At 43.5% G+C, this 72,089-nt stretch overlaps 2 protein-coding genes across 4 annotated transcripts; one reads left to right on the top strand and one right to left on the bottom strand.

The window, feature by feature from the left end:
* The first annotated feature begins 2,612 nt into the window (after positions 1 to 2,612).
* On the top strand, positions 2,613 to 13,297 carry F3 (coagulation factor III, tissue factor). 2 transcript variants are annotated; one of them, XM_075286583.1, is made up of 7 exons: positions 2,613 to 2,802; positions 6,692 to 6,803; positions 8,027 to 8,211; positions 8,602 to 8,783; positions 9,132 to 9,282; positions 10,296 to 10,339; positions 11,404 to 13,297. In XM_075286583.1, exons 1-7 carry the CDS (start codon positions 2,739 to 2,741, stop codon positions 11,431 to 11,433), a joined length of 768 nt encoding a protein of 255 aa, XP_075142684.1. In that variant the 5' UTR covers positions 2,613 to 2,738; the 3' UTR covers positions 11,434 to 13,297. The 2 variants fall into 2 exon arrangements, with proteins under 2 accessions (XP_075142684.1, XP_075142683.1); XM_075286582.1 differs by lacking the exon at positions 10,296 to 10,339 and having other exon boundaries at positions 2,616 to 2,802.
* A 19,522-nt stretch (positions 13,298 to 32,819) lies between these two features.
* ABCD3 (ATP binding cassette subfamily D member 3) lies at positions 32,820 to 71,051 on the bottom strand. 2 transcript variants are annotated; one of them, XM_075286562.1, is made up of 23 exons: positions 70,930 to 71,051; positions 63,504 to 63,540; positions 61,942 to 62,040; positions 61,749 to 61,837; positions 60,955 to 61,024; positions 55,911 to 56,008; positions 54,972 to 55,095; positions 43,559 to 43,615; positions 43,332 to 43,474; positions 42,569 to 42,638; positions 41,861 to 41,930; positions 41,569 to 41,666; positions 41,394 to 41,485; positions 40,114 to 40,205; positions 39,954 to 40,026; positions 39,248 to 39,311; positions 38,596 to 38,673; positions 38,245 to 38,310; positions 38,061 to 38,150; positions 37,817 to 37,936; positions 37,080 to 37,184; positions 35,407 to 35,463; positions 32,820 to 33,852 (listed from the first exon to the last, which is right to left on the bottom strand). In XM_075286562.1, the coding sequence occupies exons 1-23, from the start codon at positions 71,031 to 71,033 to the stop codon at positions 33,775 to 33,777; spliced, it is 1,974 nt and encodes a 657-aa protein (XP_075142663.1). In that variant the 5' UTR covers positions 71,034 to 71,051; the 3' UTR covers positions 32,820 to 33,774. The 2 variants fall into 2 exon arrangements, with proteins under 2 accessions (XP_075142663.1, XP_075142662.1); XM_075286561.1 differs by lacking the exon at positions 60,955 to 61,024 and adding an exon at positions 58,187 to 58,256.
* Positions 71,052 to 72,089: the final 1,038 nt, after the last annotated feature.

The following is a 72,089-nucleotide window of genomic DNA, read 5'->3' as shown; positions in this document are numbered from 1 at the left end:
CCCTTCGGTCACATTACCCTTCTGGAAAGAAGCCTAGACCATAAAAGAGGAAGCGCAGCCCATCACCGAAACTGGAACTGGACACATGACTGCTGTGCGGTGACGGAAAAAGTCAAATTTTGTAATTTTTCTGTTTTGTTTTAGTAAAATGCGAGTCAGGGAGTAATAGTTATGGAACTAATAAACTGAGGTCCTGGAAAACCCCTATAACTTTAATATCCTGCTTTATGGTCTTTGCAAAGAAGGCATCAAGTCATCTGTCGCCATATGACATCATCAAAGTGCTCACGTCGGCTCAAAGAATTTTTGGGGATGACTGTTCTGGTCTTGTGGGGGGTAATGACCAGTCACCCAGGGCTCATGGAAGAGATGAACTGGAAACCAGCAAACCTCTGGCAGGAACAAGGTTCCTCTGAAAGCGCAATGTGAATGTGAATAGAGCCTTTTACATGGATGAATCACAAGCTACAATGTATATTACTGTAAGAACTGTATCCATGGAGATGGTTTATTAGAAATGGGAACGAGACATTTCATTGAATTTCTATAATTCTGTGTTATAGTTATTTTTTAAACCCGGAAATGAAATATAAAACGCAAAATACATTGTATCAGTAGTAATGTAAGAGCATGTCTATACTGGCAAGCACATTCCATAGGGTCATGTCTCCTTATCATACCTAGGCACAAGAATAAGGAATGTGTATGGGAAGGTTCCTGCTTAATCTCATGCAAACCATTAATTCCTTCATGGTATAATTGGCACGTAATTCAGCACAAGGCGGCACTGGGGTCCTGGAGTCAATTCCAGCCCAGGTCAACAGCTGTATGAACTTCTATCTTCTTCATGTGTCCATGTTGGTTCTCTAGGTAATTTGGTTTCTTTTACATGCCAAAAACGTAGGAGATTTTTACAGCACAGTGGCTCAGTGGTTAGTACTGCAGCCTTGAAGCGCTGGAGTCCTGGGTTCGAATCCCCCTAAGGAGAACATCTGCTAGGAGTTTGTATGTTGTGTTTGTGTGGGTTTCCTCCCATATTCCAAAGACATACTGATAGGGAATGTATAATGTGAACCCTATACAATGTCTGTAAAGCGCTGCAGAATATGATGGTGCTGTTCAAGTAAGCATGAAAAAAAAATGAGGGGGGGTTTTTTTATGTAGATTGTGAGCCCCATATAGGGTTCACAATGTACAGTTTTCCCTATCAGTATGGGATGGAAACCCATGCAAACCCGGGGAGAACATACAAACTCCTTGCAGATGTTTTTTTGCCCTTGGCAGGATTCAAACCAAGGATTCCAGCGCTGCAAGACTGCAGTGCTAACCACTGAGCCACCATGTGGCCTCCTTGCAACGAACTTGGTTTTGATGGGAAGGGGAAAAGGTTCAAATGCGGTAAAATTTGTGAAGCAAAGGTCTAAGCTTAGACTAGGCAGTGTAAGGATACATCAGATTTATAACCCAGCATCAATCACTGTGATAAATCTGGGACTTCCAAGAGTGATGACAACCTTTGTACAACACTACAGAATATGTAGCCACTATGTAGGAAAGATGAACATATAATCACCAACTCCAACATCCCATTACTGTGTATCACATTGGATAGATAGAATAGGCATACCAGGCTAAGTGGCAAAACAGTCAGATAACCTGCCATTAATATACAGAGAAAAAATATCACAAAGTCAAATTTTTCCAAAATTCGATGTCCTAAGGTGACAAAATAGCAACTACAATGGTGCACTCTGTCATCAACAATACCATATGTAGATAGATAGATAGATAGATAGATAGATAGATAGATAGATAGATAGGAGATAGATAGATAGATAGATAGATAGGAGATAGATAGATAGATAGATAGATAGATAGATAGATAGATAGGAGATAGATAGATAGATAGATAGATAGATAGATAGATAGATAGATAGGAGATAGATAGATAGATAGATAGATAGATAGATAGGAGATAGATAGATAGATAGATAGATAGATAGACAGATAGATAGGAGATAGATAGATAGAAGGATAGATAGATAGATAGATAGATAGATAGATAATGGATTGATAGGGAGATAGATAGATAGATAGATAGATAGATAGATGATAGATAGATAATGAATTGATAGGGAGATAGATATATGATATATTTAACAATAGAAGAATAGATGAAAATTTATTGATAGAAGTATAAATAGCTAGATATTTAAATAATAGGAAAGTAGATAGATAATGACTAGACTAGATAATAGATGGATCAATAGATTAATATATAGATACTATGTAGGAAGATAGATAGATAGATAGATAGATAGATAGATAGATAGATAGATAGATAGTGAGTGTAGTTCAGACATATGACTTACTCCTCACTGTCTGCCTCCAGTATAGTCAGTGACATTATTACATATATACATGGCAGGGCTTAGGTTTTGGCTTTGTGTCGGTCAGTAGAGCAGAGGGCGGCCTCTAGCGGCACAGCGCGGTACTGACAGGAAGAGCCGGCAGTGAGTCAGGCTCAGTCCTCTCCTCTCCTCCTCCCACTCACCTATAGAGCCGGCACTCACGAGAGGTGACTATAAAGGCAGCACAGCAGTCACTCCTAGACAGACTACAGCCTGACTGCTGCACCGACACCGGGCCCGACACTCACCTGCCTCTGATCCCGGGATTACCGCACACTATTACCGGAATACAGCTCTAATCACATTACCTGCGGATTATATCTCGCCATGCTGAGTTTACACATTGTGCTGCTTGTTACCGTCTTCTGCTGGCAGGGGACCTCTGCACAAGGTAAGGCAGCCCACTCCTGAAATGCAGAATCTATAACTTCTATCAATCATCTTAGAACATTGAAACATTGTATCCAGAATATAAAAATTCTATCAACAATCTCAGAATATCAAAATGTTTATGATCAATTGCTTGTTCATTTAACATAATCTGAGATGATATTGAGAGCGGTCAGATTAATGCCCTTATATATCCAGAATAAGTTCCATAGCAGATGTAGTCTCATAATTTGCTGGTATTCACACATGGCAGAAGTTTGGGGACGTTTTAGCAGTAACTGCACAGATTTCCGTAAACCTCATTCACATAAATGTAACCCTTGCAGAACTTTCTGCAGCAAATATGTTGTGTGTCAACAGACTCCTATGTTACCGTAATCGGAAAATATCCGTGTAACAATTGTGGGGGAAAAAATCACAATTGCATGTGGATGGTTTCCGTTGTGCGATTGTCGAATTCTATAAATTGTTTATCAAGGCAAAGGATCCAAGATGACTATGGCCGAAGGTCGCATCACAGTAAATGCAGTCACGTTGCGACTCGAAAGATACCACGACACAATGGTCGCAAGATGGCAATTTCTGAGTCACAATGCGACTACACTGCAATCGTTTGCTGTGCGACTATCACGGACCAAGTCTCCATGTTGCCCAAGTCTTAACTTCAAGCCCCTATAATACATTCTTGCAAATAGTTTGACAGATTTTGATTGAGTATGGCACCAAGGACACAGATGATCAATTCTATTGGGCATAGATAATCCGTGTCAGTTTATTGCTGCGGATTATTGTATTTGTGTTGTGTAGAATGTCAGCTTTAGGGATAGTTACATTGTTGCAGATAGTACAATACAGTCTAGTATTATGTTTAGAGTATTTTATTGTGGATTCTAAGAATGTTACAAGTTCTTTCACCATATAAGGACCTGTGACCGGAGACCCCATGCATCTATACAGGACATATATCTCATAGGTGTATAAAGATATCACATAGAACTTGTGTAATATCAATAGAATCACCTAAATAATATAGTATCTGTATCTTTATTACAAGGTGTTTCATCTATAGTATCCAGCAGATATTACAGAAACTAAAATAACACCTTGTATTAGAGGTGTTCCTTGGAGCTCCTGACCCCCAAACATTAAATATGTAGCAGCCCCCCCTTTAAATTTCACCTGTAATATATATTACTGCCCCCCTATGGAGTTGCTGGGACTTTTGCACCTCCATGGCACATCTGCCTGACCGACACTCCATTCACCATCTCCTAGCAATGGACTTTTGACTTGAGAGAGCTGAACCTCCATTCTGGTGGTTAATGGAGGGCAATTTGGCTAAGTGATAACTTATTACCTTTCAAGGGAAAAGAAGGACAAAAGTTCTCCCCACAGCATCCTACATCCATGTCCTGTCAAGGTGGATTCCATACATAGATGTCAACCTACAGAATTCCATCCTTGAGCATGGACATGACTGCAGCTTCACCTCCCTCCCCTCCCCATTACTGTGTTTTATGTTCTCACATTCTATATCCCTATGTATTAGGTATACAGGAAGAACATAGGGGCACCTCATATATAACCGGAGGTCACATAACTTATTGATTTGGTGAGATTTCTACAATGTTAAACGCATGCATATGGGCTAAAATCCTATAACAAGATCTTTGAAGTCCAAGTCCCCATTCTCAGGATGGTTTGACTTAGTTTTACTATGATCTGTAATTGGCTCAGTATGTTTTACATTTACAAGCGGAAGAGAATTCCGTAGAAAGAACTATGACACAAAACATGTTGTAAGGATCAGCTGCGCCTTGCACAATGGATCTGCTCACAATGTCTACAGATGTCCACTCCTATGAGAGATTTCACATTACACTTCCACATGTGCTGTATAGCTATGAGCATGCTATTGCTCTGTGTTATCAGCCATGTAAGGATGGCTGAGGTTACTTCCAGTATGAGCATGCTATTGCTCTGTGTTATCAGCCATGTAAGGCTGGCCGAGGTTACTTCCAGGTAGGAATATATCTTGTAACTTTTGTATCATGCATTCATTTTCTAATAATGGTCATTCCCCTTTAAAAGCACTTGCTGGGATGGGATCTTCTTCCCTCCTGTGCTTCGCTCTAGTAGTTTATTGCTGCTTCTGGCTTTCAGGAATGTTGGCAGGAAAAATCCCGACTTATCAGATTTAAAGGGATTTACTGGCTTCTAGAACTTTGGTTACATTAGTCAGCATCAAATATGATTTATTGTCATATTCTTGTGCTAGAAACACAAACTGCTGACTATAGACCAGTCGGGAATTGGTCAGATTATATCTTTGTATTGCTCTAAATTTACTGTATATTGTGACACTTATTATAATAAGGTCTGGATCACATCTGCGTTCGGTATTCCTTTTGGGGACCCCCACCCCCCGAACGGAATACCGAACGCAGATGTGAACCAGACCTTAGACCATATAAAGTAACAACATCTAGAAGCTAAGTATCATTCTGAATCCGTTTTGTTACAATCTTTCCCTATAATGCATTGCTCATATTTTCATCGTGTCTGTGGTCTCCTTATCTCGATGACTGCGCCATTTAACACTTGGGAAACGGGAAAGCATATTATTTGTTGCTTGAACTAATTCCAGTGGTTATCTTGTGGCCACTCTCCTCATGGCTCAGCAGTATCCGTATATAACTGGCTAATTATTCATTCAGATTAACCTTTGTATTTATTCAATGTAGTGAGGTTCGGTGTCGAGAACAAAAATATTCTTAGTATTTGATCTTTGTGCATTGTTCATCTCTGTGGAACTCCAGAAGGTAGCCAAGGGTTGTACTCTGTAATCCCATAGAGATGGCCAAGGGTTGTACTCTATAGTCCAATAGAGATGGCCAAGGGTTGTACTATATAGTCCAATAGAGTTGGCCAAGGGTTGTACTCTATAGTCCCATAGAAATGGCCAAGGGTTGTACTCTATAGTCCAATAGAAATGGCCAAGGGTTGTACTCTATAGTCCAATAGAGTTGGCCAAGGGTTGTACTCTATAATCCAATAGAGATGGCCAAGGGTTGTACTCTGCAATCCCATAGAGATGAATGGAGTGGTAGAATACATGTTTGACCACAGCTCCATTAATCCAGGACTCAGGAACTCATGTGATGGGTTGGGGACACTGGTCAGGTACTTATGACTTATCCTGGTGATAGGCAATAAGTTGTCATTCCGGGAATACCCTCTATGGCTACAAGCATATGGGTGTGCACATGTACAGGTCTGTAAGAACCAGCAAATGGTATCTGTGTGCTGTCCGATTCCTCCACATACCCATAAACTTCAATAAATGAGCCCTGACTGCAAAATGGACAAGAATAGGACGTGTCCTGAGTTTTGCATTTGCAACATAAAGCATGAGGAAGAAACAGAGCTGTACTAGTAACTTCTTATGGGACTGAAGGTGTATTTCTGACTACCTCGGACTGCTAAACTGTACTATTTATTTATTATGCTTACTTATATAGCGCCATCATATTCCACGCTTTACAGACATTGTCCGTCACTGTTCCATATCGGGCTCACAATCTACATTCCCATCTTTGAAGTGTGGGAGCTAACCCACGCAAACATAAGGAGAACATACAAACTCTTTGCAGCTGTTGTCCTTGGCAGGATTTGAACCCAGGACTCGAGTGCTGCAAGGCTGCAGTCAATGATCATGGAAATGTTTGAAGCCATTGTGATAATAAGGGTGGTCTGTCCCCGTCATAGTCTTGTAAATCTCCCACTTAGTAACGTAGATCTTTGTTTTCTTTGAGGTTTATAATTATAAATGTAATATCCTTAAAGGAATATGTAGCGTTAACCTCTAAAATGCCATTTGTATTTTGTAGGTGCGAACTTTCCTACGGCAACTAAGATAATGTGGTCATCGATCAACCTTAAAAACATCATAGACTGGGAGCCTAAACCTACAAACTATACGTACACGGTCATGATAAGAAAGTGAGTGTCCTCTATTGTCACGTCTATAGATGATAAAGCTTCACTGTTGTTAAATGTACATCCATTTCTTACTTCTATGGATTTCTGCTGGTTGTCAGATACAAAAAAAAGTTGTCAGTCGGTTTCCCAGTTTCCTGCCTGGACTATACCCCCATGTCAGTATATAACCTGCAGCATTGAGCTGGGTGGTAACTCCTGGGAGCTGCACTGGTTTCAGCATTGGGCAATGTACCTTGTCATCCTGCACACATGGCCCCCGGGGCACACAATAACCTATACATTAATCATAGCCATAGCTGACAACACTTCTGCTGGATGAAATATTCTGCATCTCATTTGCTGGCAATGTTGGACTTTTGTTCCTTTGTCGGGTTCTTTTTGCCTCCTTGAGGTGTGGAGCATTTTTTCTTCATTACTCCGTGTACAGACAGATTTTCTGATAGTGAAGGTATTGACATAGGGGCTTGGCTGTGCTTGTTCTTGCATGTACTAAGTGATCTCTGTCGCATGCACTCGTGAAGTTTTACATGGCAAGGAATGAGGAGAACGTCAAGGAATGGTTACTGCATTCCACATTTATGGCAGATTTATGGTTTAGGGGGTCAATAACTTGATAGAAAGCTGGATTATATAGTGCGGATTAGATACAGTGATGCAAATTTAAAGATTATTAATAAATCTGGATTATGGGTTGGTTATAGAACAATATACTTGGGGTGGTAGAAGACTTCCAGTGATCAAATCTAATGTTAAATATCAACTACGTGTTACATCTGAGTAGTCACCATATTGCCTTAGTCCTGTACATCTGGGATTATAACATTCAGGATTACGTTGCAGTTTGGTGTCAGAGTTATAATCCCAGGATACAGAGATCTACCATATATATTCTCTTCACTGCTATTAGAGCAACCGTGTACATGGCCTCACACCTATTCCCCAATAGGGGGCACCATTAAATGGGTGTAATAATACTAGAGATAAGAAAACTGTTTTGGAATTAACCAAATTCTTCATAAATTTTCCAAAAGTTTCAGGTTTGGCCCACCCATGCATCACTATTATACTATATACGCTATTATAGCGTATCTGTGGTTTATAGGAGGTCTTAACTATATTTTTGCCCATGCCCAGGGCCATCTCCTTATACCCAAAGGCCATCGAGCTTCAACCAACAAGGAAATGAATTCTTAAATCCAAATCTGTTTTTTTTGTCTTTTTAGCCAATATTTTCAAGACTGGAAGAAGAAGTGTATCTACACCAAAGAGACCACCTGCGAAGTCACCGACCTTATGAAAGACGTCAACGCCACCTACGAAATTCGAATTGTATCAGAAGATAAGAATTTAGACACTGTAGAGGAACCTCCTTACGCCGAGGGTCCTTCATTTACACCTTCCGACCAAAGTATGTATCAATCTTTATATTCTCCATCATGGGGGAGGGTGGCAAAGAAATGTATAGTATATAAGAATGAAATCTCATTACTGGGATATCTTCTAAGGATCTTGTTATTCCCTTTAGATGTTCAACTGGTGTTTTGGGGTTTTTTTGCAACTAATCCACCCCAGTTCTGAATGGGGATCCTAACCATGTCCTAAAAACTAGGCAACCCCTTAGATTGTCTCCTCCATTTGTACCAGTAGATCGATATCCATAGCAGTTGGCTTGGTGGTGCATCGGAATTGTCTTTATTTTCTATAATCCTTTATAAGTAGAATTTATTCTGTGATCTTGTGTAATATTTTACTTGCTTCACATTGCTTACAAGCCCCTATTTCTTTTTTTTATTTGTAGCAATTATCGGAAAGCCGGTGATCCATAATTTCACGTTGAACAGAGACACTCTGACCGTGTTAGTCAAAGATACCCTGTCGCCCTACAGATATCCCAATAACACCCTGATACCTTTGCGGGATTTTTTTCCGAATAACTTTGAGTACACACTATTCTACAGGAAGGCTTCTAGCACTGGAAAGGTAAGCACAAGCCATCTTAAAATCAGCTGCCTTGGACGGGTTGGGTACTATTAAATTAAGGTGTTTTTAACTCTAAAAACTTCCAAAATGTTTGACCGAATTGACCAATATTACGTCTCTCTATATAGTTTAAGGTTTCATGCATTTATTAATGTAGAAACTTACAATGATCCAAAATTACAGAATGTATCATAGTTCAGTGCTTCATTGACAATACCGATGGCTTCAGAGCTGAAATCTTCAAGCGTTCTTTGTTTTTACTGGCTCTGGGGTTTGCGTTCTGAGGTTACAGCATCTGATCTGTATTTGCTGACTGTTTCATTCTCATAATTTATTGTTTTTTTGCAGAAACAACAATCCTCTTCCACCAATGAAATAGTTGTCAAGGTAGACAAAGGAGAAAGTTACTGCTTCTTCGTCCAGGCATTAGTTCCAAGCCGCAAACAGAACCGCGTGAGCGAGAACTCTCTTGAAATGTGCACCTCATCCGATGGTGGAGGTACGTGCCTAAAGAAAAGACTGCTTGCTATCAATTCTGCTGCTCAAAAATGTTAAGGAAGAATGTGCCTTGTAAGAATCTGGCTGTACAAGAAAGGGGAGATTTGATGCTGCACTGACAGGCGTTGCCTATGGCTAGGTTATACATTTCAGGACTTTCCATTTATCCAAATGAAGAACCTTCCATCGACGTAGGTCACATAACTGATAATACCATAGAAGTGATCCACAATGGAATATGTCACGGGAAACAAGGCACCTGTGCCTGGCGTGAGGATCATGTTAGGAACTTTAAGGCTAACTGGTGGAGCAGCATTTATTGCATTTTTCCGTTCCGCCTTATTAATGGATAGGTTGGGCTCACCCAAACCAAACAGTGTTTTCCCCTTGTGAATCGCTGCCTCCATTGCCAAAATAGTGTTCTTTGTGTGACTGTGCAAGTTAGCTCTTTGGAGCAATGTCAACTCCCTAGATTTGATTTGCAAATTGACAAAACTATTGACTAACTATTTGATTCGGATGACCCTAAGCTATCTATCTGCAGGGATGGGTTGATAGGTTACGGTCACCAGAACCCAACATATCAACCCAGCCCTGCAGATAGATAGGTTAGGGTCAGCAGAACCCAGCAAATCAATCCAGCCCTGCAGATAGATAGGATAGGGTCAGCAGAACCCAATATATCACTGTTCTCACTGTTCCCTGCAGATAGATAGGTTAGGGTCAGCAGAACCCAATATATCAACCCAGCCCTGCAGATAGATAGGTTAGAGTCAGCAGAACCCAGTATATCAACCCAGCCCTGCAGATAGATAGGTTGGGTTCTGGTGCCCCTAACCTATCTATGTGCAGGGCTAGATTGATATGCTGAGTTCTGGTGACAGACTCCCTATATATGATCTTTACCTATAGCTTCTGAAATTTCCATTGTTACTAGTTCTGGAGTAACCTATATACCTGTATTTTATAAACCCTCTAAATGTCATAGATTCTAAACTTGCCTTTGCCTTCCAGCTGCCAGTGGGTTTTTACCCTCCACTGGATTTTTGTGCCTCAGTGTAAGTTGACTCCTCTTGTATGATGACTTCAGTAGACTTGTGGGAGTCGGGTCTTGCATTGCATAACACTCCTATTAATTCTTTGCAGTCCGTTCCCACGCAATTAGGTCAATAAGTCAAATGCCCTTCCATATGGATTCCTCTCTGTTCTCACAAGTCCCGCTACTTTACTGTCTCTTATTTTACCAACACATTGCTTGTAATGTGTTGTGGCTTTTTATCACTGTTTAATGGTGTTGTACAAGGTGGTAGCACTTACTAAGCAGGAGCAATGTCCTTAAAGTGGTTTTGTCATCTCAGACATTTACAGATGTAACAAGCGCTATGTGTACAAGATGTCGTGCTACTCCCGGTATCACACTATTGGGTGTTGTGTTGTTTGTGTAGTGCACTGTTCTCATACTAATTCAGTTACAATGGTGCACTACAGGTATAGCGCAACACGCCATTGTGCGGTACTCAAATACAATAGTATAGATGGTGCCTGAGACATCTTTATGACATTCAGAGACTGGGATCTCACCTCTGGGAGCAAGTGAACCCATCAGGAAAATGTAGTCACCCCATTCTACCAAGCTAGGCACCCACATCTATGCAGAGAGCAAATGGAGACCTGTGCTGAGTCTGTGACTCCTCTATGGAAATTGCTCTAAACCTGCATGCAACATCTCCATTCAGCCAACTCTTGGATTCCGTTGCGGTAACCTGCAGAGACCCCCTTTCTCTTGATAAGTTGGCACCCCCTCCTAATATATATGTATAGTATAGGCAAAGGATGTCTGAGATGGGAACTCCTACTTCATTCAAGTCGTAAAATGTGGTGGTTACACGTTGCGTTGAGGTATAGCTTTTTGTACTAAGAGCTCGTGACCCTTTAGAATACTATATAGAGTATATAATACTAATAGGATGTGGAGCTTTGGGAAATAACCCCCATATGTATCTTGATTTTACATTAGATACATATATTTACTTGCTATAGTTAGTGCATGCCTATATAAAGTGACGTATTTTACGATTCATGGCCTCTAACCCTTGTCTTTATCTTGTTCTTCTCTTTCCAGAATTTGATATTACTATATTGGTTGCTGTAGGAATAGCAGTGGCTCTTATCATATTAATAATCGTGCTCTCGGTGATCCTCTGCAAATGCAGAAAAGGGAAGAACGAAAACACAAAGGAGACAATGCCGCTGAACGGCGTATAGAGGAAGGCTCCCGCGAGGCCATTATACTTGCGCATTGACTACTGCAATCTCTGACTCCAAAGTGCACACTACCTGCTGCTCGTCCGAGCAGCATAGGACAATCCTGGTTTCTGTGAAACGTATAAATCTAATATTATTTCTTGATCGTGTCAACATTTGACTGGGTACAAGTGAATTTTCTGATTTTATATTGCATTCCTATTGCTTGTAACACTATAAGATGATGGATGTTTTGTTTGTAACTGCTTGGGTCTGTCGGGTATTGGCCGGGCTACTGGACTTAGCACCGGACAAGGAATGAATAATAATAGCAATACAAATAATATCTTATTCTCAAAGCACTACCAGCAAATACTAAGAAGGGTACAAGAAACGTTACTATATTATTTATGATATTCCATTATACTGTATGTCTCATAAACATTCCCAAATTTCCTAATATAAGAAGTACAACGCTATGCTGACCCTAGATGTTAAAGTAAAGGGTTTTAAGAGACTGGATCGAGTCTTGGCACTCCCAAGGATCAGCTGTTTGAGAGGGTTGCAGTGTTCCAGTGAGCACTGCGGCATCCTAAGTGTTTACATTGCTCCATACACCCCACCATGTTGGTTGGGTATTGCAGCTTTGTCCCATACACGTGCATAGCTGGCCATAAAACTGTTTCCGCCTTGTATTCCTTCATCAGTGCAGATATGGAAATCCTGGCTCTATGGAGACCTAAGCTGACCATACACATTTAGGTAAATGTTGTTCAAAATGGCATTTCACCTTGTTCAGCCAATTATCTAATATGTATGTGGACCTCTTCCCCCGACAGCAGATGTTAGGGGTGGATAGGCATGGTAGGTACTGATAGTTGTATATTAACTGCCCAATCCTTTTGTTCTTGAGATGATAAACTGCTCAAAGAGGGGACTAGCAGGTATGAAGGAAAGCGAAAACCAGGTGAAATTCCGTTTTGGACAACAGTCACCTATATGTATATGGTCAGCTTAAGTTTCCATATCTGCACTGATGAAGGAATCGCCCCTATTTTCAATGGAAGAAGATCGAAACAGGACGCTGAAAAATAAACTTAATCTTACTGCGGAATTTATGGCTGATTCAGCCAGAAAACCCAAAGCACAAATCACTCCGTTCACTAGACAGAGGCTAACTAGCAAGTGGAAGCTGCGACAGAAACAGAAGAGGAATTTGAGGCCTAAATCCACTTCAAATTCCTCTTCCATTTCCGCCATGTGAACTTACCCATAGCTTATCGGCCTACAGCTAGCTACGGTGTATGACCAGCCCCAATGTTACGGATTACTTTGGTACTAATACTGAAACCTACTCATATGAATTATATTACAAAGCTGCTTCTAGAAGATTCTTCTGAAATATTATAGATATCCTGTAGGAAACGCACTACTGTACACAATACACCGCTCTGGTCATGTAGATGTAAGATACACTAACTGAATATCACTGCCTTGGGATAAACATGCTTGGGAGAAGTATGTACATATCTATGCTAGAGACAAAGCACTTACCAGAAGAATATTGTATTTTTATAAAGGGACCTAGATAGAGATGTGGGTTTTTGGATATTGTTGTGTCTGGTGATTACTTTTATATGTCGACAATCAAGGGTACTATTTATATAATATATGATTTTTTTTATGACTATGGTTATTATTAGATAATAAATTTATTGTGTTTGTAAAAGGAGTAACTTATTTTTATAGGATTTATTTTCAAAATAAAGGTGAATGGGTAATAAAACTGAGTCTTGCCATGGTTTGTTGAGTAGTCTCCCCCCCCCCCCCTTTCCATACATTATTGATACTGTTCTGCCACTGTGCCAGTAGTGACTGTACAATAGCAAACTAATAGCTAAGCAAAGCCCAAGTGACCATAATATAGGAGATACAGGATAGAGAGCAAATACATTCAGCCAAGCAGCGAAAACAAGGGGAAAAAACGATCTATGAGCACAGTCTGCAAAGCTGTCTGTGAATAATATCTAATTTGTAATCAAACACGCAACAAGAAGTAGATACAAGAACATTAAAGAGGTTCATTACATTGTAAGAAGTGAGATTTGCAGAATGTTCAGTCCTTTGCACAGAGCAGTTTCCAGACATGTGAGGAGAATCAGCCCCTCCACTGTGTGAATAGACAAAAGAGCTGCCACCTGTATTTACTGTGATTCTGTCTTATCCGATGTATCTATGGACATACTTTCCTAGCAAGAATGGAATGAATTGCAAATTAGCTAGAAAAGAGACTCCTAGCGGCATGAACTTTAGAGAGCTTTCTCAGGCAGAAAGCAGCCACATTTTTAAATAAAGTTCATTATATTTTGATCCAGAATCACATGCTCTATGAAATGAGACTGAGTGGTCTGAAAAGTTAGTGACTATTTACAAAACTTTGAAACATAAAAAAGAAAAATGCTTTTATCTCCATTTATCAGGCTGTTTTTGAACCCTCTCCCTTCACTCTGATCCCTGTGTCACTCTGCCTTCAGCAGCTCCATAGACTTCTGTGATGTATCTTATCTGTATCTATGCTATGGATACTGATTGTATTACTGAAAGGGGAGGGAGGAAAGTAGTTGGAAAAATGGAGAAAAGCATTTTTCTTTAATAAGATTTAGGTATCTTAAGTTCATTAATACTATTAATTTGATGAAAGGTTTGAGAATCTAATATGTATGGGAGGCAGTTCTGTAGCTTCACCTTTGAACACCATTTGGCTGCTTACATATTGATATCAATTACTCAAGCAAATACTTTACTTATCTTATCAGTGTGTGTTGAAAAGACTTCTCCCAGAATCAAAATCAATACACGGCAAAAAGAAGCCTTTATGCGAGAATATACATAAGGCTGCTCACATAGCATTCCCATAAAAAATCCCCATTTCATATTTATATAGGCCCCCATTCCCCAAAGCAAAGGTCATAGGTTGCTGTGTATAGCTTTTTCAACCATGGTGAACCTTGCGCTTTTCTATCCAGTGGGTCAGATCAAAAACAATCTGTACCATGCTGTATAGTCTTGTATTGGTGCCTATGAGCAACAAACTCCATAGTATGGTAGAACCCCTTACCTCTACGTAGACCCCTGCCAGACCAATACCATATAGTGGTGAGAGACAATCCACAAAGCCACCATGACTAGTGCAAGTATCTGATATATCCTCATGTTGACTGTCAAAAAACAAAGATTTTTTAACTTGTTGGCTTAAGTTCATTTATCTGTATTAGGCCTTGCTTTCTTTTTTTGGTGGACTAAGGGGAAAAAGTATTTTATGAATTGGTATAGTTTTCAGACCCCCGAGTATAATGATCAGAGACCCAAGAGAGGCGAGAGAACATTAAAAAAAACACTGTTACTTACCTCTCCTGGCACAAGGCAGGCTTCAGGCCTACTTGTGTGATGTCCGTGACGTCACATGGCCGGAGCCTGCGTCCTTATGCGTCGCGACAAAGGCCCAAGTCAAGTAACGTCCTGTACATTATTGAAGATGGCTGACATCAGCAGGGACCACACCAGAGCCAGGGAATGGTAAGTAACAGTGTTTTTTTATGTTTGTATCCTCCCCTGGGTCTCCAATTATTATACTCTGGGGTCTGAAAAGAGCCCAGAGTATAATAATTGTTCATGGGTGTCCACAATGGGGCATAGTACTGTGTACAGGGGCCACTATGGGGATAATACTGTGTGCAGGGGCCACTATGGGACATAATACTGTGTGCAGGGACCACTATGGGGGATAATACTGTGTACAGGGGCCACTATGGGGCATAATACTGTGTGCAGGGGCCACTATGCGGTATAATACTGTGTGCAGGGGCCACTATGGGCCATAATACTGTGCGCAGGGGCCACTATGGGGCATAATACTGTGTGCAGGGGCCACTATGGGGGATAATACTGTGTGCAGGGGCCACTATGGGGCATAATACTGTGTGCAGGGGCCACTATGGGGCATAATGCTGTGTGCAGGGGCCACTATGGGGCATAATAGTGCGTGCAGGAATGGGGGGGTAGATCGGTCAGGGTCTTCGGGGTCAGTTCCTATGACACACCATTGCCTATAACTGGGGCACAGATATAGCGGCATATGCCACAACGACAGGTAAAGCGAGGTTAGTAAGGAAGCAGATTCTGTGTCAGCCTTCCAGCAAGGAGCAGGTTAGCAATGAGAAGTGACATGACTACAAGCCCATTGGAATCTCTGCATTCCCTACAGTCCCCCTATCTTCCTATTTATACACGTTAAGGAGCTGTTCACCTGCCATACAGCCTTTTAATGGATATCTCCAGTCAACCATTCTCCTTGCTTACAGCCACAGTCCACTGCTCCTCGCTGAAATCTTTCAGACACGGGCCATTGAACCCATCCGAGCAATTTCACAAGGACAGGTTTGTGCAGTTTGTGCTTTTCCAGCTTGTCCTGTCATGTACCTTATATACTGGAAAACGACAATGCGGACTCATGGCGTATACTACCGGGCGCAGAGGCAGTATAAGAAAACTAATCCGAATTCGGGGGTCGGAGCATTGATAAGAAAACATTCATGTATCAGCCGAGGTTTGTGTTCACTAGGATATACATGTATCTACATAAGATGACATCCTCTGCATTCCTATCATTTCTACAACCCACTGGATTGCATTTAAGTATTTTCTCATGACTTGTACAATGGTTAACCCCATACTGCCTGGTTAATATGGCCGACACGTAGACAGCTCACTAATCAATTCAATCATCCTGTGGACATGGATTTTCAGAAACCATATGCACCATTAACTTGAGCTGTGCCGCAGTACCAGACACAGCCTACGGACAAGAGTGGTGCTATTTCTACTCTTAAATGGAGTCTGTCAGCAGAAGACAGTATATTTACCCAGCCTCATAGATAGATAGGTTAGGGTCACCTGAATTACCCAAGATTTTCCCCAGGTAAATTGGCATCTCCATTGGAACATCAGTCTTATACAACTGCTTTATGGCCCCCATACATTAATCCCTGTATCTTCCCTTAAAAGCTAGTTGAAGACTTCAAAAAACACTACAAAAATGCAAATTTGTATATAAGGCATTATATCCCATGGCCCCTTTATTCAGCTGACTGGTGGGGTTGTCAGGAGTCGGTCCCCATCGATCAAATATGGATGCCCTAAGGAAAAGCTATCAATATTGTATCAGAAAAAAAAAACCATTCTGCATCTCGGCATTCTAGAGTAATACTATGAAAGGCTATGTTCATAGTTAGGGTTGAGTGATCGGGATCGGGAAAGATCGGATCCCAATCGGCGATCGAGAAAATTTCACAATCACGATCGGGATCGGCTGCAAAATAATCGGAGATCGGATTTTAAAATCGAACTCTCAAGATTGGCTCAACCCTATCCATAGTCCATCAGTGCAGAGTCCACCTGAAACAACAGCCAAAAAAGTTCTGCAAATGTGGCTTTTTTAGGGTCCAACAATGTCAGGTAGAAAACAACAGATACCTGATAGACTCTACTATAGTCAATGGGGTCCCTTGAGATCCATCGTCGTCTGCCGCTAGACAGATCCATCCTTATTGTTTAATCCTTTCTTCCTTTCCTACAATGAACCAAAAGAAAGCGTTAAACAAAGCAAATGTGAACATACCCTAATAATGCCACATCCTAGAAACAAGACCTACCTGATGGACATCATTTCATCATTCCATAGAGTGTCACACAATAACTACAGTATATCAGCATAAGGACAGACCTTTTTTTGTTTCTTGCTTATCAGTATGTCTTTGGAGTGCGGGAGGAAAATTACACAAACAAAGGGAGAACATACAGTCCTATGAAAAAGTTTGGGCACCCCTATTAATCTTAATTATTTTTAGTTCTAAATATTTTGGTATTTGCAGCAGCCATTTCAGTTTGATATATCTAATAACTGATGGACACAGTAATATTTCAGGATTGAAATGAGGTTTATTGTACTAACAGAAAATGTGCAATATGCATTAAACCAAAATTTGACCGGTGCAAAAGTATGGGCACCTCAACAGAAAAGTGACATTAATATTTAGTAGATCCTCCTTTTGCAAAGATAACAGCCTCTAGTCGCTTCCTGTAGCTTTTAATCAGTTCCTGGATCCTGGATAAAGGTATTTTGGACAAACAATTCAAGTTCAGTTAAGTTAGATGGTCGCCGAGCATGGACAGCCCGCTTCAAATCATCCCACAGATGTTCAATGATATTCAGGTCTGGGGACTGGGATGGCCATTCCAGAACATTGTAATTGTTCCTCTGCATGAATGCCTGAGTTGATTTGGAGCAGTGTTTTGGATCATTGTCTTGCTGAAATATCCATCCCCGGCGTAACTTCAACTTCGTCACTGATTCTTGAACATTATTCTCAAGAATCTGCTGATACTGAGTGGAATCCATGCGACCCTCAACTTTAACAAGATTCCCGATGCCGGCATTGGCCACACAGCCCCAAAGCATGATGGAACCTCCACCAAATTTTACAGTGGGTAGCATGTGTTTTTCTTGGAATGCTGTTTCTTTTTGGACGCCATGCATAACGCCTTTTTTTTATAACCAAACAACTCAATTTTTGTTTCCAAAATGAAGCTGCCTTGTCCAAATGTGCTTTTTCATACCTCAGACAACTCTATTTGTGGCGTACGTGCAGAAACGGCTTCTTTCTCATCACTCTCCCATACAGCTTCTCCTTGTGCAAAGTGCGCTGTATAGTTGACCGATGCACAGTGACACCATCTGCAGCAAGATGATGCTGCAGCTCTTTGGAGGTGGTCTGTGGATTGTCCTTGACTGTTCTCACCATTCTTCTTCTCTGCCTTTCTGATATTTTTCTTGGCCTGCCACTTCTGGGCTTAACAAGAACTGTCCCTGTGGTCTTCCATTTCCTTACTATGTTCCTCACAGTGGAAACTGACAGGTTAAATCTCTGAGACAACGTTTTGTATCCTTCCCCTGAACAACTATGTTGAACAATCTTTGTTTTCAGATCATTTGAGAGCGGGCTGTCCATGTTCAGCGACCATCAAACTTAACTGAACTTGAATTGTTTTGTAGAAAGAAATGGTCCAAAATACCTTCATCCAGGATCCAGGAACTGATTAAAAGCTACAGGAAGCGACTAGAGGCTGTTATCTTTGCAAAAGGAGGATGTACTAAATTTTAATGTCACTTTTCTGTTGAGGTGCCCATACTTTTGCACCGGTCAAATTTTGGTTTAATGCATATTGCGCATTTTCTGTTAGTACAATAAACCTCATTTCAATCCTGAAATATTACTGTGTCCATCAGTTATTAGATATATCAAACTGAAATGGTTGTTATAAACACCAAAATATTTAGAACTAAAAATGATTAAGATTAATAGGGGTGCCCAAACTTTTTCATAGGACTGTACAAACTCCTTGCAGATGTCCTTGGCAGGATTTGAACCCAAGATTGCAGTGAGCCACTTATTGCAGAAAATCAGCTGAAAATCAGTTACATTCATGGCAGTGAAGCTGTTTTGGCAGCAAGCACATGGATTTCCGCAAGCCTCATTCAGTAGAAATCTACTGGAAGTGGATCCGCCCTCACCGGGGTTATTGCCACATATGGCTGGTATTCTAGGCCAGGTGCATCTTATCTCTGCAGAAGAGCCAAGTGTTTGCTTTTCTTTCAGTTCCAAAATGCAAAGATTAATATTCATATCATGGCGAGCCGGACCCCCCCCCTCCCCCCTCCTCATTCTGTATCTGCCCTTAGTCAGATACTAGTAGTGTTGCACAGCATTACACTGCTGAAAGACATATAACACGTGTGTGATCTCAGTAGACCAGCCAAGTGTAAGAAATAGTGAAAATGATATTTTTCTCATTAAGTGCAACTCTCATTTCAGGAAATGTTATGTGCATACATGACAAGTAACACTATGTCTGGTCATTATATTGCTTATATCAGTTTCCATTCAGTTTGATATACCTGTATTTTATATTTCTCTCTGAACTGGTGGCTGGAGACTAGTTACCATATAATGCACACAGTGAGCAGAGGAGAATCTGCTCTATAACTGTGTTTTTCAATCTCAGGATCATGCAGGACATATAAAGAGATGTACTGACATGTGCCGAGGTGAATAAAGTGCTTTGGTTGTAATACATTTCCATCTTCAACATCAGATGAAATCCATCTTTCTTAAGTCTCCGCACCTGCACCCCTCTCCATAGACTTTTATAGAGTCATGTGATCCACAATCTATCTCAAGACACTCAGAGCTGTCATTTGTCCAAGGACATTTTATCAGAATGAGGGGGGAAGGGAACAGATAGGATCAGATCCATGATAAGATATATAACAAAGTTTCCTGCAATTCAACATGCGATTGATTTATGTCCAATTTGTTGACACAACAGGGTCTTTTGAAGGCTGGAAATCCAGGGAGAAATCACCACTGATAGCCTCCAGTTTTGGTTTCCCCCCCAGACTGAGCCCCCCTTAGCGGCAATCACATTAGACTATGATGGTTTATGTTAGTGATATTCCACCAACAATCGTATTCTACGGTAATAAAATCTTTTTGGCCAATATCTTATAAAATTTCATTGTAAACTATTATCAAAATCGTTCCCTTAAAGGGGTTATCCAGAGTGTGTTTAAATAGTTCCTCCCCCTATTTGGACAGTACCTTGGGTTCCCGTCAGATTCCGACCCTGGGTTACAGGATCACAACTAGCGGCCTAAGTCGATATCTGTATTACGGAGGGCAAAGGGATTTAGTTTTCTCTTTGGGTCATTCCCTTCATTTTTAGTCATTGGCAAAAATAAACTATTAGGGCTAGTTCACATGGGGGCAAGGAGGTGGATTTTGGCAGTGGATTTCGCCTCAAAATCCGCCTCCATACAATGGTGGTTTATGGAGACCACTAGCGTTCTTTTTTCCGCTATCGGCAACAGGCAAAAAAAAAGAAGCGAGCTGCCTTTTCTTCTGGTGGCAGTAACCTCCGGCATCGGCCCATTCATTTGAGCCGACTCCGGAGGGGGAAGCGACGGTCGTGGCAGGCGGGTTTTGACCCGAGAATGGCGCGGCTCCCCGCGTCACTCCCGGTGCCAAAATCCGCCCCAGCGATCCCCGTGTTAACACTTCTATTTTTTAAAGCATTCTTACTAGAGATCAGCGAGTAGTATTCGATTGAGTAGGTATTCGAAATACTCGTACTTGATCAAGTACCACTCGCTGATCGAATGGAAAAATTCGATGCAGAACCAGTGTTGATTGGCCGAATGCTATACAGTCGGCCAATCAACGCTGGTTCTTCTCCTACCTTTAGAAGTCTTTTCCTGCGGCGTTTTCCGGCTCTGAATTCAATCTGCTATGCATTGGGCCTGGGCACAGCTGACTGCGCATGCCCGCGCTACAAGAAAATGGCCGCTTTGACTGTAAGCGGCCATTTTCTTGTAGTGCGAGCATGCGCCGTCTCTGCCCAGGCCCGATGCCTAGCAGAGTGAATTCATTGCCGGATGACAACGCGGGGACACTGCACGGAGAAGACATCTCAGAGAATCCAGCCCGACCCTCACTCGTGGACTTGGTAAGTTCAGTTTGATCGAATGTTGCCTACCCCTGAAACGAGCATGTTTCCCCCATAGAGTATAATAGGGTTCGATATTCAATTTGAGTAGTCGAATATTGAGGGGCTACTCGAAACGAATATCAAATATCGAGTATTTAACTACTCGCTCATCTCTAATTCTTACCATGTAGCCTAAATCTTTTGCACAGTACTGTATATAAAGTAGATGTAATTGTGTAATGTATATTGTGCAGAGTATTATAAGCTCCAGAGCAGATCTTCACGTCTGTAGTACATTTCCTTCCCTGTCTTTAATCCTCTAAACAGATTCCGTGAATACAAAGGCTCTTGTCTTGGGCGAAACTTAGAAACAAAGTCTAGAAACCAGCCGGGTCATAAAGTGAGCTTTGGTGTTAGAGATTAGAGCTCATACGTATGTTAATGTTTGCATTGTTTAGAGTTAAAAGCTCTCTCGACAAGTCACCCGCCCCGTCCTCTAATCACATCCAATGTAACTTCTGTAGGGTCGGAATTTCAAGAATCCCAAACTAGCAGAACTGTCATCGACTGTTGTTATCAAACAGATTAGAGGTGAATGTTCTGCCCACCTCGCCACAACACGTTTCCCTCAGCCGGGCTCATGAATGTTCTGTTTGGGAGAAGGAATGACTAAAAGCTGCGATAACGTTAAAAAAACGGTACTATATATAGATCAATGAGAAAGTGGAGCCATAACTAGTGCAGAGCTGTAACTGGGCAATCCTTCACCCAGGGCGAAGGGTCAGTTCAGTGGCCAACTCTGTATCTACATACCTTGGCATTTTAGTATAGGTATAATTGAAGCAGTGAAAGCTCCGGAATACGTGAAAAACCGTGACGCGGAATTTCCTACAACGCTTTTTCGCTGCTACTTTCATAGGAAATGTGAAAATAAAGCCAAGATAGTGAAGTTGGCCACAAAAAAAAAAAAAAAAAATCACATTAAAATTAGCCCAAAAATATTTCTACATATATAAATACAAAGGGGGGGGGGGGAATCGAATTATATTGGGAATATAAAGATGATCGTGGGAATATAATTGAAGGCTGAGATCTTAACCACGTACGTCTCCGAAGCAATAACTTGGCAGAGGATATGTGATGTCGGTAAGTTTATAGTAATGTTCTTACTCAAGAGAAAACCAGGGATGTGATTGGTCTCCAACAAACTAAAATGGCCACCGTGACATGCCTTGTGGTAAATTATTGTTTACAAGCAAACAAGCGGCAACACATGTGATAAGTGGCTCCAGATTCCGCTAATCCCGTCTTTATCCATCACATCTTTGCTTATGCTTAAGGAAATCTATTTTTGGATTAAATTGTTCTCATGTTCTCTCCAAATGGATAACTGGATGTCCTTTGCCAGGGCTGAGTCACGAGGTTGTGTACGTGATCTGGGGTCGCTTTAAGGGAAAGACAAGTGACCCAGCAGGCAGCGGTACTAAACAACGAAGCACCGCTGTCTGGACTGTGGTTAGGAAAATATCCGTAATCTGACGACCGCCATCCTTCAGATTTTTCTTGTTTTATGGTTCATTTACAAATTCCACTCAAGGACTGATGGTAATATTTAATTTATGGTCACAAAGACAACAAGCAGGGCTGAGTCACCATTTTATACCTCAACAGCTAGTTTGAGGATGAATGTATCCATATGTCCATGCAGTGGTGTAGCTAGGAATGGTGGGGCCCCATGACGAACTTTTGACATGAGCCATCTTCAATGATGGAAGAGACGTCACTTGAGCCGGGGCTCACATAAAGACGCAAGCTCCGTGCAACATCACACAAGTAGGCCAGAAGCCTTCTGGAGCCAGGAGAGGTAAGTAACAGTGTTTTTTATGTTCCTTCAACTCCCCTAGTCCTCCGATCATTATACTCAGGGGTTTGAAAAGACCCCTGAGTATAATGATAGTGGTGTTTGTGGGGTTTGGGGGCCCACGACCACATTTACCGATCCCGATTTCTTTCCCTCCGCAGAAGGGGAAGCACCGGTGTCTGTGAGCAGCAGCCAGGATCCGTAAGTAAATAGGGCCTGTTATCTGCTGGAGTTACTCCAGTAGGTAATGGTATATCAAAAAAAAAAATTTAAAAATCCACAGCGGTAGCGGCTGCCACCAGGCCCCCTTGATGTCCCGGGCCTTGTTGCAACCACTAATACTTACCACGGTAGTTACACCCCTGTGTCCATGTCCAATAGACACAATATCCATTTGCAAGGTAGAGTTTTCTATGCATGTTCTGTGACATGTGCAGAGGTCATTTCACAAAGGGGTGAGTATCAATTATCACGGAGGTTTCCTACCTTTACTACTACCAAGGTCAAGGTAACTGGCTCGTAGTTTCCAGCTTCTTCTCTGCTACCCTTCTGATGCATGGGTACAACATTGACTATTCTCTGGTTTTTGGGAACTCACTTGTTAGGAGGGACTGGTTACCCAAGATAGTTAGAGGAGCAGCAAGCACAGATGAGAGTTCTTGAAGGACTTTGGGGTGGACGCCATCTGGACCCATTGCCTTGGTTGGATAAGAATAATAGCACAGTTGCTCAATATCACGTGTATAGCCACATATATTCCGTCCACCGAACAATTAGAGGAATTGGGGGCTCAAAAAGACACCAACAGAAGTCCTAAAGGGTCACCCAATTGTGTTTTCCCACCTCACACAATCTCACTTATACTATAACTCAGAAAGAAACCTTGGTTCAGTGTTCTGGGCATCTGTATGAATAGTTAATAAATAGTAAGAAATTCACAGCAAGATGAAAACTATTGCTTTGGACCCCTGCCATAAATCGAAGAGCGCCCAAGGCTGTGACTTATTCTGCATATCCCATAGACTGCCCTTGCCTATGACAATAAATGGTTAAGAGGCAGCGAATTCCCATGGATGTCAGGAATTTTTATTTCCGTGAGCAAAGAAATATAAAATAAGAACATGAGAACTCACCTTCTGTATATTTATCTCAGGAGAGCCAAATAATCCCGATACACTACTCTGTGGTTAGAACAGTAAAGCCAGACGTGCTCAGCGACAATGGCTGGGATATGTGGATTCATAAGGACAATGGGGCATGGATTAAAGAGGGTGTCCAGGCAAAAGAGCACTGCGGACATGCGTAGTGGGAGCAGTCGGCCATTTTCCTGTGGCCGAACAGGAGACAAGAGGCGGAGAACAAGAACAAGACGGCACTGGATAGTTTTCTCGCAGCATAGGGGGCGCCCTGAGTGCTGCGAGAACACTCATTACCATAATGAAGAAAATGGGATATCTACCAAACGTTGGTGCAGAGAAGACTTCTAAGGATAGAAGAAAAATAGCCTTTCTTAAGGCTATTCCAACGTGGGTTTAGCTTAAAACAGGATTCTAATGATAGAATCCCTTTAAGCAGGGGCGTAACTACTGGGTTAGCAGCTGTAGTGGCTGCCACAGGACCCGGGACATTAGGAGGCCTAGCGACAGCCACTACCGCTGCTTTTTTTTGGGGGGGGTTAATAGGCCATTACTCCAGCCAGTAACAGGCCATATTTACTTACCAATCAGGGGCCAGGATTCGTAAGCGACGCCGTGGGCCCCACAAACACTATAATTATACTCGGGGTCTTTTCACACCCCCCAAGTATAATGATTGGAGGCCCAGGAGAGGTACGCAAACATAGAAAAAACAGCGTTACTTACCTCTCCTGGCAGGCTTCGGGCCTACTTCAGTGACGTCCCTGATGTCACATGACCGGGCCTGTGTCCTTTTGTGTTGCGACGCAGGTCCCTGGGTCACATAATGTCTCGGACGTCATTGAAGATGGCCACCATCAGCGGGGAGTGCAGCAGAGCCAGAGATAGGTAAGTAACAGTGTTTTTTATGTTTGTATCCTCCCCTGGGTATCCGATCATTATACTCTGGGGTCTGAAAGGACCCCAAAGTATAATAATTGTTCAGGGGTGTCCACAATAGAGCATAATACTGTGTGCAGGGGCCACTATGGGGCATCATACTGTGTGCAGGGGCCACTATGGTTTATAGTACTGTTTGCAGGGGCCACTATGGGGGATAATAGTATGTGAATGAATGCGGGAGGGGGGGGTAGGGTCGGTCAGTCAGGGTCTTCGTCATTGGTCGGGGGGGTCCAGAAGTTCGCCACAGAGCCCCGCCATTCCAAGTTACGTCACTGCCTTTAAGATATCATGTCCTGATGTATACCGACATGCATGGGAAACGCTCTCGCCAATAATATTGATGTGGATTTTCTGGTTCTACCGTATAATTACCGTGTCTGTCCAAATATCCCTGACATAATACAATATATAAAACTGCTGAATCCGTGGGAAATCCTCATGTAATGCAGGACTTGACTAGACAGATAGGTTATAAATATAATAATGCAAAAAATAATATATAAATTATGAATTTAATAGTTTGTGTCCAACAACTCTCTGTAAATATAGCTTAGGCACAACTTTATTGAAATCAGGTTTCTTCTGTCTCCAAGTTCTCCTCTGTAGGGCAAGAAAAGCAATAAAGTGCAGCTGCCAATAATAACCGTGTCCTAGATACTGGCCCGAAAAATAAACCCTGAATAAAGCCTGTGTACTCCTGCCCTGGACAATCTGCTGGGGTAAGGCTAAACCAGATCACAACAGTTTATACAATTTTTAATTAATTTTGTGTTTCTTTTAGAAGTTGAAGCCTTTGACCCAGTCCCAGCAATGTCTTACATAGCTCAGAATGCCGATCCATTACTGGAGGGAGGAATCCGGCCAATAACTCGCTGTCCGATGACTCGGGCGCTTTATAATCCACAAATGCTTTGCCCAGTTTTGTTGGACTAGGAAGAGATTTTCCTAAGCTGCATTTAACGTAATATTACAGAGAAAAATCAGCGATAAGCGACCTGTAAATAAACGTAAAAATTGTAAAAAAAATACCGTAACACCAAAAAAATAAATAAACCGTTATACTGCATGTTATAAACGAGATTACCCATGTAGTGACCAGACACATTTTCAGGGGTTTTTTAGGTTGATTGTTGTGTCTTTATTTTGATATTTTTATTTTTGCATTTTTTTATTTTTATTTTTTTTAGTATCCTGAAAATCTAAAAAGGAAAGGGGGAGAAAAACATGTCCGTTTTTCACATTGCTACAGAACTCGAAAATGAATATCGCTACGTTAAAAATGAGCACACCATTGTTTCTTTTGTGCAATTCTCACATGACCCCCTTCCCATCGAAAAAAGTAAAGTTAAATCCAAAATGGCGGCTTTGCAGCAAACTCCTGCCTTTGTCTTCCAGTGAATCAAAATGAGTGCAAACAAGCGATATGAACTATTCGTAAGAATTTACACAAAATCCATCCGCTCCCTGACGGTTTACCTAGAACGATTAACAATGAGGATAATGCAAATAGTACAATGTGATAAATCCTACAGCAAGTAGTGACGTTTTTGTTGCGATCATGTACAGAAGCAGTGACCATATATAACCAGTAACCACTGGGCAGTAGCCTTGATAAGATTATGTTGGTCTTAAAGGAGCAAAGCACATTATTATTAAACTTGTAAGACATAAATATTAGAATATACTTTCTATGGACAGTCACTCTGCAAACAAATCATGTACGATTGCTCGGAATGATTGCTCCATCTAGTGGCTGTTATTGGGTTTATGCATATAAATTCAAATCAGACGGATTACTTATTAGTCATGTTTGCTTCTTTGTTTTTAGGGCTCGTTCCCACGATGTTACGCGGCGCTCATTCTGACACGTAAACATGTGTCAGAGTCAGCGCTTCAAAACAGAATTCCATTGACTTCAATGGGTTCCGTCTTGAAATCAATGGGAGGCTTTTTAACCCAATGATTTCAATGTGTTACGCGCGTTAAACGGAACCCATTGAAGACAATGGGATTCTGTTTTGAAGCGCTGACTCTGATACGTGTTTACGTGTCAGAATGAGCACCGCGTAACATCATGGGAACGAACGCTTAGTGTATGAATTCTCATTTATATCAAATTAAGAATTTTTTTTTTAAAAAAAGGTGATTTATACCTTATCAATAATCAAGTATGGCATATTTAGAAACTGTGAGGGAATGCTTTACAACAGGGATAGGAAGTGCCATACTCCCACCCCCTTCCCTCAATTCACACTTGACAAATCGATAAGTAACTTGTGTCTTGTACTGTTCCGGTGTGTTGAGAAGGCTACTGCGGTGAAATAGAATACATCTTTGCATGACTCCTCATATCTTGCGGTTTTTAGAGATTATTTTATTTTACTTGGGCTCTGGAACCCTATAACTTGCATCAGTGAATAGTGGGATTACAGACTCTGCAGACACCTCAATACCAAATAAACCTCTGTTTAGATTGTCTTGATTTCATACCAGTTCAGAGTCAGACTTGAAGGAAAAACATTTGTCTTCAGAGCGTTTAGACTTGTACCAAAAATCAAAGACTATCTTCCTGTGAGCCGCACCAAGTCTGAGTAATCCATATCCGGGATCCATCCTGGTCTCTAAAGCAGAATTGTACATTGGATGGAGGAGCTTCGGAGTTAACAACATGGCCGCTATCACAAAACCATCCAGGCATTGAACCGCTCTGACAACTTCCTTGTTCTTATTTACTGGATGTAGAAAATTTCTTTGTGGCTTCACAATTTTATGTTCCGGGAAGTTGGAGTTTTGTTTTTTGTTTTGTTTTTTCTCGTCTCCCACTTTTTTGATAATCTTATCAGCAGCTGGGTTTAGCACAAGCCTTCCATCAAAGGAAATAGCGCGTCTTTGATACTCTGTGCCAATGCTTTAGCCACAAAGCCCTTCTTTAAAATCCAATATATTGTCATTCCACAGATAGGACTGCTATGTAAACTCAGACATCTGAAGGACCGGCAAGGAAACCAGCGGCCATCTTTTCTGGCCTTCAAGTTCATTGAGCCAGATGTAAATGGCTCTGGCCATACTCGTTTAAGAAATATGAGGCACCGGTAATGGGTTACCTTCACAGTTTATTTAAGCAATCCATCAGTTCTCTTGTCCTGGAGTTGATGGGACAAGTCTACAGGGAGAGACATCTTCTTGGCTACCTCTGCAATTTGGGCATTGCGTCTAAGTATTTCATCCCAGATGTCCATGTCCCTGTTTTTGGGATAAGATCACATAGTTTTGTACAGTACATTATTTATAACATTTGATTTTATATGACCCTAGGTTCTGTATAACGTGACTGATAGAACGCAAAGCCACATGATATAGTTGTGTTATTTCATTTGGTGTAATGCAGACATGATCCCACATTATGTGAATGCGGACTGAGTTAACCCCTTGTTAGGTGTTAGGAGTTCTGTCACTACAAGGGGCTGATAACACTATGATGGACAGGCCCTGGCATTAACATGATCACCAACAGTGGAGACAAAGGGGGGAGAAGAAGGCAAGAGGCTTTCTTCAGACACGATCAAGTTTCTGCTATGGTGCCAGCCTGAAAAGGAGAAGGCAGAAGGATGCTGAGAGATGGAGAGTTGTAAGAAGCCTCTTCTTCTTCATCAAGTATGACAGCACCACAGGTGGCCCAATGGGGTTACGTGACTGCAACCTGACTGTGTGTTGGGCACTTTAGCACAATGGAATGGGAGATTTTAGTTTTGTTGTTGCCTGGTCCCTGATGAAACCTTTAAGCTCTTCTGAGAGGTTTGCTGTTCATCTTACAGTACTTTAGTTGTACAAGAGTTGCACAAGGGTTTATAATACCGTACAAAACCAAGAATTCCTTATAGCACATGGGACACTTTATCTGACCCAAGACTTGGGTAGTAGGACTTGTCATTCTATACACACACTTATCGATACCGATCACCGAATTAGATGAGTTTTTCCACTAACCTCAATTATTTCCTATCCACAGAAGTGGAGAGTGTGTGTGTGTGTGTGTGTGTGTGTGTGTGTGTGTGTGTGTGTGTGTGTGTATATTACATACACACAGTTAAAAGGGAAAACTAAATGTACAGACACAAGCTGCATTATATTAAATAAATCATATTAAAAAATTTCAGATGACAAATGTAAGGACAAGTTCCCATGCTGTAGAAGAACTCACATTTTTGTGCAGACGTTCACTTTATTTTTGTACATTAACTATTTCTAAAACTGCACTGCTGGACCAGACCAGAGTTGGAAAAATTCTCGCAGTGGGTCAAATATTTTCAGATCTATGTAAAACATAATTTTATCCAATCCCAATATTCCAGTACATCAATCCACTTTATAATATAACACAAGACCACCCCAGGATATGTGACACAGTGTATGTGTATCTAGATAAGCAAAAACTGCTCAAGGAAGAAACTAAAAGGAGAAGCTTCTCTAGAGTCCTTCCAGGATCTTACACACCGATTTTGATGTATTTTGTTTATTAGCTATTGTACAAGTGGGGGATAGAGAAGTCAGTACAGAAAATAATGGTGTTCTTAAAGGGGCTCTATCATTGGAAAAAGTCATTTTTAACTACCGTATATACTCGAGTATAAGCCGTCCCGAATATAAGCTGAGGCCTCTAATTTTACCACAAAAAAACTGGGAAAACTTATTGACTCGAGTATAAGCCGAGGGGGGGAAATGCAGCAGCTACTGGAAAATTTCACAAATTAAAATGGTCGGAGTTTTTGGGTGCAGTAGTTGCTGGGGAAGGGGAGGGGGTGTTTTGGTTGTCTGTCTGCCCCTTCCCTGAGCTTGAGGACTGAGTTTTTTTTCCCCCACTTGGAATTCAGCCTGGCTGACTATAGGGTATCTGAAGTGCTCCTATTAACCCCTTCCTGACGGAACAGGAGCACTGCAGATCCCCTATATTCAGTAGACCGGGCACTGTCAGACACAGGGATACCTAATGTGTTTGTGTTTCACAGTCATTTTCTACTTTTATATGTATTCTAGGGAAAGGAGGGATTTACAACTTTTATTTACTTTATTTTTGTATTATATTTTTTTAAAGCTTTTTTTTTTTTTCTCACCATTCTATATATTACTATTGCTTGACTTGAGTATAAGCCGAGGGAGGGTTTTTCAGCACAAAAGCTGTGCTGGAAAATTCGGCTTATATTTGAGTATATACGTTAAGCACATCCTTGCAAAACCTTTAGAAGTCTATTCCACACCTACCTTTTGTATATAAATTGCCTCAGTAGATTTTGAATAAGTCCGTTTTTATTCAAATGCTAATTAGTAGAGATGAGCGAATAGTATTCGATTGAATGCCTCCATTTGCATAGTTATTGGTGTACTCGGTCAAATACCATGCAGAGACGTGGGAAATATTTTATTCCCCTCCAACCTTCCCTGGGCGCTTTTTTTTTTTTTTTTTTTTTTTTACACCAATATCTATGGAGAAGAGGTATTTGATCGAGTATACTCGCTCATCTCTACTAATTAGGTTCTCTGTGCACCCTGGAAGTCTCTTCATGCACTGTCTTCTGTATATACAGCACAAGCTGCTGCTTCCTCCTTCTCCCTGCTGGCTGACAATTTCCTGTGCACCAGAAGGCTCATTAGCATGTGACTTATTCAAACACTACTGAGGCGATTTACATACTAAAGGTAGGTATGGAATAGCTTTTCTAAAGGCTATGCAAGGATGTGATTAGTTAAAAGTGACTTTTTCCAATGATAGAGCCCCTTTAACTTTCTAATTTTTTCATTCTTGTGAACAGTAAATATTTCAGCAGATAAAACTGTTCAGTGTGAACTTGGTGCACATGGTGATGTATGCTTAAGAATAAAGTGTCTGGCAGGTATGTGACCAACAACATAAAAACTTACCTGACTCAGTAAGATTTGCATTGCCAGGAATCACTACCTCAGTAGTGTCCATTACACACTGAAGTCTAAGTAATAGAAGTCCACATAATGTACTGTATATTTCAAGATGGCCACACGAATCATCTATCAGTCAATCCACCCATACACAGGCTTTACACTTCACTCCACCAAATATGCATAGCTTCTGACCAGAGATGTGGAGTTGGCGCCAATTTGGGGTGGATTTGGAAAAAATTATTACTCCGGCTTCAAAATACAATGATTAATTACTTTTAATTCTATGGTACAATTATTAGTAGTGAATGAATAATTAGATACATAGTTACTGCCATACTAATACAGTCACTGACGTTTTGATGAATTGGAGGAGCTTCATAGTTTTGACTGACCAGGTCAACCCTTTATGAAGGAGTCAGAGTAGAGATGTAGAAAAACAGAGGAATCAAAGTCAGGTTGTGGAAAAACAGAGTTGTCAGAGTTGCAGGCTTGACCTATCAACTCCACAACTTTGGTGCTGAATGATGGTTCAGTGGTTAGCAGTGTTGCCTTGCAGTGCTGGAGCCCTGGGTTCGAATCCAACCAAGGAAAACATCTACAAGGATTTTTAATGGGTTTTCTCTGGGTACTCTGGTTTCCTCCCACACTCCAAAGACATATTGATAGGGAATTTAGATTGTGAGCCCTATATAGGACAGTGTTTATACCTGTAAATTACTACAGAATATGATGGTGTTATATCGGCAAAATAAATAAGGGAAAGAAAGCAGCTGTTAGATTCCTCCAGTGGTGGCTTATTACCCCTGAGAACAAAAGGATCAGAGCATATACAACTAACTGGCTGACCCTTCTCACTACGTCCGGGGAATAGCAGGACATGACCCCCACAATTAGACAGAGAGAGGGTTCAGTCAACATTAACCTAGTGTCTAAAGTCAGTTTAAAGGGATTCTACCATTAAAAACTTTTTTTTCTCGTTGCTATTCTTCTCCTACCTTTAGATGTCTTCTTCGCACCGCCGTTTGGTTAAAATTCCATTTTCCGTTGGTATGCAAATGAGTTCTCTCACAGCACTGGGGGTACAGAGTACAGAGCGTACTGCGCATGCTCACGCAAGCGGCCACAAAAACATGACCGCCGGCGTGTGCATTCGGCTCTGCCTGTGGCCCGATGGCAGAGTCGCCTGTGCAAGTGTACAAGTGTGACCCCCAGCGCCGGAAGAAGACGCATGAAGACGACGTTCCAGAAGAAGATGGAGGAGGCGCTGGAGAGTTCTCTTGCAGCACTGGGGACACCCCCAGTGCTGTTTGAGTGCCGTGGCCCGCCCCCAGTGCTGCAAGTTAACTCATTTGCATAACGACAAAAACGGAATTTTAACCGAACAGCGGGGCGAAGACAACATCTAAAGGTAGGAGAAGAATAGCCTTTCTTAAGGCTATTCCGACGTGGCAATGAGAAAAAAAAAGCTTTTAATGGTAGAATCCCTTTAAAGAAATTATCCAGGCCAAAAAATTATTTTTAAAATAGTCCGAGAGAGGTGAAAAATAAAAAATATATCTTAATTTGCCTGTCCCCAGTGTCCTTCCAGCACATCACTGCTGATTGTAACATCCCAGATTTCTATCAATGAATGGCTTCGGTGGTCAAGTGTGGGAAGAACCAGGCTGGGAGACACCAGAGCAAGGACAGTATGATTTTTTTTTTTTTTCTCCTCCCCTGGCCTATTTAAAATATAAAATTTTTGCTCGGACAACTCCTTGAACACTTTATAAAATTATTATAAAAAAAATAAAAAATTCTGCATGGACATGAAAGAAAGGCTCCAGAAGACACAACAGAGAGGATTTACACAGATCCCATTTATTGCATTACTCAGTGCATGCCTTTGTGTTTCCTAGTCCAATGTTAAAACATACAGTATCCAGTTAATGCCCTCAGGTTTACAATAAATGGCCTATGACCCTGCTCCATGATCTTCTGCTTAACAGCATAAAAGTCATTAATTTTAACTATTAATTTTAAGTTAATAGGTTATAATAAATCACATGGAAAGTATCTGAAAAAGACACCGACATCTGCACATGGGACGTGTAAATCTGTTACATAAAAAATTAGAGACAGAAAGCATCAGTCTAGACATAGTCAGTGGAATACCAGGATCCTACGCCTGCCTGCCTTTCAGGGATACCGCCCGAGATCTCGGAGATTTGCGTAGCCTGCTTAGCAGACATTACAACCTGGCCATAGCCATTCGGTGATATTTCCACGGTGGAATCCCTGTCGTGCTTTTGGCATCAAGAAACATAATAAATCCTAGAATTAAGTGCATCTCGTCCATTTTCTTCTGCGTTATCTCAAAATAGAACCTGAGATTAATTTAAAATGATAAAAAATAAAGGACGTGTTTTACTGCAGTCACAAGAAACAACCTCTAGTCCCCGGCTACAGTGCAGTCAATGCTTAGAGAGGAAGCACAAGGAACAGGCCGGCGGGACCTTCCCTTAGTCCTTAAGCAAAAAAAAAAAAAAACGACTATGGGATAGATCTTTCACTCCTTCTTGGATACCGGACACGTGTGTCACTAGCCAAGAAAGTCTGAGTAATTGATTTTTGCAGAGTTAATCAGATCTGCTGATTCGCACCTCATGGAGGACTTCATTGCACTTTAGTACAGTAGTGTTAATATTTACATTAACATATTAGACTCCAATTATTTAAAATTAGGCAAAATCTGCTAAGAAAACTAAGTCGTAGTTTTGTTTTTATTCCATGAGTTGGCTCCACATTAAAGGCTTTAAGATCCAAACTCAATGGTTTCATCTGTTATTGCCTTGAACTCATAGTTGCCCCGTCCATCCATGTGGAGGTAGTACTGCAAAAAAAGAGGGGAGGTCCGTGAGCAAACACATAGCCAAACATCTCATTTATCATAGGAGGCATCTAAAATGAACTCTAGCACAGAGGTCTGCGGTAATACTAGTAAAAACTGACAGCTGTACATTTCCCATTCAGCAGCTCCTAGAAGGTTATATAGTACACAGTCCAGGCCTATTAATGTGACCACCGCCAACGTTAAATAACCAATCGCAGAAGGCACGTGTCATCAGCCATCTGGGTGCACTCATCATTGTGGAAGGCACGATGGATCAACACAAGTATGCATCTATCCTTGCGGACCGTGTTCACCCCTACATGCGAATAGTTTTTCCTCAGGATGATGGCATCTACCAGCAGGACAATGAAGCTCGCTGTGTACGTGCGTGGTTGGAGGAGCACCAGGATGAGTTTACCTTACTCCCGTGGCCAGCAAATTCCCCAGACTTGAACCCAATCGAGAATCTGTGGGACCACCTCGATCGGGTTGTTCCCGCCATGGATGCTCAACTGCGTAACCTAGCGCAGCTGGCCACAGCTCTGGAGTCGGCATGGCTCAATATCTTAGTGACATCATCACAACATCCCCTCTCTTCCTGCACGTCTCGCAGCGGTCCGCTCTGCCAAAGGTGGTTGTTCTGGATTGTGACAGGTGGTCACATTAATGGGACTGGACCGTGTATAACATGCCAGCTATGTAGTACACAGACAGCTCTGGGCAGCAAGAGCTGTTGCTTGTAAGGATATGTTCATACACACCAATCTATCACCAATTTTACATCCAAAAATTCAGATGGGAAATCTGCAGCAAAATACCCTAGCAGCAAAGTCAATAAAATTTGATGTGACGCTTGCTAGAGAACTGTGGACATGAAGTTGTACCCCACAATCTGATACAGCCTGTCCTATCCCCTCTCCTCACTAGACAATACTAATAAAACATTAATAATGAACTAGAAATATCAAGGTGGCTCAGTGACAAATTCTTGATGGGCCTGCGACTGAGGAATGTGCATAAAACTGTATCCATAAGATATTTCAGTTAAAGCGTTAAAATAAATAAATAAATAAATAAATAAATATATATATATATATATATATATATATATATATCCCCATAGCGGGGGAAGGGGGTGTCGTCGTAGGGGTGTGTGGCCAAATTTCAGCACCGTCCGTTCGGCTTCTCCCACCACAGAAGCTACCACACCAAAAACCCTGGAAGGCAAATTTCCAGATGTAGCAGAGCTTATGCACAGCTGTAGCCCAGCAAAGTATGCCCCCCATATGCAGAGCTGTAAATTCACCTCAGTATACTGCGCATATGCAGAGATGTAGCAGAGCCAAGACGCGGGCGGATCACCAACAGCGATTGCATACATATACGCAGGTCATCGCCAACAACACGCAGACAAAGCTGCAGGCAGATGCTAGTACACATATATATATATATATATATATATATATATATATATATATATATATATATATATATATTGATGCACATAATCCATAATCCACGTAATGCACATAACTGTCTATAACTTGTATATACCTCATGGTGTTTCCACAGGGACTTTCTGTGTGACACAGTGAAGAGGGTTATTCCAACCTAGAGAAAAATAGGTCATATTAAAAATTAGACAACCAGCCAAAAAAAAAAAGAGAGGCTTTACTTAAACAAATAACTAAGGCTATGTTCACATCTGCATCAGTCTTCGACACAGATTTGTCAGAAACCATCAGAACAGAAAGTCCTGCTATTCTGACTTTTTTCACGCAGTAAAGAATGAACATCCAACAAACTCCATTAAAGTCAATGAGGGTCTCCTCGGGCTCCATTTAGTCAGCTTTAGTCAGGTCCTTGATAGACCAGATTGAATGAAACACTGACACGTGTGAGCCTATGGTAACGGTAGTCTCAAATATCTCCCACTAGCATTATCCAATGGTACTGATAAGGAAATCACTTTGCAGTATTGCGACCATTAGTGGGTCACCAGACCATGTGAGGAGACCACTGCTGATAGTGATTTGGTGGCAGTCGGCATGAAGTTGCCAATGAGAAGTGATGCCACTTGGGTGTAAAGTGGCCACTGTGAAGGATGTGACCATTACATCACCATGTCCACCATATTTCAATTGCTCCATGCTCCCAAAGAGTTACCTAACAAAGAAGTGCTGGTCTCTGCTAATACACAAGAAATGTTGGTTCTGCCAATCCCTGACCTGACTCAGTCACTGACCGACTAGGCATGTCCTTCTGCATCAGGTGACACCAGAAAGTAAAGGCGTGCAGGAACCTAGGCAGGGTCAGAACCAGATCAGCAAAGGAGAGCAGCACATTTTGTGTATTAGGCCTCCCATAGTGAGCCGTTCTCTTTTTTTTCTTTACCTTACGTCACAGTAAACTTAAGTGTGTGAACCAGTGCAAGGCAGCTGTAAGCACATAATGTGACATAGTTCTTTGTAAAACTCATTTATCAGACTGTACGTGGAATATGGTGAACAGTTTTGGACACCTGAGCAAAAAAAAGCTTCAATGGGATCAAAGATGGTGACCCAGTGTAATAAATGAAGAGTATGGACTACAGCACTGGTGAGAAATCAAAACTAGCAATCTAATATATATAAAATGTATCAAAGGTCAGGACGGATATATCTGGAAGTCTTTATTGAGAATAGAAATATTACATATTAGTCTAATTGTCACAGAGTCAGGGAAAAAAATGTCCCCTAAAATGAAGAAAACTGGCTTCTACCTCAAGGAGTATTTGCCTTCCTCGGGATAAACACTGCAGGATAATAGGCAGAACTGATCTCTTTTCATCCGTATAAGCTATGATACTACGAGAGCTGGAGATTAACCCTTTAAGGTTAGAAATGTATAACAAGCCCTCACAGAACCCAAAGCATAACCCCTGGTATTACACAACAGGTATGGTGCAAGATGGGGCTGAACAAAATAAAGTGGCACGGAAATCAAGACTAAACCTGACTAATATGAATAGTCAAAAAAGCTTAAACCGGGCAATGGAACATTCTGTGCATATAACAGTAGCAACGCAGCAAAATGTGCAATGTAAAAAAACAAAACGTAGCTTTCCCATAATGTGCGGTCTCCGTTCTACGAAGATGTTGAACATGCACTGAAATAATATTTGCTGTGCTGGTCAGACAACACCTGTTAGCAAAGTTTCTTGCCTAAATGTACATATGGTCACTTACCTTCCTGCAGTGGCTGTAAATGTAACCTTCCACATCCACACTGACCGCGCTCGTGCACTCATCCAAAATTGCAAACTGAGGCTTGTGGTAGAATAAACGTGCCATCTGAAACGTCAATAGAGCATTTTAGTGTCTCCTTTATGGGAGGGGCACAATGGGATTTTATTACGGATGGGAATTTACAGTATATATTACTGCAAGATCAGAATTAATCTGCCACAATAAGCTATATTGTGCGTTGTGTACCGGCTGTGAAAAGAAGAAACGGACCACATAAGGATGGCAGCCATGGTCTTGAATGAATCAGTCTGGACAACAAAAACGGACAGGAACAGGACCTGTCCTGACTTTTGTAGTCCAAGTGCTTACAGACATGAAAATAAATGGTCGTGTGCATGATACCATAGAAATGAATGGATCCATGTAGCGTCCAAAAAAAAAAAAAAAAAATCAGATAGTCCAATGACAAAAAAAATACAGTTGTGTCCATGGGGCTTTAGAATATCAGTGACAGTCTAACATCTGCGGTGGCTGTATGACCCTGCCTGCAATCCACCAGAGAAATGATATACGAATTTGAATCCATCTGTCCAAAAGTCTAGTTACTTCTCCAGGTAAGTGGAGGTATTGAAATGTGGCGTGCACACCTACCAAACTCCACAGTGTCTGTGGCAACCTGCAAATACACATAAAAGTACACATAAGACAGCTATACAGGGACATGACGCGTTACATACCGCCATCCGTTGCTTCTCTCCTCCGCTGAGAACATCCATCCAATCCTGGACACTGTCCCAGCCACCTTCACGGTCAAGAATTTGCCCCAATTGGACATTATCAAGATATTCCTTCAGTACCTGCGTTCAGGTGGGAACAAATACAAATGATTTTAGGTACACGCAAAGCTATGAAATCATACAAAGCCGTCGTCTTAGGAGGACTCAAAGACTCAACCAAGCGACATCAGTGGAAGGCTCTTACCTTATCGGATATGCCTTTGCGTTTCTGATCTTCTTGTGTATCTGGATAGATGACTTGGTCCCGTAACGTCCCGAGAGTCATATATGGTCTCTGTGTTATAGGGATTATAGACATGAAGTCATCTTACACATCTCAGACAATATTAAAGTAGATATGGAATAATAAAATGTGAATAAAACTTTACCTGAGGAACATAAAATAGTTTTCCCCGTTCAGGTTTTGTAAGCGATCCACCGAATAGCGGCCATAACTGTGAGAAATACAAAAATATGTTTTATTGATTTTAAATTAAAAGACATAGAAAACAGAGTACATTAAATCCCCATAAGGGAATGTTCACAAGTTGGAGAGAAATTTGGGGCTTTCTCCTCAAAAATTTTTGTAGCGATTCAGCCACAAAAATTGCACCAAGATCCCAGTGCGCTGAAAAGCAGGGGCCATAAGAGCCTCAAAAACAATAAGGGACAAATTTGGACCCTTTTTTATGAGGATTTTGAGCCGCTTGAAACCAGAAGACAATTGGATATAAACTCACCTCTCCTAATACACGGAACAGCGAACTCTTCCCACATCCATTTGGCCCACAGACAAGGACATTGGTGCCAGATCTCACCTGTACAAGACAAGAACTTGAATGTAATAATTCCATAGAACCGGGCACAAAGGTATTGTAATGGATTTATGTCATATTAAAATCCCCAAAAATGTAAATGATGGTATAACGGAGTACGGTACTTCTATAATGAAGGAGTATCAGGAGGGCCGCAGGGTGTAGCCCCGGCTGTGTGAGGAAACTCTAAAGCTTGCCATACACATTAGATGTACATCAGCCAAAGCTGCCCAATTCAGAGGATCAGTCAAACGTGTAATGTGTATTGGGGCCTTGTAACTCCTGGACTTATGGGAGAGAAGGAGATTTTTCATATTGGATTTCATTGTCTAACCCCTTTGTCCTAGAGACAGTAAGCTGCCATCAACTTTCTCCATTCTCCCCATTCAGAACATGGCTCGGCGAAGCCATGCAGACATGTGCATGACAGATCGAGAGTGATCATTGCTTTATTACCAGAAATTGCAATACGTACCGAAAACTAGTGAAAAAAAACCATTACAACAATTCCACAGCCTAAAGTTTCCTTTAGATGAATAGACAGGTAATACTTGGAAGAAAATGCAACAGTAGTCACCTCAAACGTAAGGTCTCGGATTAGAACATCTCCATTTGGTGTTGCTAGAGGAACATGCTCAAACCTAAAAGTGCAAGAAGCACATGACACTGTTAAAATACATACTTTGGAATACAGAATATGATTAAAATGTATACAATATAAAGAAAATGGTGTATATACTGTATAGATATAGGTCTCTGGGACATTATACTAATGGGGGCTGCTATGGCACTGAAGGAATTGTTATTTTACATAGGGGTCATTATATTACATGTGGGGCACTGAAGTGTGAGGGCCTTAAACTCCATTTATACGGGGTGCTCTGAGACACTTGTGGACCCCAGATCTGGTAACTACTGGGGGGCGGAATCAGAGACCAGACACAAACCCTTTATCCTATATTATGCTAATAATAGGAATAGGCAGTTCTGCAGACAGCAATTCCCAAATATAGTCATCTGTACCAAGAAAGGGTGATCTTATGCCTGTATACTATATAAAGAAGAGTAGCCAAGTGAGCAAGACCAATACTGCAATCCAGGTTACAGCTCAGTTTTACGTGACCATTAAAACCACCATGTAAGATTCGATATTGCATGTGCTGATTATGAAATATTGGCTTTTCCTGCCATAAAATGACTATGTGGTCACACTGCTTTACTCATAGAATTGCAGCCATGTAACCGTATTCAAGAAAAACAAAAAAAGAACCTCCAAGACGTACTTGATCATGTTGTCAACGTTGATAATTTTCCCACTTCCGGGTATTAAGGGAATACTGGGATGATTTTCTGTCTCTGTAATTTCAAAGGAAGTTTACCATCAATGCATTGTGTCTATACAGATGACGTCATGTATCAGTAGTGTAATGGGCACATCTCTACCTTTTTCCTGTTGAGAAACCATTGTCCGCTCATATTTCCCCTGATTTAGATCTTTCAGCACTTGCATAAGTTCTGTGATCCTGGCTGTGAATCTATAAAAGAGACATATTAGGATTACTTCTCATTCACACATCATTACAAGTAGCATCTACACTGTCCTACATTATAAAACCTGAGTTAGTACTAAATTGTACAAGAGGCAAAGAAAACGCAACAAAACAGTGTCAGTGGTGCGTTCCCATATCTGATCCACAGCAACTTCAGAATTTCTACTGAGAATGAATAAGTACAAAGACCAGGCAACGCATGTCTACCTCATTATGTCTATCCACATGCCAGGCATAGGGGCCACGTGACAATGACAAGACCACGACTACTACAAACAGATGATCTGCCTAGAGACGGACCCCCCAATGATCCAATATTGATGGCCCATCCTAAGCATAGGACATCAATGGGCTGACCGTGGAAAACTTCTTTGCTTGAGCCAAAGGTAAGGAAACCGCAGACCTAAACAGAAACTCTCCAGCCGAACAGATATAAACACTAGAGATGAGCGAATAGTATTCAAATCAAATACTACAGTATTCAAAATATTCGTACTCGATCAAATACTACTAGCTATTGACATTAAATATTCGATTCAGAGGCGGCGTTGATTGGCCAAATGCTATACAGTGTATAGCATTTGGCAAATCAACACTGGTTCTGCCGCAGGCTCGTCCTTGCTAGTTGGGAGAGCTGGCAGCTTGCTGTTACGAGGGAGATTACTTTTTATCAGCGCAACTGCAAGCGCTGTGCAGTTAAAGCACACGGACCCCATAGATTATAATGGGGTCCATACGCTTTAACTGCACAGCGCTCCTCCTAAACACTCTCCTCCTGCTATTCGTGGACTTGGTGACTCTGCTTTAGTCGTATAGTGGTTTCCCCTGAAACGAGCATTTTTTCCCATAGACTATAATGGGATTCGATATTCGATCAAGTAGTCGACTATTGAGGCTCTACTCGAAACGAATATCGAATCTCAAATATTTCACTGTTCGCGCATCCCTAATAACCACTAAAAAGGCATGGAGAAACAGAACTGAACACTGGACAGCCAAATTGCCAAGGCAACTGTAATCGCGAGACATCAGACAGCCCAATGTACATCTCTATAGGCATGAGGTCGGATTGGGCAGAAGACTATACCTAGGCATCCCCTTGAACCTATTAAGAGAATTTTTTTTTTTTTTTGTAGTACTGGGTATCCAAAATGTCTCCCCATAAGACCTTACCCCGATAGCCTTGTCATTTCACGTCCTGCTAATACAATCCTTCCAAGTGCTTGAGACATCCTTAGTAACATCCTTCCGCTCTGGTAGTAATCCTTTCAGAAAGATACAAGTAAATCATCAGACATAGAAAATCACAATGATGGAGAAGTCTCTATAATGACGATCTTCCTCTCACCTCCAGGAGCTCGGCATGGCTGCTGTTAAGATGTCGCGGGTGATTCAGTGTAAGGAATGGACGGCTGACAACCAGATAACCAACGACTGTTGCAAGATCTGCAAAATTTTTATGAAGTATATACAAGTATTTATTAAACTGGACACGCCTGGGACAGGTCAATATTCATGCAGCTAAGCAAATGAAGAAAAATCTAGAAATAAATTTGCCTTTGCAGTGAAACTAACATTGCAGATGTCTATCCATTCAGCATTGTGGTATATTATATGACTTCGTACAAATTAGGACTTACATTTGGCAATAATGTTGTCTACAAAGCCCATGGAAAACCGGAATAAGATAAATTTATGCAAGTGATCCACCTGTAGAAAACAAAGTAAAAGTAATCCGTTTATAAAGCAATTTACAATCTTAAGCCGCTGAGCTGAGCACACACAAGTGTACACAAAGCAAACATTAGGGAAACGCCTGTATTCTTGGCGTCGAGTCCACAGTATAAAATCTATAGCCAAGACTCCAAGTGCATTGTCAGTAAGCCATGTTTTACACACTACCACTGACCGATGATATTGCAATCGCTCTATATACACACGTCTATGTATGGGGCAATAATGAGGACAGGTCCTATACCTACCCTCAGTTTTGCGGCGTGGACTCCCCTAAGAAAGCGAATGGGTCAGTAGAGGTATGGGCAGCACATGGATATTATACATGTTCAACCATGGACCTGGCACATGCACACAGTCACGTCCATGTAGCCTAAACCTCAGGTTTCTGCCGTGGATTGTCATACTAATCACAGTGCTAATTGCCCAACACACTTTCAACAACGTTATCGGCTCCAAATTCTTCTGTGTGAACATACCCATAACTTAATAAAGGGGCTCTTGTGGTCAACAATAAAAAGTAACAAGATCTTGTAGAAAATGGAAATGCAAACACAATGAAAGTGAATCTAGAACCGATCAGTCACATGTAATACATTTAGCGAGTCTCTTACCAATTTGTTAAATGCAGAGTGAATAGTCAGCTTTTCCCTTTTGTTTCCATTATAGAAGGCAATTTCTTCACTATAAAAGGGAAAAAAAAATAGAAATAAATGGATAAGACCTCTGAAGGTAACCTATGGCATCTTCCACAAAGGAGTTGTCAATAGACGTTCTAAGTCCTATAAGGCTATGTTCACCCTACCGTTATTTGAGGTTCGTTGCTCTCATCCGTCACAGGTTGAAAGCAACGGACATTTAAAGGAGAGATTCACCCACTATATTAAAAACGTGCATACAAAAGTACACAAACATGACATAAAAAGGTGTCCGCCATGTTGTTGACATTGGAGCAATGAGAGACAGACACAGAGGGGCCTTCTTCTGTGTCCAATACTCTGCTATATTACCGAAATGTTGAACCCACATATTTGGGAAGAAACCACAATCTGATGTTTCCGAAATGCTGACAAGATCTTAACTCTTGCCCATTTTTCCTGCTTTCAATACAACTTTAGAAAGCGGCAATTCACTTGCTGTTTCTATCGACAGGTGTAATGGTCACGAGATAGTTAATGTTATTTATTTGTCCCGTGTGTGATTTTATCAGCAAGGATCACCAAGCATTGACATTCTCCATAAAGACTATTGACAAGCAGCGATTCCTTTCCGGACCGCTTTCATTGAAGCGCCCTATTTTTCATAATATGGAGACAAGAAGCCTTTACATGCTTATCTATAAGAATAGGGTTTCTTGGCAACAAAGATCTTGATTACCTATTGGTAATGAGCCGTGAGTTGACATATCTGTATTCGCCTTCATATCTCTGTTCGGTAACAGTCATTTTACCAATAGGTCTCCTGAGGCGTGTAAGGAAAAGTCCTGAGACAAGCAAATAAGCCATCATGCTTGCTGGCCCCTGGGAAAACAAAGCACCAGTAGGATCAATACAGGAGAGTGAACATGTGAGGAGGCTTATAACATAACACGGGGATTCTCATACCTGAGCTCCAATGGCACTTGTCAGCTTGAAGATGTACAAGACGATGTCCAAAAATGGCTGCAACACAGAAGGAAAGATCCAATTACAAGTTCAATATTAAATTTGGACATTTTTACTTACATGCTATAAAGATCATCATAACCACAAGGAAAAATAAAGATTAAACCGCTCACCAATATCTAAGGATAACAGATGATTATAAGTCTAGGCAGCTTATTTAAAGGGATGTGCAGTTAAAGACACTTATTCCCTATCCACAGGTCAGAGGATGAGGGTAAGTTCACATGGGGCTTTTTGGACCTGGACCTGAGGCAAAGGCCAGGTCCAAAATATGGGTAGCTGCGACGCTGCAGTGCACCAGCATCCAGTCACGCACTCCGCTCCGGATTAGGTCCAAATGAATGGGCTTAATCGGGAGGGAATGTCTTCAGGCCGAATCGCGAGGCGAATCCGCCTGTAAGAATGAGGATGTTGCTTCTTTTTTCTGGGAGCCGGAACAAATGACTCCCAGAAAAAAGAACTGACCGGCTCTCATTGATTTCAATGGGAGTCGTCTTTTTAGTCAGGATTTTGAGGCGGATACAGCCTCAAAATCCTGACCAAAAAACTCAGTGTGAACTTTCCCTAAGTGTTCAAATCGCTAGAGGGCTAATCACCTGGGTCCCCCAGTTATCAGGGGAACAGGGGACCAAAAGTCTCTAAAGATTCCACGTGAATGGACGACCATTATGCTTGTGTAAAGATTACAGTCCCAGCAATGGAGCGCTGGTCATGTGCATTGGTGCTCCGTTCACAAGGGCGACTTTCAGTCCTGTTCTCCTAATCACTGGGGGACCCAGCAGTTGTGCCCCCAGTGATCGGACATTTATCCCTTGTCCTGTGGTACAACGCCTTTATGAGAACGTAGCTTTCCCCTACTTTTATAGTACTACCTCAAGGTGGCAGCACTGAACAGCTAACAGGTAGAGATGAGCGAACAGTGTTCTATCGAACTCATGTTCGATCGGATATTAGGCTGTTCGGCATGTTCGAATCGAATCGAACACCGCGTGGAAAAGTGCGCCATTACTCGATTCCCCTCCCACCTTCCCTGGCGCCTTTTTTGCTCCAATAACAGCGCAGGGTAGGTGGGACAGGAACTACGACACCGGTGACGTTGAAAAAAGTAGGCAAAACCCATTGGCTGCCGAAAACATGTGACCTCTAATTTAAAAGAACAGCGACGCCCAGGTTCGCGTCATTCTGAGCTTGCAATTCACCGGGGACGGAGGTTTCCGTCCAGTTAGCTAGGGCTTAGATTCTGGGTAGGCAGGGACAGGCTAGGATAGGAAGGAGAAGACAACCAACAGCTCTTATAAGAGCTAAATTCCAGGGAGAAGCTTGTCAGTGTAACGTGGCACTGACGGGCTCAATCGCCGCAACCCAGCTTTCCACGGATCCTGAACGGAATACACTGACAGTATATTCCCGTATACCCGATATATACCCCCGATACCCGTTCCAACGGTGTGCCCCCCCCCACCTTCACCCCAGAAATACCCTGCAAGTCCCCTAGCAATAGAATTGGGGCTATATACACCCACTATTTTTGCTACTGCCATATAGTGCCATTGTCTCACTGGGAATTCAAAGAATATATTGGGCTTACATATAACTTCAATTCCAGGGAGAAGCTTGTCAGTGTAACGTGGCACTGACGGGCTCAATCGCCGCAACCCAGCTTTCCCAGGATCCTGAATGGAACACACTGACAGTGTATTCCCGTATACCCCATATATACACCCCAAATCCCCGTTCCAACGGTGTGCCCCCCCACCTTCACCTCAGAAATACCCTGCAAGTCCCCTAGCAATAGAATTGGGGCTATATACACCCACTATTTTTGCTACTGCCATATAGTGCCATTGTCTGACTGGGAATTCAAAGAATATATTGGGGTTATGTGCACCCACAATTTTTGCTACTGGTATATAGTGCCATTGTCTGACTGGGAATTCAAAGAATATATTGGGGTTACAAATACCCTCATTTCTTGCTACTGGTATATAGTGCCATTGTCTCACTGGGAATTCAAAGAATATATTGGGGTTATGTGCACCCACAATTTTTGCTACTGCTATATAGTGCCAGTTTCTGACTGGTAATTCAAAGAATATATTGGGGTTAAGTGCACCCACAATTTTTGCTACTGGTATATAGTGCCATTGTCTGACTGGGAATTCAAAGAATATATGGGGGTTACGTGCACCCACAATTTTTGCTACTGCTATATAGTGCCAGTTTCTGACTGGTAATTCAAAGAATATATTGGGGTTACGTGCACCCACAATTTTTGCTACTGGTATATAGTGCCAGTTTCTGACTGGTAATTCAAAGAATATATGGGGGTTATGTGCACCCACAATTTTTGCTACTGGTATATAGTGCCATTGTCTGACTGGGAATTCAAAGAATATATGGGGGTTACGTGCACCCACAATTTTTGCTACTGCTATACAGTGCCATTGTCTCACTGGGAATTCAAAGAATATATGGGGGTTACGTGCACCCACAATTTTTGCTACTGCTATACAGTGCCATTGTCTCACTGGGAATTCAAAGAATATATTGGGGTTACGTGCACCCACAATTTTTGCTACTGGTATATAGTGCCATTGTCTGACTGGGAATTCAAAGAATATATGGGGGTTACGTGCACCCACAATTTTTGCTACTGCTATACAGTGCCATTGTCTCACTGGGAATTCAAAGAATATATTGGGGTTACGTGCACCCACAATTTTTGCTACTGGTAGATAGTGCCATTGTCTCACTGGGAATTCCACAAATAATTTGGGGATTCATTCACCCTACATCTCAGGCTCTTGCCATATTCACCCAGGTTGTCAGTGCTGCACCAGCTCGTTCCCAGACAGCTCGGCCCGAAAAACACATTACCTATATAGAGGATTTGGACAATGAAGACAACATGTTCTAAATCTAATGTCTGCACCTTCTCCAGAATTAAAATAAAGGCAGCGTTTAACTTTCAAATAGCACTGCACAAAGGAAGAGCTTATCAGCTTGTCTCATGACATGCTACTGAAAAGTGTCATTTGTGTATCTTAATGTAAATATAGTTGTATAAGCTTTTTGGGTTTTAGGCACTGCCAAGTTATTTATTACCACCCGCTCCCTTATAATGATGATGACGCTAAAGTCACTGTGGGTGTTCAGAGCTCACAGCTTTGGTTGACATTTGTCTTGCTCTCTGTCGGTACCAGCTGTCTTTTTGGATACCGTAAAGTTATGTTGACTTTATTAACAGCTATAGAAGCTTTAGCCAGGTTGTGACGGTGTGTAACCCTAACAACACTAAGTGGGATGCACATTAATAGTCAGTCTATGTACGCTAAACGTATCACTGAAGTAATTTTTTTCCCTCTCCCCTAATATAAGAAAGGAACAGACATTAGACCTAGACCGGGGTTCGAGGCTTGTAAAAATCCAGTATTATTTGTTCTTCATGATGTGAAATATGTGTTGAAAAGCAACCCAAGATGAAGTCAGCCATGTGTGCCAGTGTGTTACTTGGCATGCCTTTGCTGGCCCCAACTGTAAGGGTCACTCTCCATTTCCTCCATTTTCCACTCCCCTTCACACCATTTGTGGTGAAGCAATGGGATGCACTGAAGTGCACCCTCTAGCCTCGTGTGGGACAGGGACATCAGATGCCACTCCAACCCCCTCGTCTTCCTCCGCCAGCCAACGGTGCGAAGATGAGAGGAGTGTGCTCTGAATGTTTTCTGCCTAGCAGAGGCTAGTTCTCACTTACGAAAATGGCCCCACTTTGACCTGTATATCAGGCACAATGGTGTAGGTTTCAAAGAAACATGGCACCAACAAGTTGAAAAACGTGGGCCATGCGTGGACCGTGTTTGAGTCTGGCAAGCTCCAGATCTGCTACCAGGTTCCAGCCATTATCACAGGCGCAAAAATGCCAGGCCCCAGGTGTAGCAGGGAAAAAAAAATGCCATCTCAGCCAGGATGGCATCCCTGACCTCGGAGGCACTGTGCTGTCTGTCCCCCAAGCTGATCAGTTTCAGCACGGCCTGCTGACATCTCCCCATGCCAGTGTTACAGTGTTTTCCGCTAGTAGCTGGGGTGGAGGTTGCAGCATCGTAGGGTTTCAGTCTACTCCTGCCATGAATTTTGGCCTGGGAGAGGAGATAGGCCACCCCAGTTTGCACCCGGGGAAGAGACTCCACCACATTCACCCTGCCTGTCATTAAAGATAAGCACTGCAGCATCCCTGACCACAGGCGCTTGTCCATGTGTCGGTGGTCAAGTGGACCTTGCAGCAAAGCGCAGAGCTCTGGGCCCGACTGATGTTATGGGACACATGCAGGCGCAAGGCAGAGACAGCACACCAAGAGAAGTAGTAACGGCTAGGCCCAGCATAGGGAGGTGCCCCAGCTGCCATCTGCTGACGGAAGGCCTGGGTCTCCAGAAGCATAAACAAACACCAACATCTCCAGGGCCAGCAGTTTATCGATGAGGCTGTTAAAGGCTTGGGCATGGGGGTGGGTTGTGTTGTACTTCTGCCTGCAATGAAAAGCTTGGGAAATGTGGAGTGGCTGGGAAGAGGCGCATGATGGTGCAGGCCAAAAGGGCGCATGAGGGTGAACTCCCCAATGTGTCAGAGATAGGTGTGTAGGTGTCCTTGCATCATATACTTGCACCATATTTGGCTTTGGAAGTTAATTTTGTGCCAAAAAGTGGTTAAGACAGCGATCCCTCAGCTACTCCCGTTACACTGTCTAGTGAAATTACCATCTTTGGAAGTGGACCACCACTTGTAAGATCCCAAACGAAGCAGGCAAGAGATGTGCAGTGCAGAAAAAAAGATGAGAAAATAAGTGTAGGCTGTAGAGCACAGAGGGATCGGAGAGGACAGAGCTGGTGTCGGCCAGGTATTCCCACAACATGCGCCTATACTTGTCCCTCCTGGTGACACTAGGCCCCTGAGTGGCAGTAATTTGTCCAGGGGGGCCATTAACGTGTTCCAGACCTAGGAATAAGTCTTCCAACAGGGTAGAGTTTTGCATGCCTTTGCTTCTACCCACTGTTTTTGCTGCTTAGCTTCCCTCCACATCTACACTGCTTTCACCCCTAAACATCACCCCAGTTTATGCCTTTGTTTCTACCCTGTTTTTTTTGTTGAATTAGCTTCCCTCCACATCTACACTGCTTTCACCCCTAAACATCACCCCAGTTTATGCCTTTGCTTCTACCCTGTTTTTTTTGTTGAATTAGCTTCCCTCCACATCTACACTGCTTTAGCCCCTAAACATCACCCCAGTTTATGCCTTTGCTTCTACCCAGGTTTTTTGTTGATTTAGCTTCCCTCTACATCTACACTGCTTTAGCCCATAGACATCACCCCTGTCCATGTGGGGTCAGTGGCCTCGTCATCCACCAACTCCTCTTCCAATTGCGCACTGGCCCCTTACTGCAAACCGCACATGACCACAGCTTGTCCTGATGGCAACTGTGTCTCATGATCCCCACTTAGGTCCAGACAAGTCGGTGGCGGGTCCAAAACCCCCAAATTGGAAGGAAATGGCGGATGCTGCAGTATTTCTAACACCTGTTCCTGGTGCTCGGGCCTGGTCTGTGTTGTACCCTGCACCCTGCTTAACGCAGCTGCCATATCCGAAGTTGTGCTGAGCGCATGCTAATGTTTCGTGTCCAGTGCAATGGATGGGATGGGATTTCACATAAGTCTGCCACCCATGGCCACTCATGGTTGAGCAACTGAGGGAGTTGACTTTGACGAACCCGAGGGTTTTGGAGTTGGAACTACATCAAAGGTCTGTGCTGCTCACACACTCTGCTCAACACATGATATGTTTAGTGCCAGCAGTGTGGAGACGTCGCACAACAGCCGTTGTTCCAGCAGGTACAGGCGTTGTAGGAGTGCATAGAGGCTAGCAGCGGTAACTATAGACTTTAAAAACTATCCGCACAAGCGCCACACTTTCACCAGTAGCTCAGGAACATTGGGGTACCTTTTTAAAAAGATTAGCAGCAATGAGTTAAAAACGTGGCCCAGGCATGGAATATGTTGCAGGCTGCCAAGCTACAGAGCCAATCCCAGGTTACGGCCATTATCACACATGACAACATGCCTGGGCCCAGGTGCAGTGGCAAAAACCACATTGCCGTCTCATCGAGGATGGCATGACTCACTTTGTAGGCAGTGTGCTGTCTGGCCCCCAAGCTGATGAGCTTCAGCACGGCCCGCTGACGTCTCCCCACACCAGTGTTGCAGCGTTTCCAGCTCGTAGCTGGGGTCAATTTAACAGCGGAGGAGGGTGGTGTTTCAGCCCTCCTCCCAGGAATGTTGTGTGGGGAGACAAGTCAGGCCACCACATTTTGCGACCCGGTCCACGCCTCAACTACATTCAACCACTGTGCCCAAATTGAAAGGTAGCGTCCCTGTCCGCATGCACTTGTCCATTCGTAACTGGTCACATGGAACTTTAGGGCTAAGCGCTGAATTTAGGGACCGCCTCATGTTTGGGGGGAAAGTGCTGGTGTGGACGGCACAGTGCGGTGGCGCAGTAGACACTCTGCCCAAAAAGGGCAGAGTGTCCCCCAGCCGGGATTCCAACATCTCCTGGGCCAGATTTCTTGAGATGAGGCCGTTGAAGCCTTGGGCATGTGGGTGGGTTGCGCTGTACTTTAGCATGAAATGAAAGGCTTGGGAGATGGGGAGTTGCTGGGAAGAGGCGCATGATGGCGCGGGCAAAAGGAGAAATGGCAGGAAAAGGTGAGGATAAGGGTGAACTCCCCAAAGTGTCAGAGGCAGATGTGGAGGTGTCCTGGCTGCTGGTCTGCAGCGCCAGCCCTGTCAACAGTGGGAGAGGCAGTGGCCGCCAGGCCAAACGACGATTATCCTGCGCTTGCTCTCACCCACTGAGCCCAGGGCTTGCCTTCCAAATGATGGCACCCGCAAGAGGTGGTGAGATTCCTCTCCGCAGATCTCCAAACCATCTTGGACTTGCAAATTGCACTAAATTTGTCATGTAACTGACATGTATATGATGAGTCTATCCATTGTCTGTTCATTTTGGTGAAAGTCAGCCTGTCAGCTGACAGACAGCTGTGCTTGTCAGTGATGATGTCACCGGCTGCTTGTACCCCCAGTTTTTGCTGCTTAGCTTGCCTCCACATCCACACTGCTTTTGCCCCTACACATCACCCCTATCCATGCCTGTGCCTCTAGCCATAAGTCTGCCACCCATGGAAACTCATGGTGCAGAAAGTGAGGGAGCTGACTCTGAGGAACCCTTGGGTTTTGTAGCTGGTACTCCATCAAAGGTCTCTGCTGCTCACACACCCTGCTGAACATACGGTATCTAGGGTTAGAGCGTGTGGTGACCTCGCACAACAGTAGGTGCTTCAGGCAGATGTAGGCCTTGCTGGAGTGTATTGCGGCTAGCTCCAGGTACTGTAGACTTGGGAAAGTGGGTGTCCAAGTGCCGCACTTTCACCCTTAGCTCAGCTAATTTGGGGTATGTTTTTAAAAATCATTGCACCACTACATTGAACACGTGGGCCAGGCATGGAACGTGTTGGAGGCTGGCAAGCTCCAGAGCCCTCCAACAAGACAAAAAAGCCTGGCCCCAGGGGCAGCGGGGATAAACAAATTGCCATCTCATCCAGGATGGCATCCCTGACCTCAGAGGCAGTGTGCTGTCCGTCTCCCAAGCTGATGAGCTTCAGCCCAGCCTGCTGACGTCTCCCCACACCAGTGTTGCAGCGTTTTCAGCTCGTAGCTGGGGTCAATCTAACAGCGGAGGAGGAGGAGGGTGGTGTTTCAGCCCTCCTCCCAGGAATGTTTTGTGGGGAGACAAGTCAGGAAAATTCTTGAAACGGGAGAGTTTTGCATCTTTGCCCTTGCTGCCTATGGACATCCCTTTGCCTCTAGCCACCGTTTTCCCTGCTTTGCTTGCCTCCACATCCACACTGCTTTTGCCCCTAGACATCACCCCAGTCCATGCCTTAGCTTGTACCCCCAGTTTTTCCTGCTTAGCTTGCCTCCACATCCACACTGCTTTTGCCCCTAGACATCACCCCAGTCCATGCCTTAGCTTGTACCCCCAGTTTTTCCTGCTTAGCTTGCCTCCACATCCACACTGCTTTTGCCCCTAGACATCACCCCAGTCCATGCCTTAGCTTGTACCCCCAGTTTTTCCTGCTTAGCTTGCCTCCACATCCACACTGCTTTTGCCCCTAGACATCATCCCTATCCATGCCTCTGCCCCTAGCCATAACTCTGCCACCCCTGGAAACTCATGGTGCAGAAACTTTGGTTGCTGACTTTGAGGAACCCTTGGGTTTTGTAGATGGAACTCCATCAAAGGTCTGTGCAGCTCACACACCCTGCTCAAGATATGGTATTGTAGGGTTTCAGCGTGTGTGAATGACGGACAACAGCCTGTGTTTGGACAGATGTAGGCCTTGCTAGAGTGTTTTTAGGCTAGCAGCGACTCCTGTGCACTTGCAAAAGTGGGCGCACAAGCGCCGCATTTTCAACAGTAGCTTCGGTACATTTGGGTATGTTTTCAAAAAACTTTGCACCACTAGGTTAGACGTGGGCCAAACATGGAACGTGTTGGAGGCTGGCAAGCTCCAGAGCCGCTACCAGGTTCCAGCCATTATCACAGGCGTAAAAATGCCAGGCCCCAGGTGTAGCAGGGAAAAAAAAATGCCATCTCAGCCAGGATGGCATCCCTGACCTCGGAGGCACTGTGCTGTCTGTCCCCCAAGCTGATGAGCTTCAGCACCGCCTGCTGACGTCTCCCCACACCAGTGTTTTAGCGTTTGCCGCTAGTAGCTGTGGTGGAGGTTGCAGCGTCGTAGGGTTTCAGTCTACTCCTGCCATGAATTTTGGCCTGGGAGAGGAGATAGGGTACCTCAGTTTGCACCCCGGGACCAGACTCCACCACATTCACCCTGCCTGTCCTTAAAGATAAGCAGCATCCCTGACCACAGGCGCTTGTCCAAGTGTCGGTGGTCAAGTGGACCTTGCAGCAAAGCGCGGAACTAAGGGCCCACCTGATGTTGAGTGACACGTGCTGGTGCAAGGCGGGGACGCCACACCGGGAGAAGTTGAGACGGCTAGGGACGGCATAGTGAGGTGCCACAGTTGCCATCAGATCCGGGAAGGCGGGAGTTTCAACAAGCCGGAACGCCAACCTCTCCTGGGCCAGCAGTTTAGCGATGTTGGCGTTCTAGGCTTGCGTGGGTGGGTGGTTAGCGGTATATTTCTGCCGGCGCTCCAATGTCTGAGAGATGGTGGGTTGTTGTAAAGAAGCGCCTGATGGTGCCTTTGATGGTGCAGGAGAAGGAGATAAGACAGAAACAGGGGAGGATGAGGGAGAAGTCAACAAAGTGGCGGAGGCAGATGAAGTGATGTCCTGGCTCGTCCTCTGGAGTGCATCGCCAGCACTGTGAGCAGAGGCAGTGGCATGAACGGCGGGCGACGTTTGTCCTGCCGTTGCTGCCTGCCACCGATTCCATTGCTTGGATTCCAAATGACGGTGCATTGAAGTGGTGGACAGGTTGCTCTTCTCAGGGCCCCTACTCGATTTCGAGAGGCAAATTGTGTAGACGACACTATATCTGTCCTCGGCGCATTCCTTGAAAAAACTCTACACCTTCAAGAAACGTGCCCTCGATGGGGGAGTTTTTCTGGGCTGGGTACAAAAGGGAACATCTTCGGACATTCCGGGTCTGGCCTGGCTTCGGCAAAGCAGCTGACCTCTGCCTCTGGACATGTCTCTGCCTCTAGCTACCCTTTTTGGTGCTGCACCTGCCTCAACATCCACACTACTTTCCCAGCTTGACATCCGCCTTGTCCAGGTGGGGTCGGTGTCCACCACCTCCTCTTCCAACTCCTGTCTCGCCTCCTCCTCCTGCACAATGCGCATGTCAACTGGCTTCCCTGACAGCAACTGCGTCTCATCGTCGTCGATGAGGGTGGGTTGCTGGTCATCCGCCACCAAATCGACCGGAGATGGAATGGAGGAGACTCTAGTGTTTGAGCATCTGGACACAGATACTCGTCTGTTAGGTCCTTGGAATCGCGAAATGGAGGGGCAGGTTGCGGTACAGTCAAAGGAAGGGAGAACAGCTCTGGGGAGCAGGGACAGTTGGGGTTATTGTTCTGGGAAGATTGGGAATTTTGGGTGGAAGGAGGACAAGACTGTTGGGTAAGAGGAGGTAGAGGCTGACTGGCTGGTGGACAATGTGCTTTAAGCGTTATCCGACAGCCATTGCAAGACCTGTTCCTGGTTCTCGGGCCTACTAATCTTTGTACCATTCAGCCTAGTTAATGTGGAACTTTTGTGCAAAGCGCAGAACTTAGGGCCCGCCTGATGTTAAGGGACACACGCTGGTACAAGGCTCAACTCACCCTAAGTGCCAAAAACACTGCTGGTGCAAGGCTCTACTCATGCCAAGGGCCTCAATCTCTGCTGGTAGCTCAGCTTAAGGTCCTGTAACTTTGTTTGGAAGGGCTCATGTTAAGGGCTAGAAAAGTGAATTTTGGAAGGTCTTACCACATCACTCACACACACACACACACACACACACACACACTCAAAATGACAGTTAAGGGTGAGGGCATTTGGAATTCCCATTGCCTATTCCATTTGTGGTTGTCATGGGGAACGTGATTTAAAGGGGTGGTTGTTACTGTTTGTTGAGCTTAAATTGGGGTTTGTGTCCATCCATTTGGGGAGTAAAGAAGGTTTCCAGGTATTTTCCCACTTTGATAGAGGTTTTTTTGAATGTGGAAAGTGTGTAGTTGTTAGGCAGTGATGTTGGGGTAATAGAGGGTCTTTGGTGTGTTAGATGCCCCCAGACATGCTTCCCCTGCTGTCCCAGTGTCATTCCAGAGGTGTTGGCATCATTTCCTGGGGTGTCATAGTGGACTTGGTGACCCTCCAGACACGGATTTGGGTTTCCCCCTTAACGAGTATCTGTTCCCCATAGACTATAATGGGGTTCGAAACCCGTTCGAACACACGAACATTGAGCGGCTGTTCGAATCGAATTTCGAACCTCGAACATTTTAGTGTTCGCTCATCTCTACTAACAGGTCAAGCATGGACAGCCTCAGTGCATAAATGCCAATTCACTGCAGCTCAATATGCTGCTGGTCTATTCAATTACATACTTGTATGGGACTGACAAAAACAATGTAGCTCTGTGCGGTTCAGTGCTTTATTCTGCCACCTGCATCAAACCCAAAGATATTAAATAGGAGATGCAGAGCCACACTTCTTGAGATTGGTGGGGGTCCCAATGATGGGAAAGCTATTCTGTGGATAAGTAGTAAGGGCCAACAATATAAGCTCACCTTGCTCAGGTTGGAGTACAAGTCCACCACACTGTTGCAGAATCTCTCCACGTCCTGTGTAAGAAGCTGGTCGGCATTTGCTATCCGGTTGTCCAGATTGCCCATTTTGTAGTAAGTAAAGGATCTTAAAAAAAAAAAAAAAAAAATCATGCATCTGTTTATACAGTTTGTGGTGCCAGAATAAATGGACAGAATATAAGGTTTCATGTGACTATATGAATAAAGAGAGTTTTGCTACGTAGCTGTACACAACTTTTTTTCAAAATAAAAACAACACAAAAGCTGAACACTAAACAAGCAAAATAAGGAGACAAACACTAGGCTGAATCCTTTCTAAAACCAGATTTATTTCTCACATTTTTAGATCTTGCATATAGGGAATGACATATAGACATTAGGTGGCGCACTGCTGTGACAGGTCTTATCCAATAGGATTTAGTTTTTGTTTTTATAAGAGGGGAGGGCTGGTTTAATACAAAAGAAAGAATTACTAAACTTCCCTCTCCCCTACTGTTACAGTTGAGTCTAAAATGGAGTGATTTAAGTAAGGTACGTCATGGATCCAGTAGGTGGCGCCACCTTGACTTCAGGAGAGTTAGCTGTGCGGTCTATTTGGCTCCGCCCTCTAGCTCATTACAACTAACACCCAAAGCCTTGGCATTTTGGGGTGTTGCATTGATGAAGTAAAGGCTAACTATGCCTCTCCTATGTGCAACGCTAACCCACCTGGTTTGACATGGAAGCGGCAGGTGGTGCTTCAAACTAACAGTCCCAAGAGGCAGCGCCACCTACTGGATCCACAGTATACCAGGCAACACCTGATTCTAGTATCTACCCTACTGTTACCATTCCAATGTTGGGTGCAATAAATGGTATAAACTGCACCTTATTCCATGCAGTACATTCTACCGTATGTAGACTTATATGCTAGGTACTTACTTCAGATATTCATCATAAAGGTACTTGGTCAGCCGTTCTCGGAAACACAACTTCAGCTCATTCAGACCAAACTTTAAGAAGTTATTTACTAAAGAGATCTGCAAAAAAAAAAAGCAGCGCAGACATCAATATACATAAACCCAACAGATAACACATCACATACAGCAGACTTGTTACAGAAATTTCTCATTCATTTAAAAGAGGCAAAAATACATCTACATATTGCACAAACATCCCCATTAACATGCATGGAAGAAAACTTTCATATGTGAATTTATCCTCAAATTACTCAATTTTAAGGGCACAGCATGTAACATATAGGGACCCTATGCAATGGGCGCAACAAGTGCCCGACTGCATAGTCCAGACTCAGTGTATAGGTCAGTGTTCTGAGCCAGGACATTGCATTTGAAGTACAAGATACGTTAAAAGTGCTGTGGAACATGATGGCGGTATGTAATAAACAAGAGGAGAGTAAGGAACTCCCGTACAAGTGAATGGAGAGACTAGAAGAGGCCCACATCATAAGGATACAGCCATATAGGGACAGGAACACCCCTTTAAATATATTTCTATCATGATCCATCTACAAAGTAATTTTAGCGCATCATGTGAGTACGATTAATACAAGATAAGCCAGGCACAAAGCAGTTTCAGATGTCTAATCTTTATAGAAAGGGTCCATGTGTTAATCCTGTTCTTCATGTGAACTGAAGCATTGTTGTAAGAGCCTTTCACACTGCACCTGAAATGTGAACATACAGTGTGTACCCGGTGTATAGGTTACAGATCTATAGGCCCCCAGTACACTAACCAAGACCTAAAGACTGGTAGTAGCAGCAGCAGAACACAGAAGAAACTAGGAAAAAATACATATTATTTACAGGGAGTGTCACTGGAACAACGCCTAGTAAACTACAAGCACGGTCAGGGCTCGGGTCAATAAAACGGCTTTCCAATCGGCACTTTGGAGCTTTTTTCTGATATGCTAATGAGCTTTTGGAGTAATGAGGTCATCGGCACTGCAATATGGTAATGAGCTTTTGGTGTAATGAGGTCATCGGCGCTGCTCTGATGACACCAAAGAGCTAGTTACTGGCTATGGCGGAAAGGACCAGGCAGGACAGAGGGAGATAATGCCAGGAAGAAATAGTTCTCTGGTGTGTTGAGAACAATGGCGAGGCCCCATTTGCACTAAACAGTTTAGGAGGGGCAACATGGTGGCTCGGTGGTTAGCACTGCAGCCTTGCAGCGCTGGAGTCCTGGGTTTGAATCCTGCCACGAACAACATCTGCCAGGAGGTTGTATGTTCTCCTCGTGTTTGCGGGGATTTCCTCCCATTCTACAAAAGACATACTGATGGGGGAATAAAATGTATATTGAGAGTCCTATATGGGGCTCACAATCTACAGAAATAAATAAATAAAAAATAAACTGTTTAGGAGCATATCAGGGAAAAAGTTAATATCTCAGCAATGGAGACACGGATCAGAAAATAGGAAAAAAAAGTGTTTCATTTACGTGAGCCCAGGGTATCTTACTGCACCTAAAGTACTATAGACTCCCTTCAAAGGGGTTGCCCCGGATTTTTTGTCTGATGGTCCATTCTTAGTATTGCCATAAATATCTGCTCATCAGCTGATCTGTGTGAAGGCCACTGTCAGCCCCCACCAATCAGATATCTATGGCCTACTCGAAGGATAGGCCATATAACAAAAGTTCCTGGACAACCCCAGTAAATAAGGATGTTTATGAGTGATGGATGTCGCCATTGGGCACCGTCACAAGCATCTGTGGAACTCATGTGCCAGGAGTAAACATTCACTGTGGTTGCAATGTTAAAGGAACCTTACACTATGCTGCTCCGTTCCTCTGCTGGAGATGGAACAAGTTTGCAAGTTACCCCCAATCCACAGGATAGATGGTAATTTGCCCCCACCAGTGTTCCACTTTTACCACATTTAGCAGGGTGTGAGCCTGTCTGAGATCGGCATCACATCCAATGCGATCCTGGACAGAACAGGCTCCTCGCTCACTTGGATAAAGCTGTACTGCTGAATGCTGGTGGACGGGGGCGCTGCTGTGCAGGAAAAATGCTGGAGACCTGTTGTTTCAAAGGTTCATCCCTCTATAAAGCTATGACCCATCCTAGCAAAATGTCCTAACGCTATTACGTGACAATAGCCCTTTTATTTTTCATGTTCAAATATTTAAAAATACATTTTTTAATATATAAAAGTGCAGTTAGAACAATATTAAAATAAAATCAGACTTACTGCAGGCATGGCGGCGATAAAGTTGAAAAGGTATTTCTTAAAATCTTTTCTACTGCGACCAATGATTGCGCTGCAAACCATCACATGCACACAGAGTTAATAACTTACATTTGGCATCACACAATAAAGAGCGCTTTATATTAGAAGAAAATAGGATCGTCACAATTTAAAGTGATTCATTAAAGGGATTGTCCCACTAAGGGCGGGTTCACACCTGCGCTCGGTCTCCGCTTTGTGGGTTTCCATCTTCTGCCGACAGAAGACGGAAACCTGGCAGTCAGTGTCCGCCTGTGAGCATTTTGCAATCTCTGCGGGCGAAACCTTTTTTATTTTTTTTTTAACCAGACACAAAGTCCTGCATTTACAACTCTGTGTCCGATTAAAAAAAAAAAAAAAAAAACGGTTTCGCCGCAGAGACCAGAAGACGCTCACGGGCAGACACTTTACAAATCCATTCAAATCAATGGGTTTGAAAACTGCCTGCCTGTTTCCGTTTACTGTCCAGTTTCTCAGGCAGAAGACGGAAACCTGAAAGCGGAGACCAGGGCGTGGGTGTGAACCCGCCCTAACACATCTCCACAGAACAGGGGGACAAGTGTCTCCCCCCCCCGGTGATCACAAGAACAAGGGTTACAGAGTCCCCAGGGAGAATAGAGCCATCGTATGCATGAGTGACCACTTTACCGCCTTCAGATATTTCCTAGAAGTGAATGGCGGAGTACCATGCCCCAAATAGGGTGGTCACGCATTCATGCTACAGCACCATTCACAATGGTACTCCTGATCACATGGTGGGGTGCTAGTGATCAGACTTTTCCTTTAGATAGGTAATAAGTGTGGTTTACGCAAAACCCCTTTCAAGTTCATCTTCCATCTTGTTTACTTGCTAAAGGCGACAAGCCCACTTTAATCATGAGCGGTTTTACTACAAGAGAAGGGTTATATTCTATTCCTCCTGGTACATTGGAGGATCTTAGTGGTTGGGTTAAGCACACACAGTTACAGAACAAAAACACAAGGATCTAAAATCTGCCGGAAGACTTGCATATAAAACCACATACTGTTACCATGCCATTAGACGTCCCCCATTTGAGGATTGGACTTCTGGAAGGCCCCCTTATTCTTAAGTAGGCACATAGGTGCATTATTTTGGAGTAAAGCACTAGGACTTTAGAGGTAACCTGTCACACTGTACAAGCAGTCTCAGCAGCCGGTTACAGAGCAGGAGAGCCAAGTAATATTTTGGGAAAAGCTTACTAACTTGTCAATTATTAGATTAAATCCCTGATCCACCTGCCAGCAGGTGGCACTATCAGTGACAGCCTTTCCTGTATACATACACTCACTGGCCACTTTATTAGGTACACCTGTCCAACTGCTCGTTAACACTTAATTTCTAATCAGCCAATCACATGGCGGCAACTCAGTGCATTTAGGCATGTAGAAATGGTCAAGACAATCTCCTGCAGTTCAAACCGAGCATCAGTATGGGGAAGAAAGGTGATTTGAGTGCCTTTGAACGTGGCATGGTTGTTGGTGCCAGAAGGGCTGGTCTGAGTATTTCAGAAACTGCTGATCTACTGGGATTTTCACGCACACCCATCTCTAGGGTTTACAGAGAATGGTCCGAAAAAGAAAAAACATCCAGTGAGCGGCAGTTCTGTGGGCGGAAATGCGTTGTTGATGCCAGAGGTCAGAGGAGAATGGCCAGACTGGTTCGAGCTGATAGAAAGGCAACAGTGACTCAAATAGCCACCCGTTACAACCAAGGTAGCCAGAAGAGCATCTCTGAACGCACAGTACGTCGAACTTTGAGGCAGATGGGCTACAGCAGCAGAAGACCACACCGGGTGCCACTCCTTTCAGCTAAGAACAGGAAACTGAGGCTACAATTTGCACAAGCTCATCGAAATTGGACAATTGAAGATTGGAAAAACGTTGCCTGGTCTGATGAGTCTCGATTTCTGCTGCGACATTCGGATGGTAGGGTCAGAATTTGGCGTCAACAACATGAAAGCATGGATCCATCCTGCCTTGTATCAACGGTTCAGGCTGGTGGTGGTGGTGTCATGGTGTGGGGAATATTTTCTTGGCACTCTTTGGGCCCCTTGGTACCAATTGAGCATCGTTGCAACGCCAAAGCCTACCTGAGTATTGTTGCTGACCATGTCCATCCCTTTATGACCACAATGTACCCAACATCTGATGGCTACTTTCAGCAGGATAATGCAATGCCATGTCATAAAGCTGGAATCATCTCAGACTGGTTTCTTGAACATGACAATGAGTTCACTGTACTCCAATGGCCTCCACAGTCACCAGATCTCAATCCAATAGAGCATCTTTGGGATGTGGTGGAACGGGAGATTCGCATCATGGATGTGCAGCCGACAAATCTGCGGCAACTGTGTGATGCCATCATGTCAATATGGACCAAAATCTCTGAGGAATGCTTCCAGCACCTTGTTGAATCTATGCCACGAAGAATTGAGGCAGTTCTGAAGGCAAAAGGGGGTCCAACCCGTTACTAGCATGGTGTACCTAATAAAGTGGCCGGTGAGTGTATATAGCTGTCAGTCCTGCTCAGCTGCACCAGCTCTATAACATCCTGCTTACAGATAGGACTGAATATACAATGTGATTGTTCCCTTAAATCTAACTGTTCTTGAACATTGAAATTCAAGCATTTTGCAATCTGCATGCTGCACGGTACTGAAAAAGTTCACAAAGCAGGAGCCATGCTCTCAAAACTCCAGGTATAGTGTTACCAGAGGAATTGCAGCAATGTACTGGAAAAAGTACTCCATGAAAAAGGCTCTATCTCTGCTTATGATCCCGCTGCAATAAAAGCACCAGAAATTATAGTTTACTGGTTAAGGAGGGAAAACAGCAACAAAAAGAGATCTACAGAAGTGCAGAAATTGATGAATTGTGATAAGTAGCAAGACCCTGCAGACCCTTTACAATGTCAATGTCATGTTCAGAGGTATATCACCGAGAGCTGCAATACCTGTACCATTGTAAAGCCGGGATTCTCACACTGCAATACAGCCAGAGATGTAGCCAGGTGAAGACACAATGGAAAGTAAGGGCAGCACTGGCTTTATCTCTGGATGTATAGCCTCTAGAACAATGATTACTTGCCCACTGGCAAGTAAAGGCTTAAAAAGGGGTTGGCCCACAAAAATACATTTATTATGTAACCTGCAGCCCCCATTGGGTCAAGCATGCTGTTACCCCAATTCAATTTCTAGGGAACTACTAAAGCTGAACCCTGCTAGCTTTACCAGCTCTGTATACTGTATACATGGCCGACACTCACTTCAAACTCCTCAATGAGAAGCTCAAGACCCTTGACATTTAGCAGCGGTCCACCAAGTTGTCAATTGTGAGAAAAACCTCTTAACTTGTCACAGGAGAAGAAATCTCCTATAGTACTTTGCAAAAAATTTAGGCAGGTGTGGGGAAAAAAGTATCCCTGAAAAGCCTTCATGTCAATTATAGAAGCAGAATAAAGATCATCCAACAAGTGTATAGGGATAAGAGTGATATGGGGTCAGACCTTTCAATAAAAGTGCCATTCTGAATCATCCAAATGTCACAGTATGTCCGTGCGACCAGCGTGACCGCTATCAGCGTCAGATATCCGCTCTGTAACACAAAGACAAAACATTGAGTGATCGGCAAGGTGTTCAAAAAAGCAATAGCATGTGCATAAATACAAGAAATCAAGACACGAAGCAGCAAACACTCACCTCTTTACAGAACGTCTTAGGGACTAGTATTCTCAGGATGCGGCCAATCCTGGCAAAGAAGACTCGGTCCACCACTGCCTTTTCTTTTTTGCCGTCTTTCTGTAAGAACAGAAGATTGTACCTTCAGAAACAGCTGAAACACAAACTTTTATTTTCTAAGTGGCCATATTTGTCATTCCAAAATGGCAGATGTAGTAGGGGTGTCGGATGAACTATGTCATATCCTAGGCTGCAAGTAATACACATTTAATATAGGGCTACACGGTGGCTTTGAAACGCAACCAAAGGTCACCAGGTCATCCTGCAACTCCCACAATAATGTTAATGAATGGAGTCGCACTGTGATCCCCTATAGTGTGCTTAGACCGAGCTCATCGCAAAGTTTGGGGTACACTAAGGGTCCCAATGCAACTCCATTCAGTAATAGGAGAAAAGGAGTCGCAAGGCAAACTGGTGACCCCAGCCTAAGTCAATGTGTAAGCCAAAAGATGGCACTAAGGGGTTAATTGATTTTTTTTTCTAAAACGTGCCAAAACAGAAGGAACTATACTACGTGCCCGTACACAATGACCCCAGGGGGGAGGCAATGCTCTCCTATGGTTTTTGTTCAGCTTTCTGTTTTATGACTATACATCTACATGGCTGCTTAAGATTTATTTTTTTAAAGTAAAGACTTGCACATTTTTGGGGGAAATTTTAGGGTACACGAGTGTTCACAATAAATGACTAGATATTTTTCTTGAACATGTTTTTATGAGTTTGAGGATATCTAGTATTTCTGATTTTTGTAACTATCAAATATACAATATGTCACCGAATGGAAAAAGAATAATAAAAATACGGTTTATTGTATTCTTCATTTTGCATTGTCATCATTTTTAACAATCTCATGTCATTTGTGTAGATGACATTACAGTCTGTGCATAAGTGACAGCTTTGGGGATCTTAGGTTAGGTTCCAGACACCCTGGTGAACACAATGCCAGGGCTGGTAGGGGTATAACAAAAAGACTCCTCCTTTACTTGGCGCCATGATCGGAGTCTCCTCTGATCCCAGCCATTCATTCTGGATGGAGACTTTTAATCACTGACCCCCTGGGCATGACCATATAGCCATACACTACGCCATCACATACACGTGTGCCAGAATTCAGGTAGTGGGCCCTTCCCAGGCTATACATGTATATGATGATGTAACAAGAGGTAATGATCTGGTCTAGTTTGCTAGAGTCCTTCAAGTCTCCAGACAGTCCTCTGAAGTCAGATATAAGGAAGCAGAGTATCAGGCATGTTTTCTTTAACACATCTTGTTATGTAGGAAGTTCATCTGCTGCCAGATACTTTGGAGCTTTCCCTCTCCATAAACAGTGCATTTATGGCCTGGGGAGATGGATGGCGGCCATGTTGTAAATATGGCTTAAGAGCAAATTATTCTGCACTTCTCGCAGTCTGAAAGACATCACAAGACAAGCATCTATCCTTTGGGGCTGCAAGTGATATAATCCCCGGGGTCATCATACAGATAAATGAAGGAATCAGAAATACTGAGAAGGCCATAGTCACCTCATTGTTCTGTACCGGTGTCCTCCCATTTTTCTTCCTGGAGAAGAAGCAGAGATGATTAATACAATTGTACCATACACAGCACATATTGGTAGGATGGAAGTCAATTCTACTGACAACCAAATCTGTTTACTTATGTACATAGTACCAAAAACTCACAAAGTACATCAACCACAGACATTGACACAACAAATAGATAAGCCAGAAGTCACACTATTCACTCATACATGTATATAAAGGAGAGAAATGATATTCATAGACACTAACACAGAACAAAAGCATCACTGACAGTAAAACAAGCCTCCGCTCTCACTAATTGTATTGCCTATTTTATAGGTGCACATTTTCTCCCCAATAGCATTTGGCTCATGTTAAACCTGGATAAATGCCACCACGGAGCATGACAGAGACTGCAAAAAAGGTAGAAGGAAGGTCACAGGTCACCGGCGTTCTAGGAAACACTATAGCACTGCACCTGGGCGGGCGGTATTCTTTCACCTAGTTTCACACAACATGTTGCAGTACCTTTGGCCTACTACAATCTCTGCTAACTCATCTGGCACTGACCAAAGTTTACCCAACGTGACAAAGATTGTACAGGAACTGCCGTCACCTCTCAATCCAGTACAGCAAGCCCTTGGAAGGAAGTAATAAACATAGACATAAAATATGGCATACAGAATCTTTTTCTGCCCCATTGCCCATTACTTAGAAATCAGGGCATTCTACATAGGACGCCATATTAAGGGGGCAGGCAGTAGGCCAAAACCACATTGAATGTCTATGAGGCTGATACAAACAGGTGAGTGCTGTCCGATATCGCCGTCAGATCCGTAGGCTTGCTATGAGGAGTGGCGAGACCCTCTATTAGTGATTGGAATGGGTTTTACAGGTGACCGCTCGCACGCAGTCTGCTCTCCGGTTTCCCCGGGGCGGACATCAGCGGCAGTGTGAACGCCCCCTTATCTGCAGGCAGAAAAGATTATTTGGTGGAGTTTAACAATGACATGAACATACAGGACTGTGAGAAACATTAGGCTTAGGTGTGGCCGGGAAATACAGGTTTATCCTACAGATAAACAGATAACTTTCACAATCTTTAATAAAATAGTTACCACCACTGCACAATGGTTACAGCCAGATCCTAAATCTCAATAGGAGCCAAAGCTCCCTGAGTAGACCATGTGCTGCCGTGAGTATGGAAACATATGTAATCACTTATAGTACAAGGTATCGACCCCCGGGGAATCAGCTACCTGCTATATAGGAATGCTATCTGTGTTTGCTTTGGAAATTATAAGGTTAAAGTCAAGGACAGTGCAACCCATTGAAATGTACATAGTAAATGGAGATGTAAGCGACGTGACAGCGTGGCGATGTAGTAGTATATGAACCACGCAAACATTATGTAAGACAAAGGTTATCTGTTAAGAAGAGGCCGGGGTGGTGCCGCACCTTACAGAGAGTCACATTCTTCACACTCCGATGGATTATTATTAGGTTTTTAATAATGGGAAGGATTTGCATTATAAACAGCACAACATGGACATTATAGAGTCTGACCTGTCAGAAGATCCCTACCATTTCTGGCTATACGAATGTTTGAGGGGAACAACATACTGACATATTACAGTTTAGTGGCCTACAGTAAGTAATACACAGAAGTGGGTCGCGCCAGGAGATGGGGACTTAAAGGGGTGACTTAAAGGGGTGTTCTTCACCAACAGCCTGTCACAGCAGTCACGTGCCATTTGTGAACAGGTCGTTGCTGAGGCCTGTGATCGGCCCCTCCAGCAAACAGGACATTTAAAAAAAAAAAAAAATTGCCCCTTTAATTCCAAAAGGTCCCTGCTGGATCAGATGACCCAACAGCCAGGGAACATTATCATGGTGGGGGGGGGGGGATCCCAAATTGCGTCATTTGTTTACTGACAACCACAAGTGCCCAACGCCACCTCTATAGTTGTCAGGGACAATTTCAGCCTGGCCATCTGCGCCGCCCCCAGTGCACTTGCAAGCTAATCAGCATAGCCATAAAAACCCCACTTCATGGGTCTGTGGCCACTAAGGTTAGTTTTTTTTCTCCTACACCTACACATGGTTTTAGGATTGGTTTCAGAGGCCTTTTCGATCTGACAGACTGCCCTTAAGTTAGTTTTGTTTAACCTTCCATTAAAAAAAAAAATTGCTTTAGAAATAGTTATTGCTAAATGGCCCTGTACATACTGCACCCGGTATCTGGACACCCTGCTGGGGAAAGTCCATGTATCTTTAATGACTAAATACGGAGTGACATAATCCAATGACGTGCTGGGAACGGATCAGCAGACTCCGACCATAGATCAGGACAGAGGACAGGGTTTTATTCTTTCCTTGGGTATAGATTTAGTGAGCCCAAAATCAACAGTCCCCTAATATAATGTCCTCTGCATTGCTCCCTTTAGGGGAAACACAAATGCCACAATGAATATATAAGGCATAGCTAAAATACTCAGTGCCCTCCTTTTTAACCTCTTCTCCCTGTATTGGTAGTTTGGGTTACTCTCCCCCTTCCCTCAGCTGGTACATTGGCTGTGACCCCTAAGGGCTAGTTCACACGGGGCACGGGACCACGTATTTTGGTCCTGATTTGGTCCTTTTGGTCCTGATTTTGATGCGGAAATCCACATCAGAATAGGACCAAAATGTGACTGTCACGGGTTCCCGCTCCGGAGTAGGCCCAGTCTGGAGGGTGCTACCGCGAGGCGGCCGCCAGGGCTGAATCAGCCGCAGAATCCGCCTGAAGAAAGGACAACTCGCTTTTTTTTCCCGTGAGCCAGAACATACCGCTCACGGAAAAAAAAACCCGCTAGCGGTCTACATAGACCTCTATTGTGAAGCTAGGGCCCCTTTTGTACTAATTTTGATTTGTACCAGCAGATTTTGATACAAAAATGTCTGCGACTGTAAATCAGTTCCCTTAAGGCAAGCACCTAAGGGCTCGTTCACATCTGCGCCCGGTCTCCGTTCTGCAGGTTTCCGTTTCCTGCACAAAACAGAGGCAGGAGACGGAAACCCGCAGGACTCTTTCATACTCATTCATTTGAATGGGTTTGAAAGATGTCCGGCCGTGAGCGTCGGTGAGCGTTTTATGCTCTCCGCCGCGAAACCTTTTTTTTTTTAAATCGGACACAGAGTCGGACATGCAGTACTCTGTGTCCAATTAAAAAAAAAAAACAGTTTCGCGACGGAGCATAAAACGCTCACCGCCGCTCACGGCCGGACCCGCTCTGACAGCTTTCCATCTTCTGCGTGCAGAAGACAGAAATCAGAGAATGGAGACCCGAACACTAGTGTGAACCCAGCGTAAGTCACCAAGTGCGCTTATGTCACTGAGATGAACACTCACTCACTTGTAACCTTTGTCTTACTAAGGACCGGCCGCATCTTCAGTACACCTAGTTAATAATAGAAGGAAACATCAGCACATCCAACTGTCTTCAAGATATCGCACACAGATAAAAAAAAACATTGATAACGTTATCCACGGTTGCAAAATGAAGGCAGCAACAATCTTTGTGAGGGATACAACAACCTTCCAGAGTAGATTGTCAGCTTCTCAGGTACTAAATGGCTCAGGATTGGGTCACACTAGCATTGGAGTCTCCGAAAGGTTCACATGGGGTTTTTCGGTCCGGAACTTGAGGCGAAGGCTGTCTCAGGTTCCGGTCCAAAATACGGGTAGCTGCGACTGGATGCCGATACAACACACCGACATCCGGTCGCACACTCTGCTCCGGAGTAGGCCCAATGAATGGGCCTAGTCAGAAGGGAGTTTCTTGAGGCGGATTCGCAAAGAATGAGCATGTCCGTTCTTTTTTCAGGGAGCCGCAACAAACCGCGCACAGTAAGCTGGTGTAAGCAGCCATTTTCTTGTGGCCTGGGTATGCACAGTCATCTAAAGGTAGCCTTTCTTAAGGCTATTCCTACATGCAAGGGAGAAAAAAAGGGTATCCAATGATAGGATCCCTTTAAGAGATATATCCCCCGTGCAGCAGATTTGCTTCAGTTTATGTGACTCAGTCTGTTCTTTTTGGTAGCCGACACACGGATTTCTGCAAACGCCATCACTATAAATGAACAATTGCAAAAACAAAATAAAAGTGCAAAAATTCTGTCGCTTGTGAATACGTCCTTACGGGGGAAACCTATTCTTATTATCAAGTCCATTTGAGACTGCAGCCTTGTGAACAACTGGCAAGTCCTCAGATTTCTAGACGCAACCCAAATTGTCACTGTTCTTTTCCACATAGTGAATCCTTTGTCCTAGGTTTCGGCATTGGGTAAGGAATTTTCCTTTTTGTAAATCCGCTTATTTTTTTTCTTAAAGGAACAACTGCGTGGAAAAGAAATCCAGGCCGGTCACATGATATAAAAGAGAAAATCCAGCTTCTTACTCTAAAGGTTTATTCACACAAGCATCTTTCTCTGCGGTGTGGAGTCGGTGATAAAGCATTGCATGCACTGCCGTACTATCATGGACTTGATCTCGGCACTGCAGGCAATGGGAAGCGAAAAGAAAACAATGGCTACTACTGTGAAGAACGGAGCTCGGAATTGGCCCCTGTCCTGTTAAAAGAGAACTACATTTGCACTTCAATACAGTACAAATTCAGCGGGAAAGATTGTGATGCGTTACCGTTGCGTTTTTTTCTGCAGGTCGCTATGTGCGGCCATAGCTTTAAGGTGCAAAGTACAGAAATAAACATACGGCATCGCTCACAGAGAACGGATATAGTACGCTGAAAGATACAAAGGTTACGGAGATGAATTATTCATGACCTAGCAGATGAGGGGAGGAAGCGCCACATGGTGAACCAGGCCTTGTCTATGGAGGTCATCGCCACACCTGTCCTCTGTGCGAGTCATCTCCACTGGCAGCCGTCCTATATACGCCTGCAAATATTACAAGTCATCCCCATACAACTAAGAGATATTGTAATGTGCTGTGCTAGACGCGCTGCCGGTCCCCAGAATAACAATATGACCTAAAAAAGAAACAACTGAACAAACCTGTAAGGCGACTTTACAGGTGGATTTTCCGGAAGTGCAGGACCAAAAAAAAATAATTCTAAATCTCTTCCACATGTTAAAAAACTCTGCAGCGGAAATTGAGCTGCATTGTGGAGTGCAAACAATGGATGCCACAAATGGTATAAGCGTGCCTGAATTACCAAGGGGCTGCAGTCAGGGGTAGGGAATAGAGATGAGCGAGTACTTTTCGGATCAGCCGATCCGAACAGCACGCTCGCATAGAAATGAATGGACGTAGCCGGCACGCGGGGGGTTAAGCGGACGGCCGGCATCAAAGCAGAAGTACCAGGTGCATCCATTCATTTCTATGGAGCGTGCCGTTCGGATCAGCTGATCCGAACAGTACTCGCTCATCTCTAGTAGGGAACCTTCGGCTCTCCAGCTGCTGTGAAACTACAACTCCCAGCATGCTCCATTCACTTCCAAGAACAGCACAGCAAGTATGCATGCTGGGAGTTGTAGTTTTGCAACAGCTGGAGAGCCGTACGTTCCCTACCCCTGCTATAGAAGAAAACTGGTGCAGATAGGTTTGCAAAATCCCCTCACTCAGCGTGACAATCTATGCAGCAGATTCTCCATAGTGTTCAACCCATGCACCAATTTACATGCCGATTTTGCCTTATCACGCATGTTGCTACAGAATAGGAGGGAATTGCTTTGCACAAATGATGCTCAACATAGACATAGGCTAAGGGCATCAGATACTAGGCACTGCACTGTAATATACATCTCTGCACTGCACTATATATACATATCTGTACTGCACTGTATTATAAAGGGTGATGTCTGCAGTGTATATCTGCACTGCACTGTATTATAAAGGGTGATGTCTGCAGTGTATATCTGTACATCACTGTATTATAAAGGGTGATGTCTGCAGTGTATATCTGCACTGCACTGTATTATAAAGGGTGATGTCTGCAGTGTATATCTGTACTGCACTGTATTATAAAGGGTGATGTCTGCAGTGTATATCTGTACTGCACTGTATTATAAAGGGTGATGTCTGCAGTGTATATCTGCACTGCACTGTATTATAAAGGGTGATGTCTGCAGTGTATATCTGCACTGCACTGTATTATAAAGGGTGATGTCTGCAGTGTATATCTGCACTGCAGATCAATATCCACTGCAGATTTCCTTTGCAGGGTGAGGATAAAGTCCAAAGAGTTATTTCCATCTTGGCACATCATCACCAAGACAGGAATATCCAGCTGCACGTCAGAACCACCGAGGCAGGCATGACGCAAACAGGCAAGCGGTGCACTCTACATGGTTTCCATAATACCAATAGGAGCTATAGAAACAGTGTAGCACATTTAGATCTGTAACTGTAACGCTAGGAGGATCTCAGCTGTGATACCCGGCACACACTCGCATCTATGGAAGTTGCAGAAACAGAGTAGAGCATCGCTGGTTAGACCCGCTTCACATCTGCATTTGGGAAGTCCGCTCGGGGACCCCCTGAACAGAAACCTATACGCATACAAAAGTGGTTACCTTGGAAAACACGGACTCCACAGACTATAATGGGGTCCGTGTGGTTTCTGCACAAAACATGCCAAGAGAAAAATGCTGCTTGCAGGACTTTTTCCTCTACGTGTTTCATGCAGAAACCGAATGGAAACCGCACGGACCCTGTTAGTTTATGGGGTCTGTGTAGATTCTTAGGTAACCGCTTAGAGGGGGGTCCCCAAGCGGACAATGAACACTGGATGGGGACTGGGCCTTACCTATGACTTGGGGCCAACTATTCCAGTCTTGGCCATGATTTGCCGAAATGGAATAACCCTTTGTGGTAAGGACTAGATGCCAACCTTGGCCTCCTTACAGCGAGCACAGATTGAAGCCTCGACCTGCTTTTATGGCAAGTAATAAAAGTAAATGGCGGGTCAAGAAATCCAACCCCAATAGTTTTCCGTGCCCCCCTTTACGCCGCGGCTTCGGTCCCTCGTGTAAGTGAACGGAGTCGCACCAGAGGAGAACCTTGCGGCGTTATTCACTTACGAATACAAAGTCGCACAACATTCTGACTCTCTCTGGTGACGCAAAATGAGTCGCCGCAACCAAAGTCACTGCGTTTCCCAAATCTGGACAGACAATCTCCCCGCTAAGTGTGAACACTACCTTACAAGACTGACAGATGAGGAGACAAGAAATTAGAGGGGAAGTCATTGACACCAAGTGCAGCAGCAGCAGCCTGAGGAGAACTACAAGTCCCAGCACAGCCAGTGAACAGAGCTGCGCAGCCGTATGGAGCTCAGGTGTCCCAATGACACAGGCCGGCTCCGTCCCCCGGGCTGTCACTCACACTCCCTCCCACCTCACACCTCCCCTTCCCCGCAGGTCTCACCCGTTCGCTCCCCTCCGCTTGCTGAGCAGGTAGAGCAGGATGAGCGCCGCCCCGGCCGCCGAGGAGTTGCGGGCGGTCAGGTACTTGCTGTATACCGGCGCCATGGTCACTATCTGGAGAGGAGGAGGAGGAGGGGCGGCCGGCCAAGGAGCTGCAGCATGCCGGGAACGTCCCGAGACCCCGCCCGCCCACTATGTCATCACCATGGTAACAGCGTGCTGCTTGACTAGGTCAGGTCGGGCGCTGCGGCCTAGTGACCGGCCATTTTGTTGTAGACTCAGATGGAACCAGTTACAGTACAGTACCAGGCTGAGAGCCGTAGTAGAGAGCACAGCTCTGCAGCCCGTGTCACTACACTTCCCAGCATGCTCCCCTATCCTGCTGGGACTTGTAGTATCACTGTACTTGCCATCTTTTGAAACTGACAAGGGGAGATAGGAACATGTCTATAAAGCTGATACTGGAAATAGATGTGCTTTAATAAAATTAAAGGGGTTGTCCAGTTAAGGACACATTCTCCATCAACAGTCCCCGGCATAAGTGTCAGACTACTGGAGGTCTAAGCGACGGGTCCCAGAAATGAGAAACAGAGGGACCAAAAGTCAATGAGGCGTCCGCTACTGCGGAGATTGCATTCCTAGCAATCCCATAGAAGTGAATGGATCGCGAGCACAGGGGCCACTATGAGCAATAATACTGTGTACAGGGGCCACTATGGGGGATAAAACTGTATACAGGGGCCACTATGGGGGATAAAACTGTATACAGGGGCCACTATGGGGGATAAAACTGTATACAGGGGCCACTATGGGGAATAATACTGTGTACAGGGGCCACAATGGGGAATAATACTGTGCACAGGGGCCACTATGAGGAATAATACTGTGTACAGGGGCCACTATGGGGGATAATACTGTGTACAGGGGCCACGACGGCTCCCAGAAATGAGGAAACAAAGGGACCAAAAGTCAATGAGGCGTCCGCTAGTGCGGAGATTGCATTCCTAGCAATCCCATAGAAGTGAATGGATCGCGAGCACAGCGACACTCCATTCACAAGGAGGAAAATGCAGATTTTCGAACCAAAGGACAAGGACTGCGCAGATCCAAAACCAATAAACCATTAATACTTTCATTCCAAAAACAGGATAAATTGGACAC

The sequence above is a fragment of the Leptodactylus fuscus genome, chromosome 9 (genome assembly GCF_031893055.1).
Source record: "Leptodactylus fuscus isolate aLepFus1 chromosome 9, aLepFus1.hap2, whole genome shotgun sequence".
NCBI lineage: Eukaryota > Metazoa > Chordata > Amphibia > Anura > Leptodactylidae > Leptodactylus > Leptodactylus fuscus.
Note: the sequence above shows the minus strand (reverse complement) of the source record. Positions and strands in the feature narration are given on the sequence as shown.

Excerpts from the sequence above, each read along its gene's own strand:
- F3 (XM_075286582.1), top strand. The coding sequence starts at position 2,739 with ATGCTGAGTTTACACATTGTGCTGCTTGTTACCGTCTTCTGCTGGCAG. Across the intron at positions 6,804-8,026 it reads TACACGGTCATGATAAGAAA|CCAATATTTTCAAGACTGGA; the intron begins GTGAGTGTCCTC and ends TTGTCTTTTTAG. Across the intron at positions 9,283-11,403 it reads CACCTCATCCGATGGTGGAG|AATTTGATATTACTATATTG; the intron begins GTACGTGCCTAA and ends TTCTCTTTCCAG.
- ABCD3 (XM_075286562.1), bottom strand. The coding sequence starts at position 71,033 with ATGGCGCCGGTATACAGCAAGTACCTGACCGCCCGCAACTCCTCGGCG. Across the intron at positions 61,838-61,941 it reads CTAAGACGTTCTGTAAAGAG|AGCGGATATCTGACGCTGAT; the intron begins GTGAGTGTTTGC and ends TTTGTGTTACAG. Across the intron at positions 40,206-41,393 it reads GAAATGACAAGGCTATCGGG|ATTCACAGCCAGGATCACAG; the intron begins GTAAGGTCTTAT and ends TCTCTTTTATAG.